Genomic DNA, 72,089 nt, shown 5'->3' with positions numbered 1-72,089 from the left:
GTCGATTCTCGCAAGTATTATTGCCTCTTTTCCGCAATATTGATTGGCTGCCTCGATTAATATTTTTAGACAGAAATCAGCTGACTAAGGCGTTAATTTGCTAATTAAATTTCACAATAATAATATATACATTATAAAAATTAAAATAATAATATGTTGTAAATAATATATTATAATATCCTTTATTCTCAAATAATATTTTTTGACAGAAATCAGCTGATAACTGTTAAAAAAATATTAATCGAGTTTAAAGAATTATAAAATTATTTAAAACATTATTTTTTTATAACATTTTTATTTTAAAATTTAATTAATAAATTAACACCTTAATAATATTTCTTGACAGAAATCAGCTGATCAAAGCGTTAATTTGCTAATTAATTTTTAAAATAAGAATATATTTATGTTATGAAAATTAAAATAATAATATGTTTTAAATAATATGTTATAATTTCTTAAACTCGATTAATATTTTTAACAGAAATCAGCTGATTTCTGTCAAAAATATTAATCACAGATAAGGCATTATAACGTATTATTTACAACATATTATTATTTTACATTTTATAACATATTATTATTTTAAAAGTTAATTAGCAAATTAACGCTTTATTAATATTTTTTGACAGAAATTAGCTGATTGAAAAGTTAATTTGCTAATTAATTTTTAAAATAAGAATATGTTATAAAAATTAAAGTAATAATATGTTTTAAATAATATATATTATAATTGCTTAAACTTGATTAATATTTTTTGCTACCTAATTATTGTATATTACCTAAACTTATAACATAAAGATGAAATATTATATGAATAAAATGGTATTATTATATTAATATATTAGAAGTATTTAGTGATGATTAATTTATAATAAAATTAATATTAGAGATGTAAAAAAATTTAATATTACAAACTTTGAGAAATCTTATAGAAATCTTTTGAAATAATAAATCTAAAAACATATAAAAATCACAAATTATATATAAAATTTTATTGAAATTGGTGTGGTATTAATAATTTTCATATATTTATCAATAAAATATTTTATAAATACATTGCAAAATTTATTTGCTTGATTTATTTAGGCATGTTTAATATTTAGGCGCGATGATCGGCCACACAATGCCATCTGACAATGAGCGCTGCTTACGATTTACGATTATGGCGCGATCTTAATTCATAGACACTAGAACAACACAAGCGCGCGCTATGCGCGCGCCATTCTTCAATTTTATATTAAAAAGAATGATATTATAAAAATGATATTTTTATATAAAGTTTGTTTAAATTTGATTAACATTTTTTGACAGAAGTCAGATAATTAAAGCGTTAATTTGCTAATTAAATTTTAAAATAAATATATGTTATAAAAATTAAAAATGTTATAAATAATATTACAAATAATATATGTTTACTACTTAAAACTCGAATAATATATTTCATTGTTTGCAGATAACTTTTATATATATAATACAATGTACTATCGAAATATACAAGCAATAAATTTATGGCTATTCTTCGAATATCAAAAATCGATACTTTGTAGCAGCGGATCCTATATGGCGCAAACTTTTATTATGTATATCAAATAAAAGAATTTGCACACTCGTATCTATTTGGTATAAAAATAATCTGCAAACAACGTACTATTGGAAAAAACAAGCGATAAATTATATTGGCTCTTTAAATTAAATAAATACGAGCATGCAAATTATTTTATATAATATACATAATATAAGTCTGTGTAGGGTTTGCGGCTACAAAGTTTCATCTTTACATCCATTTCTAAAAAGTGCATGTTAAGTCGATTCTCGAAAGTCTCGAAGTATTGTTGCCTCTTTTCCGCAATGCTGATTGGTTTTCTGTCGATTCGCGTTGTGTGTTATATTGATTCTGTAATCAATGTACTATTAAAATGTATAATCGATGAATTTTTGGCTCGTCTTAAAATATTAGAAATCGATACTTTTTTGACGCGGACCCTGTGCGACGCATCCTTATTTTATGTTTATCGTATTAAAAAATTTGTACGCTGGTGTCTGCATGGTACCAAAAGATTCTGTAATCAATGTACAATTAAAATGTATAATCGATGAATTTTTGGCTCGTCTTAAGATATTGGAAATCGATACTTTTTACCGCTGACCCTATGCGACGCAACCTAATTTTATGTATATCAAGTTAAAAAATTTGTACGCTGGTGTCTGTTTGGTACCAAATGATTCTGTAATCAATGTACTATAAAAATGTATAATCGATGAATTTTTGGCTCGTCTTAAAATATTAGAAATCGATACTTTTTTACCGCTGACCCTATGCAACGCAACATTATTTTATGTATATCAACTTAAAAAATTTGTACGCTGGTGTCTGTTTGGTACCAAATGATTCTATAATCAATGTACTATTAAAATGTATAATCGATGAATTTTTGGCTCGTCTAAAAATATTAGAAATCGATACTTTTTTGACGCGGACCCTGTGCGACGCATACTTATTTTATGTATATCGTATTAAAAAATTTGTACGCTGGTGTCTGCATGATACCAAAAGATTCTGTTATCAATGTACAATTAAAATGTATAATCGATGAATTTTTGGCTCGTCTAAAAATATTAGAAATCGATATTTTTTTGACGCGGACCCTGTGCGACACATACTTATTTTATGTTTATCGTATTAAAAAATTTGTACGCTGGTGTCTGCATGGTACCGAAAGATTCTGTAATCAATGTACAATTAAAATGTATAATCGATGAATTTTTTGCTCGTCTTAAAATATTAGAAATTAATACATTTATGCCGCTGACCCTATGCGACGCATCCTTAATTTATGTATAGCAAATGAAAAAGTTTGTACGCTGTTGTCTGCTTGGTACCAAAAGATTCTGTAATCAATGTACTATTAAAATGTATAATCGATGAATTTTTGGCTCGTCTTAAAATATTAGATATCGATACTTTTTTGACGCGGACCCTGTGCGACGCATACTTATTTTATGTTTATCGTATTAAAAAATTTGTACGCTGGTGACTGCATGGTACCAAAAGATTCTGTAATGAATGTACTATTAAAATGTATAATCGATGAATTTTTGGCTCGTCTTAAAATATTAGAAATCGATACTTTTTTGCGCGGACCCTGTGCGACGCATCCTTATTTTATGTTTATCGTATTAAAAAATTTGTACGCTGGTGTCTGCATGGTACCAAAAGATTCTGTAATCAATGTACAATTTAAATGTATAATCGATGAATTTTTAGCTCGTCTTAAGATATTGGAAATCGATACTTTTTACCGCTGACCCTATGCGACGCAACCTAATTTTATGTATATCAAGTTAAAAAATTTGTACGCTGGTGTCTGTTTGGTACCAAATGATTCTGTAATCAATGTACTATTAAAATGTATAATCGATGAATTTTTGGCTCGTCTTAAAATATTAGAAATCGATACTTTTTTACCGCTCACCCTATGCGACACAACATTATTTTATGTATATCAAGTTAAAAAATTTGTACGCTGGTGTCTGTTTGGTACCAAAAGATTCTGTAATGAATGTACTATTAAAATGTATAATCGATGAATTTTTGGCTCGTCTTAAAATATTAGAAATCGATACTTTTTTGACGCGGACCCTGTGCGACGCATACTTATTTTATGTTTATCGTATTAAAAAATTTGTACGCTGGTGTCTGCATGGTACCGAAAGATTCTGTAATGAATGTACAATTAAAATGTATAATCGATGAATTTTTGGCTCGTCTTATAATATTAGAAATCGATACTTTTTTGACGCGGACCCTGTGCGACGCATATTTATTTTATGTTTATCGTATTAAAAAATTTGTACGCTGGTGTCTGCATGGTACCGAAAGATTCTGTAATCAATGTACAATTAAAATGTATAATCGATGAATTTTTGGCTCGTCTTAAAATATTAGAAATTAATACATTTATGCCGCTGACCCTATGCGACGCATCCTTAATTTATGTATAGCAAATGAAAAAGTTTGTACGCTGTTGTCTGCTTGGTACCAAAAGATTCTGTAATCAATGTACTATTAAAATGTATAATCGATGAATTTTTGGCTCGTCTTAAAATATTAGATATCGATACTTTTTTGACGCGGACCCTGTGCGACGCATACTTATTTTATGTTTATCGTATTAAAAAATTTGTACGCTGGTGACTGCATGGTACCAAAAGATTCTGTAATGAATGTACTATTAAAATGTATAATCGATGAATTTTTGGCTCGTCTTAAAATATTAGAAATTAATACATTTATGCCGCTGACCCTATGCGACGCATCCTTAATTTATGTATAGCAAATGAAAAAGTTTGTACGCTGTTGTCTGCTTGGTACCAAAAGATTCTGTAATCAATATACTATTAAAATGTATAATCGATGAATTTTTGGCTCGTCTTAAAATATTAGAAATCGATACTTTTTTGACGCGGACCCTGTGCGACGCATCCTTATTTTATGTTTATCGTATTAAAAAATTTGTACGCTGGTGTCTGCATGGTACCAAAAGATTCTGTAATCAATGTACAATTAAAATGTATAATCGATGAATTTTTGGCTCATCTTAAGATATTGGAAATCGATACTTTTTACCGCTGACCCTATGCGACGCAACCTAATTTTATGTATATCAAGTTAAAAAATTTGTACGCTGGTGTCTGTTTGGTACCAAATGATTCTGTAATCAATGTACTATTAAAATGTATAATCGATGAATTTTTGGCTCGTCTTAAAATATTAGAATTCGATACTTTTTTGACGCGGAACTTGTGCGACGCATCCTTATTTTATGATTATCGTATTAAAAAATTTGTACGCTGGTGTCTGCATGATACCAAAAGATTCTGTAATCAATGTACAATTAAAATGTATAATCGATGAATTTTTGGCTCGTCTTATAATATTAGAAATCGATACTTTTTTGACGCGGACCCTGTGCGACGCATATTTATTTTATGTTTATCGTATTAAAAAATTTGTACGCTGGTGTCTGCATGGTACCGAAAGATTCTGTAATCAATGTACTATTAAAATGTATAATCGATGAATTTTTGGCTCGTCTTAAAATATTAGAAATTAATACATTTATGCCGCTGACCCTATGCGACGCATCCTTAATTTATGTATAGCAAATGAAAAAGTTTGTACGCTGTTGTCTGCTTGGTACCAAAAGATTCTGTAATCAATGTACTATTAAAATGTATAATCGATGAATTTTTGGCTCGTCTTAAAATATTAGAATTCGATACTTTTTTGACGCGGACCCTGTGCGACGCATCCTTATTTTATGATTATCGTATTAAAAAATTTGTACGCTGGTGTCTGCATGGTACCAAAAGATTCTGTAATCAATGTACAATTAAAATGTATAATCGATGAATTTTTGGCTCGTCTTATAATATTAGAAATCGATACTTTTTTGACGCGGACCCTGTGCGACGCATACTTATTTTATGTTTATCGTATTAAAAAATTTGTACGCTGGTGTCTGCATGGTACCGAAAGATTCTGTAATCAATGTACTATTAAAATGTATAATCGATGAATTTTTGGCTCGTCTTAAAATATTAGAAATTAATACATTTATGCCGCTGACCCTATGCGACGCATCCTTAATTTATGTATAGCAAATGAAAAAGTTTGTACGCTGTTGTCTGCTTGGTACCAAAAGATTCTGTAATCAATGTACTATTAAAATGTATAATCGATGAATTTTTGGCTCGTCTTAAAATATTAGAATTCGATACTTTTTTGACGCGGACCCTGTGCGACGCATCCTTATTTTATGATTATCGTATTAAAAAATTTGTACGCTGGTGTCTGCATGATACCAAAAGATTCTGTAATCAATGTACAATTAAAATGTATAATCGATGAATTTTTGGCTCGTCTTATAATATTAGAAATCGATACTTTTTTGACGCGGACCCTGTGCGACGCATCCTTATTTTATGATTATCGTATTAAAAAATTTGTACGCTGGTGTCTGTTTGGTACCAAATGATTCTGTAATCAATGTACTATTAAAATGTATAATCGATGAATTTTTGGCTCGTCTTAAAATATTAGAAATCCATACTTTTTTACCGCTGACCCTATGCGACGCAACATTATTTTATGTATATCAAGTTAAAAAATTTGTACGCTGGTGTCTGTTTGGTACCAAAAGATTCTGTAATCAATGTACAATTAAAATGTATAATCGATGAATTTTTGGCTCGTCTTAAAATATTAGAATTCGATACTTTTTTGACGCGGACCCTGTGCGACGCATCCTTATTTTATGTTTATCGTATTAAAAAATTTGTACGCTGGTGTCTGCATGGTACCGAAAGATTCTGTAATCAATGTACAATTAAAATGTATAATCGATGAATTTTTGGCTCGTCTTAAAATATTAGAAATTAATACATTTATGCCGCTGACCCTATGCGACGCATCCTTAATTTATGTATAGCAAATGAAAAAGTTTGTACGCTGTTGTCTGCTTGGAACCAAAAGATTCTGTAATCAATGTACTATTAAAATGTATAATCGATGAATTTTTGGCTCGTCTTAAAATATTAGATATCGATACTTTTTTGACGCGGACCCTGTGCGACGCATCCTTATTTTATGTTTATCGTATTAAAAAATTTGTACGCTGGTGACTGCATGGTACCAAAAGATTCTGTAATCAATGTACTATTAAAATGTATAATCGATGAATTTTTGGCTCGTCTTAAAATATTAGAAATCGATACTTTTTTGACGCGGACCCTGTGCGACGCATCCTTATTTTATGTTTATCGTATTAAAAAATTTGTACGCTGGTGTCTGCATGGTACCAAAAGATTCTGTAATCAATGTACAATTAAAATGTATAATCGATGAATTTTTGGCTCGTCTTAAGATATTGGAAATCGATACTTTTTACCGCTGACCCTATGCGACGCAACATAATTTTATGTATATCAAGTTAAAAAATTTGTACGCTGGTGTCTGTTTGGTACCAAATGATTCTGTAATCAATGTACTATTAAAATGTATAATCGATGAATTTTTGGCTCGTCTTAAAATATTTGAAATCGATACTTTTTTACCGCTCACCCTATGCGACGCAACATTATTTTATGTATATCAAGTTAAAAAATTTGTACGCTGGTGTCTGTTTGGTACCAAAAGATTCTGTAATGAATGTACTATTAAAATGTATAATCGATGAATTTTTGGCTCGTCTTAAAATATTAGAATTCGATACTTTTTTGACGCGGACCCTGTGCGACGCATCCTTATTTTATGATTATCGTATTAAAAAATTTGTACGCTGGTGTCTGCATGATACCAAAAGATTCTGTAATCAATGTACAATTAAAATGTATAATCGATGAATTTTTGGCTCGTCTTATAATATTAGAAATCGATACTTTTTTGACGCGGACCCTGTGCGACGCATCCTTATTTTATGTTTATCGTATTAAAAAATGTGTACGCTGGTGTCTGCACGGTACCGAAAGATTCTGTAATCAATGTACAATTAAAATGTATAATCGATGAATTTTTGGCTCGTCTTAAAATATTAGAAATTAATACATTTATGCCGCTGACCCTATGCGACGCATCCTTAATTTATGTATAGCAAATGAAAAAGTTTGTACGCTGTTGTCTGCTTGGTACCAAAAGATTCTGTAATCAATGTACTACTAAAATGTATAATCGATGAATTTTTGGCTCGTCTTAAAATATTAGAAATTAATACATTTATGCCGCTGACCCTATGCGACGCATCCTTAATTTATGTATAGCAAATGAAAAAGTTTGTACGCTGTTGTCTGCTTGGTACCAAAAGATTCTGTAATCAATGTACTATTAAAATGTATAATCGATGAACTTTTGGCTCGTCTTAAAATATTAGAAATCGATACTTTTTTACCGCTCACCCTATGAGACGCATCATTATTTTATGTATATCAAGTTAAAAAATTTGTACGCTGGTGTCTGTTTGGTACCAAAAGATTCTGTAATGAATGTACAATTAAAATGTATAATCGATGAATTTTTGGCTCGTCTTATAATATTAGAAATCGATACTTTTTTGACGCGGACCCTGTGCGACGCATACTTATTTTATGTTTATCGTATTAAAAAATTTGTACGCTGGTGTCTGCATGGTACCGAAAGATTCTGTAATCAATGTACAATTAAAATGTATAATCGATGAATTTTTGGCTCGTCTTAAAATATTAGAAATTAATACATTTATGCCGCTGACCCTATGCGACGCATCCTTAATTTATGTATAGCAAATGAAAAAGTTTGTACGCTGTTGTCTGCTTGGTACCAAAAGATTCTGTAATCAATATACTATTAAAATGTATAATCGATGAATTTTTGGCTCGTCTTAAAATATTAGAAATCGATACTTTTTTGACGCGGACCCTGTGCGACGCATCCTTATTTTATGTTTATCGTATTAAAAAATTTGTACGCTGGTGTCTGCATGGTACCAAAAGATTCTGTAATCAATGTACAATTAAAATGTATAATCGATGAATTTTTGGCTCATCTTAAGATATTGGAAATCGATACTTTTTACCGCTGACCCTATGCGACGCAACCTAATTTTATGTATATCAAGTTAAAAAATTTGTACGCTGGTGTCTGTTTGGTACCAAATGATTCTGTAATCAATGTACTATTAAAATGTATAATCGATGAATTTTTGGCTCGTCTTAAAATATTAGAATTCGATACTTTTTTGACGCGGAACTTGTGCGACGCATCCTTATTTTATGATTATCGTATTAAAAAATTTGTACGCTGGTGTCTGCATGATACCAAAAGATTCTGTAATCAATGTACAATTAAAATGTATAATCGATGAATTTTTGGCTCGTCTTATAATATTAGAAATCGATACTTTTTTGACGCGGACCCTGTGCGACGCATATTTATTTTATGTTTATCGTATTAAAAAATTTGTACGCTGGTGTCTGCATGGTACCGAAAGATTCTGTAATCAATGTACTATTAAAATGTATAATCGATGAATTTTTGGCTCGTCTTAAAATATTAGAAATTAATACATTTATGCCGCTGACCCTATGCGACGCATCCTTAATTTATGTATAGCAAATGAAAAAGTTTGTACGCTGTTGTCTGCTTGGTACCAAAAGATTCTGTAATCAATGTACTATTAAAATGTATAATCGATGAATTTTTGGCTCGTCTTAAAATATTAGAATTCGATACTTTTTTGACGCGGACCCTGTGCGACGCATCCTTATTTTATGATTATCGTATTAAAAAATTTGTACGCTGGTGTCTGCATGATACCAAAAGATTCTGTAATCAATGTACAATTAAAATGTATAATCGATGAATTTTTGGCTCGTCTTATAATATTAGAAATCGATACTTTTTTGACGCGGACCCTGTGCGACGCATACTTATTTTATGTTTATCGTATTAAAAAATTTGTACGCTGGTGTCTGCATGGTACCGAAAGATTCTGTAATCAATGTACTATTAAAATGTATAATCGATGAATTTTTGGCTCGTCTTAAAATATTAGAAATTAATACATTTATGCCGCTGACCCTATGCGACGCATCCTTAATTTATGTATAGCAAATGAAAAAGTTTGTACGCTGTTGTCTGCTTGGTACCAAAAGATTCTGTAATCAATGTACTATTAAAATGTATAATCGATGAATTTTTGGCTCGTCTTAAAATATTAGAATTCGATACTTTTTTGACGCGGACCCTGTGCGACGCATCCTTATTTTATGATTATCGTATTAAAAAATTTGTACGCTGGTGTCTGCATGATACCAAAAGATTCTGTAATCAATGTACAATTAAAATGTATAATCGATGAATTTTTGGCTCGTCTTATAATATTAGAAATCGATACTTTTTTGACGCGGACCCTGTGCGACGCATACTTATTTTATGTTTATCGTATTAAAAAATTTGTACGCTGGTGTCTGCATGGTACCGAAAGATTCTGTAATCAATGTACTATTAAAATGTATAATCGATGAATTTTTGGCTCGTCTTAAAATATTAGAAATTAATACATTTATGCCGCTGACCCTATGCGACGCATCCTTAATTTATGTATAGCAAATGAAAAAGTTTGTACGCTGTTGTCTGCTTGGTACCAAAAGATTCTGTAATCAATGTACTATTAAAATGTATAATCGATGAATTTTTGGCTCGTCTTAAAATATTAGAAATCGATACTTTTTTGACGCGGACCCTGTGCGACGCATCCTTATTTTATGTTTATCGTATTAAAAAATGTGTACGCTGGTGTCTGCATGGTACCAAAAGATTCTGTAATCATTGTACTATTAAAATGTATAATCGATGAATTTTTGGCTCGTCTTAAGATATTGGAAATCGATACTTTTTACCGCTGACCCTATGCGACGCAACATTATTTTATGTATATCAAGTTAAAAAATTGGTACGCTGGTGTCTGTTTGGTACCAAATGATTCTGTAATCAATGTACTATTAAAATGTATAATCGATGAATTTTTGGCTCGTCCTAAAATATTAGAAATTAATACATTTATGTCGCTGACCCTATGCGACGCATCCTTAATTTATGTATAGCAAATGAAAAAGTTTGTACGCTGTTGTCTGCTTGGTACCAAAAGATTCTGTAATCAATGTACTATTAAAATGTATAATCGATGAATTTTTGGCTCGTCTTAAGATATTGGAAATCGATACTTTTTACCGCTGACCCTATGCGACGCAAGCTTATTTTATGTATATCAAGTTAAAAAATTTGTACGCTGGTGTCTGTTTGGTACCAAATGATTCTGTAATCAATGTACTATTAAAATGTATAATCGATGAATTTTTGGCTCGTCTTAAAATATTAGAAATCCATACTTTTTTACCGCTGACCCTATGCGACGCAACATTATTTTATGTATATCAAGTTAAAAAATTTGTACGCTGGTGTCTGTTTGGTACCAAAAGATTCTGTAATCAATGTACAATTAAAATGTATAATCGATGAATTTTTGGCTCGTCTTAAAATATTAGAATTCGATACTTTTTTGACGCGGACCCTGTGCGACGCATCCTTATTTTATGTTTATCGTATTAAAAAATTTGTACGCTGGTGTCTGCATGGTACCGAAAGATTCTGTAATCAATGTACAATTAAAATGTATAATCGATGAATTTTTGGCTCGTCTTAAAATATTAGAAATTAATACATTTATGCCGCTGACCCTATGCGACGCATCCTTAATTTATGTATAGCAAATGAAAAAGTTTGTACGCTGTTGTCTGCTTGGTACCAAAAGATTCTGTAATCAATGTACTACTAAAATGTATAATCGATGAATTTTTGGCTCGTCTTAAAATATTAGAAATTAATACATTTATTCCGCTGACCCTATGCGACGCATCCTTAATTTATGTATAGCAAATGAAAAAGTTTGTACGCTGTTGTCTGCTTGGTACCAAAAGATTCTGTAATCAATGTACTACTAAAATGTATAATCGATGAATTTTTGGCTCGTCTTAAAATATTAGAAATTAATACATTTATGCCGCTGACCCTATGCGACGCATCCTTAATTTATGTATAGCAAATGAAAAAGTTTGTACGCTGTTGTCTGCTTGGTACCAAAAGATTCTGTAATCAATGTACTATTAAAATGTATAATCGATGAACTTTTGGCTCGTCTTAAAATATTAGAAATCGATACTTTTTTACCGCTCACCCTATGCGACGCATCATTATTTTATGTATATCAAGTTAAAAAATTTGTACGCTGGTGTCTGTTTGGTACCAAAAGATTCTGTAATGAATGTACAATTAAAATGTATAATCGATGAATTTTTGGCTCGTCTTAAAATATTAGAAATTAATACATTTATTCCGCTGACCCTATGCGACGCATCCTTAATTTATGTATAGCAAATGAAAAAGTTTGTACGCTGTTGTCTGCTTGGTACCAAAAGATTCTGTAATCAATGTACTATTAAAATGTATAATCGATGAATTTTTGGCTCGTCTTAAAATATTAGATATCGATACTTTTTTGCGCGGACCCTGTGCGACGCATCCTTATTTTATGTTTATCGTATTAAAAAATTTGTACGCTGGTGTCTGCATGGTACCAAAAGATTCTGTAATCAATGTACAATTTAAATGTATAATCGATGAATTTTTAGCTCGTCTTAAGATATTGGAAATTGATACTTTTTACCGCTGACCCTATGCGACGCAACCTAATTTTATGTATATCAAGTTAAAAAATTTGTACGCTGGTGTCTGTTTGGTACCAAATGATTCTGCAATCAATGTACTATTAAAATGTATAATCGATGAATTTTTGGCTCGTCTTAAAATATTTGAAATCGATACTTTTTTACCGCTCACCCTATGCGACGCAACATTATTTTATGTATATCAAGTTAAAAAATTTGTACGCTGGTGTCTGTTTGGTACCAAAAGATTCTGTAATGAATGTACTATTAAAATGTATAATCGATGAATTTTTGGCTCGTCTTAAAATATTAGAATTCGATACTTTTTTGACGCGGACCCTGTGCGACGCATCCTTATTTTATGATTATCGTATTAAAAAATTTGTACGCTGGTGTCTGCATGATACCAAAAGATTCTGTAATCAATGTACAATTAAAATGTATAATCGATGAATTTTTGGCTCGTCTTATAATATTAGAAATCGATACTTTTTTGACGCGGACCCTGTGCGACGCATCCTTATTTTATGTTTATCGTATTAAAAAATGTGTACGCTGGTGTCTGCATGGTACCGAAAGATTCTGTAATCAATGTACAATTAAAATGTATAATCGATGAATTTTTGGCTCGTCTTAAAATATTAGAAATTAATACATTTATGCCGCTGACCCTATGCGACGCATCCTTAATTTATGTATAGCAAATGAAAAAGTTTGTACGCTGTTGTCTGCTTGGTACCAAAAGATTCTGTAATCAATGTACTACTAAAATGTATAATCGATGAATTTTTGGCTCGTCTTAAAATATTAGAAATTAATACATTTATGCCGCTGACCCTATGCGACGCATCCTTAATTTATGTATAGCAAATGAAAAAGTTTGTACGCTGTTGTCTGCTTGGTACCAAAAGATTCTGTAATCAATGTACTATTAAAATGTATAATCGATGAACTTTTGGCTCGTCTTAAAATATTAGAAATCGATACTTTTTTACCGCTCACCCTATGAGACGCATCATTATTTTATGTATATCAAGTTAAAAAATTTGTACGCTGGTGTCTGTTTGGTACCAAAAGATTCTGTAATGAATGTACAATTAAAATGTATAATCGATGAATTTTTGGCTCGTCTTATAATATTAGAAATCGATACTTTTTTGACGCGGACCCTGTGCGACGCATACTTATTTTATGTTTATCGTATTAAAAAATTTGTACGCTGGTGTCTGCATGGTACCGAAAGATTCTGTAATCAATGTACAATTAAAATGTATAATCGATGAATTTTTGGCTCGTCTTAAAATATTAGAAATTAATACATTTATGCCGCTGACCCTATGCGACGCATCCTTAATTTATGTATAGCAAATGAAAAAGTTTGTACGCTGTTGTCTGCTTGGTACCAAAAGATTCTGTAATCAATATACTATTAAAATGTATAATCGATGAATTTTTGGCTCGTCTTAAAATATTAGAAATCGATACTTTTTTGACGCGGACCCTGTGCGACGCATCCTTATTTTATGTTTATCGTATTAAAAAATTTGTACGCTGGTGTCTGCATGGTACCAAAAGATTCTGTAATCAATGTACAATTAAAATGTATAATCGATGAATTTTTGGCTCATCTTAAGATATTGGAAATCGATACTTTTTACCGCTGACCCTATGCGACGCAACCTAATTTTATGTATATCAAGTTAAAAAATTTGTACGCTGGTGTCTGTTTGGTACCAAATGATTCTGTAATCAATGTACTATTAAAATGTATAATCGATGAATTTTTGGCTCGTCTTAAAATATTAGAATTCGATACTTTTTTGACGCGGAACTTGTGCGACGCATCCTTATTTTATGATTATCGTATTAAAAAATTTGTACGCTGGTGTCTGCATGATACCAAAAGATTCTGTAATCAATGTACAATTAAAATGTATAATCGATGAATTTTTGGCTCGTCTTATAATATTAGAAATCGATACTTTTTTGACGCGGACCCTGTGCGACGCATATTTATTTTATGTTTATCGTATTAAAAAATTTGTACGCTGGTGTCTGCATGGTACCGAAAGATTCTGTAATCAATGTACTATTAAAATGTATAATCGATGAATTTTTGGCTCGTCTTAAAATATTAGAAATTAATACATTTATGCCGCTGACCCTATGCGACGCATCCTTAATTTATGTATAGCAAATGAAAAAGTTTGTACGCTGTTGTCTGCTTGGTACCAAAAGATTCTGTAATCAATGTACTATTAAAATGTATAATCGATGAATTTTTGGCTCGTCTTAAAATATTAGAATTCGATACTTTTTTGACGCGGACCCTGTGCGACGCATACTTATTTTATGTTTATCGTATTAAAAAATTTGTACGCTGGTGTCTGCATGGTACCGAAAGATTCTGTAATCAATGTACTATTAAAATGTATAATCGATGAATTTTTGGCTCGTCTTAAAATATTAGAAATTAATACATTTATGCCGCTGACCCTATGCGACGCATCCTTAATTTATGTATAGCAAATGAAAAAGTTTGTACGCTGTTGTCTGCTTGGTACCAAAAGATTCTGTAATCAATGTACTATTAAAATGTATAATCGATGAATTTTTGGCTCGTCTTAAAATATTAGAATTCGATACTTTTTTGACGCGGACCCTGTGCGACGCATCCTTATTTTATGATTATCGTATTAAAAAATTTGTACGCTGGTGTCTGCATGATACCAAAAGATTCTGTAATCAATGTACAATTAAAATGTATAATCGATGAATTTTTGGCTCGTCTTATAATATTAGAAATCGATACTTTTTTGACGCGGACCCTGTGCGACGCATACTTATTTTATGTTTATCGTATTAAAAAATTTGTACGCTGGTGTCTGCATGGTACCGAAAGATTCTGTAATCAATGTACTATTAAAATGTATAATCGATGAATTTTTGGCTCGTCTTAAAATATTAGAAATTAATACATTTATGCCGCTGACCCTATGCGACGCATCCTTAATTTATGTATAGCAAATGAAAAAGTTTGTACGCTGTTGTCTGCTTGGTACCAAAAGATTCTGTAATCAATGTACTATTAAAATGTATAATCGATGAATTTTTGGCTCGTCTTAAAATATTAGAAATCGATACTTTTTTGACGCGGACCCTGTGCGACGCATCCTTATTTTATGTTTATCGTATTAAAAAATGTGTACGCTGGTGTCTGCATGGTACCAAAAGATTCTGTAATCATTGTACTATTAAAATGTATAATCGATGAATTTTTGGCTCGTCTTAAGATATTGGAAATCGATACTTTTTACCGCTGACCCTATGCGACGCAACATTATTTTATGTATATCAAGTTAAAAAATTGGTACGCTGGTGTCTGTTTGGTACCAAATGATTCTGTAATCAATGTACTATTAAAATGTATAATCGATGAATTTTTGGCTCGTCCTAAAATATTAGAAATTAATACATTTATGTCGCTGACCCTATGCGACGCATCCTTAATTTATGTATAGCAAATGAAAAAGTTTGTACGCTGTTGTCTGCTTGGTACCAAAAGATTCTGTAATCAATGTACTATTAAAATGTATAATCGATGAATTTTTGGCTCGTCTTAAGATATTGGAAATCGATACTTTTTACCGCTGACCCTATGCGACGCAAGCTTATTTTATGTATATCAAGTTAAAAAATTTGTACGCTGGTGTCTGTTTGGTACCAAATGATTCTGTAATCAATGTACTATTAAAATGTATAATCGATGAATTTTTGGCTCGTCTTAAAATATTAGAAATCCATACTTTTTTACCGCTGACCCTATGCGACGCAACATTATTTTATGTATATCAAGTTAAAAAATTTGTACGCTGGTGTCTGTTTGGTACCAAAAGATTCTGTAATCAATGTACAATTAAAATGTATAATCGATGAATTTTTGGCTCGTCTTAAAATATTAGAATTCGATACTTTTTTGACGCGGACCCTGTGCGACGCATCCTTATTTTATGTTTATCGTATTAAAAAATTTGTACGCTGGTGTCTGCATGGTACCGAAAGATTCTGTAATCAATGTACAATTAAAATGTATAATCGATGAATTTTTGGCTCGTCTTAAAATATTAGAAATTAATACATTTATGCCGCTGACCCTAAGCGACGCATCCTTAATTTATGTATAGCAAATGAAAAAGTTTGTACGCTGTTGTCTGCTTGGTACCAAAAGATTCTGTAATCAATGTACTACTAAAATGTATAATCGATGAATTTTTGGCTCGTCTTAAAATATTAGAAATTAATACATTTATTCCGCTGACCCTATGCGACGCATCCTTAATTTATGTATAGCAAATGAAAAAGTTTGTACGCTGTTGTCTGCTTGGTACCAAAAGATTCTGTAATCAATGTACTACTAAAATGTATAATCGATGAATTTTTGGCTCGTCTTAAAATATTAGAAATTAATACATTTATGCCGCTGACCCTATGCGACGCATCCTTAATTTATGTATAGCAAATGAAAAAGTTTGTACGCTGTTGTCTGCTTGGTACCAAAAGATTCTGTAATCAATGTACTATTAAAATGTATAATCGATGAACTTTTGGCTCGTCTTAAAATATTAGAAATCGATACTTTTTTACCGCTCACCCTATGCGACGCATCATTATTTTATGTATATCAAGTTAAAAAATTTGTACGCTGGTGTCTGTTTGGTACCAAAAGATTCTGTAATGAATGTACAATTAAAATGTATAATCGATGAATTTTTGGCTCGTCTTAAAATATTAGAAATTAATACATTTATTCCGCTGACCCTATGCGACGCATCCTTAATTTATGTATAGCAAATGAAAAAGTTTGTACGCTGTTGTCTGCTTGGTACCAAAAGATTCTGTAATCAATGTACTATTAAAATGTATAATCGATGAATTTTTGGCTCGTCTTAAAATATTAGATATCGATACTTTTTTGACGCGGACCCTGTGCGACGCATACTTATTTTATGTTTATCGTATTAAAAAATTTGTACGCTGGTGACTGCATGGTACCAAAAGATTCTGTAATGAATGTACTATTAAAATGTATAATCGATGAATTTTTGGCTCGTCTTAAAATATTAGAAATCGATACTTTTTTGCGCGGACCCTGTGCGACGCATCCTTATTTTATGTTTATCGTATTAAAAAATTTGTACGCTGGTGTCTGCATGGTACCAAAAGATTCTGTAATCAATGTACAATTTAAATGTATAATCGATGAATTTTTAGCTCGTCTTAAGATATTGGAAATCGATACTTTTTACCGCTGACCCTATGCGACGCAACCTAATTTTATGTATATCAAGTTAAAAAATTTGTACGCTGGTGTCTGTTTGGTACCAAATGATTCTGCAATCAATGTACTATTAAAATGTATAATCGATGAATTTTTGGCTCGTCTTAAAATATTTGAAATCGATACTTTTTTACCGCTCACCCTATGCGACACAACATTATTTTATGTATATCAAGTTAAAAAATTTGTACGCTGGTGTCTGTTTGGTACCAAAAGATTCTGTAATGAATGTACTATTAAAATGTATAATCGATGAATTTTTGGCTCGTCTTAAAATATTATAATTCGATACTTTTTTGACGCGGACCCTGTGCGACGCATCCTTATTTTATGATTATCGTATTAAAAAATTTGTACGCTGGTGTCTGCATGATACCAAAAGATTCTGTAATCAATGTACAATTAAAATGTATAATCGATGAATTTTTGGCTCGTCTTATGATATTAGAAATCGATACTTTTTTGACGCGGACCCTGTGCGACGCATCCTTATTTTATGTTTATCGTATTAAAAAATTTGTACGCTGGTGACTGCATGGTACCAAAAGATTTTGTAATCAATGTACTATTAAAATGTATAATCGATGAATTTTTGGCTCGTCTTAAAATATTAGAAATTAATACATTTATGCCGCTGACCCTATGCGACGCATCCTTAATTTATGTATAGCAAATGAAAAAGTTTGTACGCTGTTGTCTGCTTGGTACCAAAAGATTCTGTAATCAATGTACTATTAAAATGTATAATCGATGAATTTTTGGCTCGTCTTAAAATATTAGAAATCGATACTTTTTTACCGCTCACCCTATGCGACGCAACATTATTTTATGTATATCAAGTTAAAAAATTTGTACGCTGGTGTCTGTTTGGTACCAAAAGATTCTGTAATGAATGTACTATTAAAATGTATAATCGATGAATTTTTGGCTCGTCTTAAAATATTAGAATTCGATACTTTTTTGACGCGGACCCTGTGCGACGCATCCTTATTTTATGATTATCGTATTAAAAAATTTGTACGCTGGTGTCTGCATGATACCAAAAGATTCTGTAATCAATGTACAATTAAAATGTATAATCGATGAATTTTTGGCTCGTCTTATAATATTAGAAATCGATACTTTTTTGACGCGGACCCTGTGCGACGCATACTTATTTTATGTTTATCGTATTAAAAAATTTGTACGCTGGTGTCTGCATGGTACCGAAAGATTCTGTAATCAATGTACAATTAAAATGTATAATCGATGAATTTTTGGCTCGTCTTAAAATATTAGAAATTAATACATTTATGCCGCTGACCCTATGCGACGCATCCTTAATTTATGTATAGCAAATGAAAAAGTTTGTACGCTGTTGTCTGCTTGGAACCAAAAGATTCTGTAATCAATGTACTATTAAAATGTATAATCGATGAATTTTTGGCTCGTCTTAAAATATTAGATATCGATACTTTTTTGACGCGGACCCTGTGCGACGCATCCTTATTTTATGTTTATCGTATTAAAAAATTTGTACGCTGGTGACTGCATGGTACCAAAAGATTCTGTAATCAATGTACTATTAAAATGTATAATCGATGAATTTTTGGCTCGTCTTAAAATATTAGAAATCGATACTTTTTTGACGCGGACCCTGTGCGACGCATCCTTATTTTATGTTTATCGTATTAAAAAATTTGTACGCTGGTGTCTGCATGGTACCAAAAGATTCTGTAATCAATGTACAATTAAAATGTATAATCGATGAATTTTTGGCTCGTCTTAAGATATTGGAAATCGATACTTTTTACCGCTGACCCTATGCGACGCAACCTAATTTTATGTATATCAAGTTAAAAAATTTGTACGCTGGTGTCTGTTTGGTACCAAATGATTCTGTAATCAATGTACTATTAAAATGTATAATCGATGAATTTTTGGCTCGTCTTAAAATATTTGAAATCGATACTTTTTTACCGCTCACCCTATGCGACGCAACATTATTTTATGTATATCAAGTTAAAAAATTTGTACGCTGGTGTCTGTTTGGTACCAAAAGATTCTGTAATGAATGTACTATTAAAATGTATAATCGATGAATTTTTGGCTCGTCTTAAAATATTAGAATTCGATACTTTTTTGACGCGGACCCTGTGCGACGCATCCTTATTTTATGATTATCGTATTAAAAAATTTGTACGCTGGTGTCTGCATGATACCAAAAGATTCTGTAATCAATGTACAATTAAAATGTATAATCGATGAATTTTTGGCTCGTCTTATAATATTAGAAATCGATACTTTTTTGACGCGGACCCTGTGCGACGCATCCTTATTTTATGTTTATCGTATTAAAAAATGTGTACGCTGGTGTCTGCACGGTACCGAAAGATTCTGTAATCAATGTACAATTAAAATGTATAATCGATGAATTTTTGGCTCGTCTTAAAATATTAGAAATTAATACATTTATGCCGCTGACCCTATGCGACGCATCCTTAATTTATGTATAGCAAATGAAAAAGTTTGTACGCTGTTGTCTGCTTGGTACCAAAAGATTCTGTAATCAATGTACTACTAAAATGTATAATCGATGAATTTTTGGCTCGTCTTAAAATATTAGAAATTAATACATTTATGCCGCTGACCCTATGCGACGCATCCTTAATTTATGTATAGCAAATGAAAAAGTTTGTACGCTGTTGTCTGCTTGGTACCAAAAGATTCTGTAATCAATGTACTATTAAAATGTATAATCGATGAACTTTTGGCTCGTCTTAAAATATTAGAAATCGATACTTTTTTACCGCTCACCCTATGAGACGCATCATTATTTTATGTATATCAAGTTAAAAAATTTGTACGCTGGTGTCTGTTTGGTACCAAAAGATTCTGTAATGAATGTACAATTAAAATGTATAATCGATGAATTTTTGGCTCGTCTTATAATATTAGAAATCGATACTTTTTTGACGCGGACCCTGTGCGACGCATACTTATTTTATGTTTATCGTATTAAAAAATTTGTACGCTGGTGTCTGCATGGTACCGAAAGATTCTGTAATCAATGTACAATTAAAATGTATAATCGATGAATTTTTGGCTCGTCTTAAAATATTAGAAATTAATACATTTATGCCGCTGACCCTATGCGACGCATCCTTAATTTATGTATAGCAAATGAAAAAGTTTGTACGCTGTTGTCTGCTTGGTACCAAAAGATTCTGTAATCAATATACTATTAAAATGTATAATCGATGAATTTTTGGCTCGTCTTAAAATATTAGAAATCGATACTTTTTTGACGCGGACCCTGTGCGACGCATCCTTATTTTATGTTTATCGTATTAAAAAATTTGTACGCTGGTGTCTGCATGGTACCAAAAGATTCTGTAATCAATGTACAATTAAAATGTATAATCGATGAATTTTTGGCTCATCTTAAGATATTGGAAATCGATACTTTTTACCGCTGACCCTATGCGACGCAACCTAATTTTATGTATATCAAGTTAAAAAATTTGTACGCTGGTGTCTGTTTGGTACCAAATGATTCTGTAATCAATGTACTATTAAAATGTATAATCGATGAATTTTTGGCTCGTCTTAAAATATTAGAATTCGATACTTTTTTGACGCGGAACTTGTGCGACGCATCCTTATTTTATGATTATCGTATTAAAAAATTTGTACGCTGGTGTCTGCATGATACCAAAAGATTCTGTAATCAATGTACAATTAAAATGTATAATCGATGAATTTTTGGCTCGTCTTATAATATTAGAAATCGATACTTTTTTGACGCGGACCCTGTGCGACGCATATTTATTTTATGTTTATCGTATTAAAAAATTTGTACGCTGGTGTCTGCATGGTACCGAAAGATTCTGTAATCAATGTACTATTAAAATGTATAATCGATGAATTTTTGGCTCGTCTTAAAATATTAGAAATTAATACATTTATGCCGCTGACCCTATGCGACGCATCCTTAATTTATGTATAGCAAATGAAAAAGTTTGTACGCTGTTGTCTGCTTGGTACCAAAAGATTCTGTAATCAATGTACTATTAAAATGTATAATCGATGAATTTTTGGCTCGTCTTAAAATATTAGAATTCGATACTTTTTTGACGCGGACCCTGTGCGACGCATCCTTATTTTATGATTATCGTATTAAAAAATTTGTACGCTGGTGTCTGCATGATACCAAAAGATTCTGTAATCAATGTACAATTAAAATGTATAATCGATGAATTTTTGGCTCGTCTTATAATATTAGAAATCGATACTTTTTTGACGCGGACCCTGTGCGACGCATACTTATTTTATGTTTATCGTATTAAAAAATTTGTACGCTGGTGTCTGCATGGTACCGAAAGATTCTGTAATCAATGTACTATTAAAATGTATAATCGATGAATTTTTGGCTCGTCTTAAAATATTAGAAATTAATACATTTATGCCGCTGACCCTATGCGACGCATCCTTAATTTATGTATAGCAAATGAAAAAGTTTGTACGCTGTTGTCTGCTTGGTACCAAAAGATTCTGTAATCAATGTACTATTAAAATGTATAATCGATGAATTTTTGGCTCGTCTTAAAATATTAGAATTCGATACTTTTTTGACGCGGACCCTGTGCGACGCATCCTTATTTTATGATTATCGTATTAAAAAATTTGTACGCTGGTGTCTGCATGATACCAAAAGATTCTGTAATCAATGTACAATTAAAATGTATAATCGATGAATTTTTGGCTCGTCTTATAATATTAGAAATCGATACTTTTTTGACGCGGACCCTGTGCGACGCATACTTATTTTATGTTTATCGTATTAAAAAATTTGTACGCTGGTGTCTGCATGGTACCGAAAGATTCTGTAATCAATGTACTATTAAAATGTATAATCGATGAATTTTTGGCTCGTCTTAAAATATTAGAAATTAATACATTTATGCCGCTGACCCTATGCGACGCATCCTTAATTTATGTATAGCAAATGAAAAAGTTTGTACGCTGTTGTCTGCTTGGTACCAAAAGATTCTGTAATCAATGTACTATTAAAATGTATAATCGATGAATTTTTGGCTCGTCTTAAAATATTAGAAATCGATACTTTTTTGACGCGGACCCTGTGCGACGCATCCTTATTTTATGTTTATCGTATTAAAAAATGTGTACGCTGGTGTCTGCATGGTACCAAAAGATTCTGTAATCATTGTACTATTAAAATGTATAATCGATGAATTTTTGGCTCGTCTTAAGATATTGGAAATCGATACTTTTTACCGCTGACCCTATGCGACGCAACATTATTTTATGTATATCAAGTTAAAAAATTGGTACGCTGGTGTCTGTTTGGTACCAAATGATTCTGTAATCAATGTACTATTAAAATGTATAATCGATGAATTTTTGGCTCGTCCTAAAATATTAGAAATTAATACATTTATGTCGCTGACCCTATGCGACGCATCCTTAATTTATGTATAGCAAATGAAAAAGTTTGTACGCTGTTGTCTGCTTGGTACCAAAAGATTCTGTAATCAATGTACTATTAAAATGTATAATCGATGAATTTTTGGCTCGTCTTAAGATATTGGAAATCGATACTTTTTACCGCTGACCCTATGCGACGCAAGCTTATTTTATGTATATCAAGTTAAAAAATTTGTACGCTGGTGTCTGTTTGGTACCAAATGATTCTGTAATCAATGTACTATTAAAATGTATAATCGATGAATTTTTGGCTCGTCTTAAAATATTAGAAATCCATACTTTTTTACCGCTGACCCTATGCGACGCAACATTATTTTATGTATATCAAGTTAAAAAATTTGTACGCTGGTGTCTGTTTGGTACCAAAAGATTCTGTAATCAATGTACAATTAAAATGTATAATCGATGAATTTTTGGCTCGTCTTAAAATATTAGAATTCGATACTTTTTTGACGCGGACCCTGTGCGACGCATCCTTATTTTATGTTTATCGTATTAAAAAATTTGTACGCTGGTGTCTGCATGGTACCGAAAGATTCTGTAATCAATGTACAATTAAAATGTATAATCGATGAATTTTTGGCTCGTCTTAAAATATTAGAAATTAATACATTTATGCCGCTGACCCTATGCGACGCATCCTTAATTTATGTATAGCAAATGAAAAAGTTTGTACGCTGTTGTCTGCTTGGTACCAAAAGATTCTGTAATCAATGTACTACTAAAATGTATAATCGATGAATTTTTGGCTCGTCTTAAAATATTAGAAATTAATACATTTATTCCGCTGACCCTATGCGACGCATCCTTAATTTATGTATAGCAAATGAAAAAGTTTGTACGCTGTTGTCTGCTTGGTACCAAAAGATTCTGTAATCAATGTACTACTAAAATGTATAATCGATGAATTTTTGGCTCGTCTTAAAATATTAGAAATTAATACATTTATGCCGCTGACCCTATGCGACGCATCCTTAATTTATGTATAGCAAATGAAAAAGTTTGTACGCTGTTGTCTGCTTGGTACCAAAAGATTCTGTAATCAATGTACTATTAAAATGTATAATCGATGAACTTTTGGCTCGTCTTAAAATATTAGAAATCGATACTTTTTTACCGCTCACCCTATGCGACGCATCATTATTTTATGTATATCAAGTTAAAAAATTTGTACGCTGGTGTCTGTTTGGTACCAAAAGATTCTGTAATGAATGTACAATTAAAATGTATAATCGATGAATTTTTGGCTCGTCTTAAAATATTAGAAATTAATACATTTATTCCGCTGACCCTATGCGACGCATCCTTAATTTATGTATAGCAAATGAAAAAGTTTGTACGCTGTTGTCTGCTTGGTACCAAAAGATTCTGTAATCAATGTACTATTAAAATGTATAATCGATGAATTTTTGGCTCGTCTTAAAATATTAGATATCGATACTTTTTTGCGCGGACCCTGTGCGACGCATCCTTATTTTATGTTTATCGTATTAAAAAATTTGTACGCTGGTGTCTGCATGGTACCAAAAGATTCTGTAATCAATGTACAATTTAAATGTATAATCGATGAATTTTTAGCTCGTCTTAAGATATTGGAAATCGATACTTTTTACCGCTGACCCTATGCGACGCAACCTAATTTTATGTATATCAAGTTAAAAAATTTGTACGCTGGTGTCTGTTTGGTACCAAATGATTCTGCAATCAATGTACTATTAAAATGTATAATCGATGAATTTTTGGCTCGTCTTAAAATATTTGAAATCGATACTTTTTTACCGCTCACCCTATGCGACACAACATTATTTTATGTATATCAAGTTAAAAAATTTGTACGCTGGTGTCTGTTTGGTACCAAAAGATTCTGTAATGAATGTACTATTAAAATGTATAATCGATGAATTTTTGGCTCGTCTTAAAATATTATAATTCGATACTTTTTTGACGCGGACCCTGTGCGACGCATCCTTATTTTATGATTATCGTATTAAAAAATTTGTACGCTGGTGTCTGCATGATACCAAAAGATTCTGTAATCAATGTACAATTAAAATGTATAATCGATGAATTTTTGGCTCGTCTTATGATATTAGAAATCGATACTTTTTTGACGCGGACCCTGTGCGACGCATCCTTATTTTATGTTTATCGTATTAAAAAATTTGTACGCTGGTGACTGCATGGTACCAAAAGATTTTGTAATCAATGTACTATTAAAATGTATAATCGATGAATTTTTGGCTCGTCTTAAAATATTAGAAATTAATACATTTATGCCGCTGACCCTATGCGACGCATCCTTAATTTATGTATAGCAAATGAAAAAGTTTGTACGCTGTTGTCTGCTTGGTACCAAAAGATTCTGTAATCAATGTACTATTAAAATGTATAATCGATGAATTTTTGGCTCGTCTTAAAATATTAGAAATCGATACTTTTTTACCGCTCACCCTATGCGACGCAACATTATTTTATGTATATCAAGTTAAAAAATTTGTACGCTGGTGTCTGTTTGGTACCAAAAGATTCTGTAATGAATGTACTATTAAAATGTATAATCGATGAATTTTTGGCTCGTCTTAAAATATTAGAATTCGATACTTTTTTGACGCGGACCCTGTGCGACGCATCCTTATTTTATGATTATCGTATTAAAAAATTTGTACGCTGGTGTCTGCATGATACCAAAAGATTCTGTAATCAATGTACAATTAAAATGTATAATCGATGAATTTTTGGCTCGTCTTATAATATTAGAAATCGATACTTTTTTGACGCGGACCCTGTGCGACGCATACTTATTTTATGTTTATCGTATTAAAAAATTTGTACGCTGGTGTCTGCATGGTACCGAAAGATTCTGTAATCAATGTACAATTAAAATGTATAATCGATGAATTTTTGGCTCGTCTTAAAATATTAGAAATTAATACATTTATGCCGCTGACCCTATGCGACGCATCCTTAATTTATGTATAGCAAATGAAAAAGTTTGTACGCTGTTGTCTGCTTGGAACCAAAAGATTCTGTAATCAATGTACTATTAAAATGTATAATCGATGAATTTTTGGCTCGTCTTAAAATATTAGATATCGATACTTTTTTGACGCGGACCCTGTGCGACGCATCCTTATTTTATGTTTATCGTATTAAAAAATTTGTACGCTGGTGACTGCATGGTACCAAAAGATTCTGTAATCAATGTACTATTAAAATGTATAATCGATGAATTTTTGGCTCGTCTTAAAATATTAGAAATCGATACTTTTTTGACGCGGACCCTGTGCGACGCATCCTTATTTTATGTTTATCGTATTAAAAAATTTGTACGCTGGTGTCTGCATGGTACCAAAAGATTCTGTAATCAATGTACAATTAAAATGTATAATCGATGAATTTTTGGCTCGTCTTAAGATATTGGAAATCGATACTTTTTACCGCTGACCCTATGCGACGCAACCTAATTTTATGTATATCAAGTTAAAAAATTTGTACGCTGGTGTCTGTTTGGTACCAAATGATTCTGTAATCAATGTACTATTAAAATGTATAATCGATGAATTTTTGGCTCGTCTTAAAATATTTGAAATCGATACTTTTTTACCGCTCACCCTATGCGACGCAACATTATTTTATGTATATCAAGTTAAAAAATTTGTACGCTGGTGTCTGTTTGGTACCAAAAGATTCTGTAATGAATGTACTATTAAAATGTATAATCGATGAATTTTTGGCTCGTCTTAAAATATTAGAATTCGATACTTTTTTGACGCGGACCCTGTGCGACGCATCCTTATTTTATGATTATCGTATTAAAAAATTTGTACGCTGGTGTCTGCATGATACCAAAAGATTCTGTAATCAATGTACAATTAAAATGTATAATCGATGAATTTTTGGCTCGTCTTATAATATTAGAAATCGATACTTTTTTGACGCGGACCCTGTGCGACGCATCCTTATTTTATGTTTATCGTATTAAAAAATGTGTACGCTGGTGTCTGCATGGTACCGAAAGATTCTGTAATCAATGTACAATTAAAATGTATAATCGATGAATTTTTGGCTCGTCTTAAAATATTAGAAATTAATACATTTATGCCGCTGACCCTATGCGACGCATCCTTAATTTATGTATAGCAAATGAAAAAGTTTGTACGCTGTTGTCTGCTTGGTACCAAAAGATTCTGTAATCAATGTACTACTAAAATGTATAATAGATGAATTTTTGGCTCGTCTTAAAATATTAGAAATTAATACATTTATGCCGCTGACCCTATGCGACGCATCCTTAATTTATGTATAGCAAATGAAAAAGTTTGTACGCTGTTGTCTGCTTGGTACCAAAAGATTCTGTAATCAATGTACTATTAAAATGTATAATCGATGAACTTTTGGCTCGTCTTAAAATATTAGAAATCGATACTTTTTTACCGCTCACCCTATGAGACGCATCATTATTTTATGTATATCAAGTTAAAAAATTTGTACGCTGGTGTCTGTTTGGTACCAAAAGATTCTGTAATGAATGTACAATTAAAATGTATAATCGATGAATTTTTGGCTCGTCTTATAATATTAGAAATCGATACTTTTTTGACGCGGACCCTGTGCGACGCATACTTATTTTATGTTTATCGTATTAAAAAATTTGTACGCTGGTGTCTGCATGGTACCGAAAGATTCTGTAATCAATGTACAATTAAAATGTATAATCGATGAATTTTTGGCTCGTCTTAAAATATTAGAAATTAATACATTTATGCCGCTGACCCTATGCGACGCATCCTTAATTTATGTATAGCAAATGAAAAAGTTTGTACGCTGTTGTCTGCTTGGTACCAAAAGATTCTGTAATCAATATACTATTAAAATGTATAATCGATGAATTTTTGGCTCGTCTTAAAATATTAGAAATCGATACTTTTTTGACGCGGACCCTGTGCGACGCATCCTTATTTTATGTTTATCGTATTAAAAAATTTGTACGCTGGTGTCTGCATGGTACCAAAAGATTCTGTAATCAATGTACAATTAAAATGTATAATCGATGAATTTTTGGCTCATCTTAAGATATTGGAAATCGATACTTTTTACCGCTGACCCTATGCGACGCAACCTAATTTTATGTATATCAAGTTAAAAAATTTGTACGCTGGTGTCTGTTTGGTACCAAATGATTCTGTAATCAATGTACTATTAAAATGTATAATCGATGAATTTTTGGCTCGTCTTAAAATATTAGAATTCGATACTTTTTTGACGCGGAACTTGTGCGACGCATCCTTATTTTATGATTATCGTATTAAAAAATTTGTACGCTGGTGTCTGCATGATACCAAAAGATTCTGTAATCAATGTACAATTAAAATGTATAATCGATGAATTTTTGGCTCGTCTTATAATATTAGAAATCGATACTGTTTTGACGCGGACCCTGTGCGACGCATATTTATTTTATGTTTATCGTATTAAAAAATTTGTACGCTGGTGTCTGCATGGTACCGAAAGATTCTGTAATCAATGTACTATTAAAATGTATAATCGATGAATTTTTGGCTCGTCTTAAAATATTAGAAATTAATACATTTATGCCGCTGACCCTATGCGACGCATCCTTAATTTATGTATAGCAAATGAAAAAGTTTGTACGCTGTTGTCTGCTTGGTACCAAAAGATTCTGTAATCAATGTACTATTAAAATGTATAATCGATGAATTTTTGGCTCGTCTTAAAATATTAGAATTCGATACTTTTTTGACGCGGACCCTGTGCGACGCATCCTTATTTTATGATTATCGTATTAAAAAATTTGTACGCTGGTGTCTGCATGATACCAAAAGATTCTGTAATCAATGTACAATTAAAATGTATAATCGATGAATTTTTGGCTCGTCTTATAATATTAGAAATCGATACTTTTTTGACGCGGACCCTGTGCGACGCATACTTATTTTATGTTTATCGTATTAAAAAATTTGTACGCTGGTGTCTGCATGGTACCGAAAGATTCTGTAATCAATGTACTATTAAAATGTATAATCGATGAATTTTTGGCTCGTCTTAAAATATTAGAAATTAATACATTTATGCCGCTGACCCTATGCGACGCATCCTTAATTTATGTATAGCAAATGAAAAAGTTTGTACGCTGTTGTCTGCTTGGTACCAAAAGATTCTGTAATCAATGTACTATTAAAATGTATAATCGATGAATTTTTGGCTCGTCTTAAAATATTAGAATTCGATACTTTTTTGACGCGGACCCTGTGCGACGCATCCTTATTTTATGATTATCGTATTAAAAAATTTGTACGCTGGTGTCTGCATGATACCAAAAGATTCTGTAATCAATGTACAATTAAAATGTATAATCGATGAATTTTTGGCTCGTCTTATAATATTAGAAATCGATACTTTTTTGACGCGGACCCTGTGCGACGCATACTTATTTTATGTTTATCGTATTAAAAAATTTGTACGCTGGTGTCTGCATGGTACCGAAAGATTCTGTAATCAATGTACTATTAAAATGTATAATCGATGAATTTTTGGCTCGTCTTAAAATATTAGAAATTAATACATTTATGCCGCTGACCCTATGCGACGCATCCTTAATTTATGTATAGCAAATGAAAAAGTTTGTACGCTGTTGTCTGCTTGGTACCAAAAGATTCTGTAATCAATGTACTATTAAAATGTATAATCGATGAATTTTTGGCTCGTCTTAAAATATTAGAAATCGATACTTTTTTGACGCGGACCCTGTGCGACGCATCCTTATTTTATGTTTATCGTATTAAAAAATGTGTACGCTGGTGTCTGCATGGTACCAAAAGATTCTGTAATCATTGTACTATTAAAATGTATAATCGATGAATTTTTGGCTCGTCTTAAGATATTGGAAATCGATACTTTTTACCGCTGACCCTATGCGACGCAACATTATTTTATGTATATCAAGTTAAAAAATTGGTACGCTGGTGTCTGTTTGGTACCAAATGATTCTGTAATCAATGTACTATTAAAATGTATAATCGATGAATTTTTGGCTCGTCCTAAAATATTAGAAATTAATACATTTATGTCGCTGACCCTATGCGACGCATCCTTAATTTATGTATAGCAAATGAAAAAGTTTGTACGCTGTTGTCTGCTTGGTACCAAAAGATTCTGTAATCAATGTACTATTAAAATGTATAATCGATGAATTTTTGGCTCGTCTTAAGATATTGGAAATCGATACTTTTTACCGCTGACCCTATGCGACGCAAGCTTATTTTATGTATATCAAGTTAAAAAATTTGTACGCTGGTGTCTGTTTGGTACCAAATGATTCTGTAATCAATGTACTATTAAAATGTATAATCGATGAATTTTTGGCTCGTCTTAAAATATTAGAAATCCATACTTTTTTACCGCTGACCCTATGCGACGCAACATTATTTTATGTATATCAAGTTAAAAAATTTGTACGCTGGTGTCTGTTTGGTACCAAAAGATTCTGTAATCAATGTACAATTAAAATGTATAATCGATGAATTTTTGGCTCGTCTTAAAATATTAGAATTCGATACTTTTTTGACGCGGACCCTGTGCGACGCATCCTTATTTTATGATTATCGTATTAAAAAATTTGTACGCTGGTGTGTGCATGATACCAAAAGATTCTGTAATCAATGTACAATTAAAATGTATAATCGATGAATTTTTGGCTCGTCTTATAATATTAGAAATCGATACTTTTTTGACGCGGACCCTGTGCGACGCATCCTTATTTTATGTTTATCGTATTAAAAAATGTGTACGCTGGTGTCTGCATGGTACCAGAAGATTCTGTAATCATTGTACTATTAAAATGTATAATCGATGAATTTTTGGCTCGTCTTAAGATATTGGAAATCGATACTTTTTACCGCTGACCCTATGCGACGCAACATTATTTTATGTATATCAAGTTAAAAAATTTGTACGCTGGTGTCTGTTTGGTACCAAATGATTCTGTAATCAATGTACTATTAAAATGTATAATCGATGAATTTTTGGCTCGTCCTAAAATATTAGAAATTAATACATTTATGTCGCTGACCCTATGCGACGCATCCTTAATTTATGTATAGCAAATGAAAAAGTTTGTACGCTGTTGTCTGCTTGGTACCAAAAGATTCTGTAATCAATGTACTATTAAAATGTATAATCGATGAATTTTTGGCTCGTCTTAAGATATTGGAAATCGATACTTTTTACCGCTGACCCTATGCGACGCAACCTTATTTTATGTATATCAAGTTAAAAAATTTGTACGCTGGTGTCTGTTTGGTACCAAATGATTCTGTAATCAATGTACTATTAAAATGTATAATCGATGAATTTTTGGCTCGTCTTAAAATATTAGAAATCGATATTTTTTTACCGCTGACCCTATGCGACGCAACATTATTTTATGTATATCAAGTTAAAAAATTTGTACGCTGGTGTCTGTTTGGTACCAAAAGATTCTGTAATCAATGTACAATTAAAATGTATAATCGATGAATTTTTGGCTCGTCTTAAAATATTAGAAATCGATACTTTTTTGACGCGGACCCTGTGCGACGCATACTTATTTTATGTTTATCGTATTAAAAAATTTGTACGCTGGTGTCTGCATGGTACCGAAAGATTCTGTAATCAATGTACAATTAAAATGTATAATCGATGAATTTTTGGCTCGTCTTAAAATATTAGAAATTAATACATTTATGCCGCTGACCCTATGCGACGCAACCTTAATTTATGTATAGCAAATGAAAAAGTTTGTACGCTGTTGTCTGCTTGGTACCAAAAGATTCTGTAATCAATGTACTACTAAAATGTATAATCGATGAATTTTTGGCTCGTCTTAAAATATTAGAAATTAATACATTTATGCCGCTGACCCTATGCGACGCATCCTTAATTTATGTATAGCAAATGAAAAAGTTTGTACGCTGTTGTCTGCTTGGTACCAAAAGATTCTGTAATCAATGTACTATTAAAATGTATAATCGATGATCTTTTGGCTCGTCTTAAAATATTAGAAATCGATACTTTTTTACCGCTCACTCTATGCGACGCATCATTATTTTATGTATATCAAGTTAAAAAATTTGTACGCTGGTGTCTGTTTGGTACCAAAAGATTCTGTAATGAATGTACAATTAAAATGTATAATCGATGAATTTTTGGCTCGTCTTATAATATTAGAAATCGATACTTTTTTGACGCGGACCCTGTGCGACGCATACTTATTTTATGTTTATCGTATTAAAAAATTTGTACGCTGGTGTCTGCATGGTACCGAAAGATTCTGTAATCAATGTACAATTAAAATGTATAATCGATGAATTTTTGGCTCGTCTTAAAATATTAGAAATTAATACATTTATGCCGCTGACCCTATGCGACGCATCCTTAATTTATGTATAGCAAATGAAAAAGTTTGTACGCTGTTGTCTGCTTGGTACCAAAAGATTCTGTAATCAATGTACTATTAAAATGTATAATCGATGAATTTTTGGCTCGTCTTAAAATATTAGATATCGATACTTTTTTGACGCGGACCCTGTGCGACGCATACTTATTTTATGTTTATCGTATTAAAAAATTTGTACGCTGGTGACTGCATGGTACCAAAAGATTCTGTAATGAATGTACTATTAAAATGTATAATCGATGAATTTTTGGCTCGTCTTAAAATATTAGAAATCGATACTTTTTTGCGCGGACCCTGTGCGACGCATCCTTATTTTATGTTTATCGTATTAAAAAATTTGTACGCTGGTGTCTGCATGGTACCAAAAGATTCTGTAATCAATGTACAATTTAAATGTATAATCGATGAATTTTTAGCTCGTCTTAAGATATTGGAAATCGATACTTTTTACCGCTGACCCTATGCGACGCAACCTAATTTTATGTATATCAAGTTAAAAAATTTGTACGCTGGTGTCTGTTTGGTACCAAATGATTCTGTAATCAATGTACTATTAAAATGTATAATCGATGAATTTTTGGCTCGTCTTAAAATATTTGAAATCGATACTTTTTTACCGCTCACCTTAAGCGACACAACATTATTTTATGTATATCAAGTTAAAAAATTTGTACGCTGGTGTCTGTTTGGTACCAAAAGATTCTGTAATGAATGTACTATTAAAATGTATAATCGATGAATTTTTGGCTCGTCTTAAAATATTATAATTCGATACTTTTTTGACGCGGACCCTGTGCGACGCATCCTTATTTTATGATTATCGTATTAAAAAATTTGTACGCTGGTGTCTGCATGATACCAAAAGATTCTGTAATCAATGTACAATTAAAATGTATAATCGATGAATTTTTGGCTCGTCTTATGATATTAGAAATCGATACTTTTTTGACGCGGACCCTGTGCGACGCATCCTTATTTTATGTTTATCGTATTAAAAAATTTGTACGCTGGTGACTGCATGGTACCAAAAGATTTTGTAATCAATGTACTATTAAAATGTATAATCGATGAATTTTTGGCTCGTCTTAAAATATTAGAAATTAATACATTTATGCCGCTGACCCTATGCGACGCATCCTTAATTTATGTATAGCAAATGAAAAAGTTTGTACGCTGTTGTCTGCTTGGTACCAAAAGATTCTGTAATCAATGTACTATTAAAATGTATAATCGATGAATTTTTGGCTCGTCTTAAAATATTAGAAATCGATACTTTTTTACCGCTCACCCTATGCGACGCAACATTATTTTATGTATATCAAGTTAAAAAATTTGTACGCTGGTGTCTGTTTGGTACCAAAAGATTCTGTAATGAATGTACTATTAAAATGTATAATCGATGAATTTTTGGCTCGTCTTAAAATATTAGAATTCGATACTTTTTTGACGCGGACCCTGTGCGACGCATCCTTATTTTATGATTATCGTATTAAAAAATTTGTACGCTGGTGTCTGCATGATACCAAAAGATTCTGTAATCAATGTACAATTAAAATGTATAATCGATGAATTTTTGGCTCGTCTTATAATATTAGAAATCGATACTTTTTTGACGCGGACCCTGTGCGACGCATACTTATTTTATGTTTATCGTATTAAAAAATTTGTACGCTGGTGTCTGCATGGTACCGAAAGATTCTGTAATCAATGTACAATTAAAATGTATAATCGATGAATTTTTGGCTCGTCTTAAAATATTAGAAATTAATACATTTATGCCGCTGACCCTATGCGACGCATCCTTAATTTATGTATAGCAAATGAAAAAGTTTGTACGCTGTTGTCTGCTTGGAACCAAAAGATTCTGTAATCAATGTACTATTAAAATGTATAATCGATGAATTTTTGGCTCGTCTTAAAATATTAGATATCGATACTTTTTTGACGCGGACCCTGTGCGACGCATCCTTATTTTATGTTTATCGTATTAAAAAATTTGTACGCTGGTGACTGCATGGTACCAAAAGATTCTGTAATCAATGTACTATTAAAATGTATAATCGATGAATTTTTGGCTCGTCTTAAAATATTAGAAATTAATACATTTATGCCGCTGACCCTATGCGACGCATCCTTAATTTATGTATAGCAAATGAAAAAGTTTGTACGCTGTTGTCTGCTTGGTTCCAAAAGATTCTGTAATCAATGTACTATTAAAATGTATAATCGATGAATTTTTGGCTCGTCTTAAAATATTAGAAATCGATACTTTTTTGACGCGGACCCTGTGCGACGCATCCTTATTTTATGTTTATCGTATTAAAAAATGTGTACGCTGGTGTCTGCATGGTACCAAAAGATTCTGTAATCATTGTACTATTAAAATGTATAATCGATGAATTTTTGGCTCGTCTTAAGATATTGGAAATCGATACTTTTTACCGCTGACCCTATGCGACGCAACCTTATTTAATGTATATCAAGTTAAAAAATTTGTACGCTGGTGTCTGTTTGGTACCAAAAGATTCTGTAATGAATGTACTATTAAAATGTATAATCGATGAATTTTTGGCTCGTCTTAAAATATTAGAATTCGATACTTTTTTGACGCGGACCCTGTGCGACGCATCCTTATTTTATGATTATCGTATTAAAAAATTTGTACGCTGGTGTCTGCATGATACCAAAAGATTCTGTAATCAATGTACTATTAAAATGTATAATCGATGAATTTTTGGCTCGTCTTAAAATATTAGATATCGATACTTTTTTGACGCGGACCCTGTGCGACGCATCCTTATTTTATGTTTATCGTATTAAAAAATTTGTACGCTGGTGACTGCATGGTACCGAAAGATTCTGTAATCAATGTACTATTAAAATGTATAATCGATGAATTTTTGGCTCGTCTTGAAATATTAGAAATTAATACATTTATGCCGCTGACCCTATGCGACGCATCCTTAATTTATGTATAGCAAATGAAAAAGTTTGTACGCTGTTGTCTGCTTGGTACCAAAAGATTCTGTAATCAATGTACTATTAAAATGTATAATCGATGAATTTTTGGCTCGTCTTAAAATATTAGAAATCGATACTTTTTTGACGCGGACCCTGTGCGACGCATCCTTATTTTATGTTTATCGTATTAAAAAATGTGTACGCTGGTGTCTGCATGGTACCAAAAGATTCTGTAATCATTGTACTATTAAAATGTATAATCGATGAATTTTTGGCTCGTCCTAAAATATTAGAAATTAATACATTTATGTCGCTGACCCTATGCGACGCATCCTTAATTTATGTATTGCAAATGAAAAAGTTTGTACGCTGTTGTCTGCATGGTACCGAAAGATTCTGTAATCAATGTACAATTAAAATGTATAATCGATGAATTTTTGGCTCGTCTTAAGATATTGGAAATCGATACTTTTTACCGCTGACCCTATGCGACGCAACCTTATTTTATGTATATCAAGTTAAAAAATTTGTACGCTGGTGTCTGTTTGGTACCAAATGATTCTGTAATCAATGTACTATTAAAATGTATAATCGATGAATTTTTGGCTCGTCTTAAAATATTAGAAGTCGATACTTTTTTACCGCTGACCCTATGCGACGCAACATTATTTTATGTATATCAAGTTAAAAAATTTGTACGCTGGTGTCTGTTTGGTACCAAAAGATTCTGTAATCAATGTACAATTAAAATGTATAATCGATGAATTTTTGGCTCGTCTTAAAATATTAGAAATTAATACATTTATGCCGCTGACCCTATGCGACGCATCCTTAATTTATGTATAGCAAATGAAAAAGTTTGTACGCTGTTGTCTGCTTGGTACCAAAAGATTCTGTAATCAATGTACTATTAAAATGTATAATCGATGAATTTTTGGCTCGTCTTAAAATTTTAGAAATCGATACTTTTTTACCGCTCACCCTATGCGACGCAACATTATTTTATGTATATCAAGTTAAAAAATTTGTACGCTGGTGTCTGCTTGGTACCAAAAGATTCTGTAATCAATGTACTATTAAAATGTATAATCGATGAATTTTTGGCTCGTCTTAAGATATTGGAAATCGATACTTTTTACCGCTGACCCAATGCGACGCAACCTAATTTTATTTATATCAAGTTAAAAAATTTGTACGCTGGTGTCTGTTTGGTACCAAATGAATCTGTAATCAATGTACTATTAAAATGTATAATCGATGAATTTTTGGCTCGTCTTAAAATATTTGAAATCGATACTTTTTTACCGCTCACCCTATGCGACGCAACATTATTTTATGTATATCAAGTTAAAAAATTTGTACGCTGGTGTCTGTTTGGTACCAAAAGATTCTGTAATGAATGTACTATTAAAATGTATAATCGATGAATTTTTGGCTCGTCTTAAAATATTAGAAATCTATGCTTTTTTGACGCGGACCCTGTGCGAAGCATCCTTATTTTATGTTTATCGTATTAAAAAATGTGTACGCTGGTGTCTGCATGGTACCAAAAGATTCTGTAATCATTGTACTATTAAAATGTATAATCGATGAATTTTTGGCTCGTCTTAAGATATTGGAAATCGATACTTTTTACCGCTGACCCTATGCGACGCAACCTTATTTAATGTATATCAAGTTAAAAAATTTGTACGCTGGTGTCTATTTGGTACCAAATGATTCTGTAATCAATGTACTATTAAAATGTATAATCGATGAATTTTTGGCTCGTCCTAAAATATTAGAAATTAATACATTTATGTCGCTGACCATATGCGACGCATCCTTAATTTATGTATAGCAAATGAAAAAGTTTGTACGCTGTTGTCTGCTTGGTACCAAAAGATTCTGTAATCAATGTACTATTAAAATGTATAATCGATGAATTTTTGGCTCGTCTTAAGATATTGGAAATCGATACTTTTTACCGCTGACCCTATGCGACGCAACCTTATTTTATGTATATCAAGTTAAAAAATTTGTACGCTGGTGTCTGTTTGGTACCAAATGATTCTGTAATCAATGTACTATTAAAATGTATAATCGATGAATTTTTGGCTCGTCTTAAAATATTAGAAATCGATACTTTTTTACCGCTCACCCTATGCGACGCAACATTATTTTATGTATATCAATTTAAAAAATTTGTACGCTGGTGTCTGTTTGGTACCAAAAGATTCTGTAATCAATGTACAATTAAAATGTATAATGGATGAATTTTTGGCTCGTCTTAAGATATTGGAAATCGATACTTTTTACCGCTGACCCTATGCGACGCAACCTTATTTAATGTATATCAAGTTAAAAAATTTGTACGCTGGTGTCTGTTTGGTACCAAATGATTCTGTAATCAATGTACTATTAAAATGTATAATCGATGAATTTTTGGCTCGTCCTAAAATATTAGAAATTAATACATTTATGTCGCTGACCCTATGCGACGCATCCTTAATTTATGTATAGCAAATGAAAAAGTTTGTACGCTGTTGTCTGCTTGGTACCAAAAGATTCTGTAATCAATGTACTATTAAAATGTATAATCGATGAATTTTTGGCTCTTCTTAAGATATTGGAAATTGATACTTTTTACCGCTGACCCTATGCGACGCAACATTATTTTATGTATATCAAGTTAAAAAATTTGTACGCTGGTATCTGTTTGGTACCAAAAGATTCTGTAATGAATGTACTATTAAAATGTATAATCGATGAATTTTTGGCTCGTCTAAAAATATTAGAAATCGATACTTTTTTGACGCGGACCCTGTGCGACGCATACTTATTTTATGTTTATCGTATTAAAAAATTTGTACGCTGGTGTCTGCATGGTACCAAAAGATTCTGTAATCAATGTACAATTAAAATGTATAATGGATGAATTTTTGGCTCGTCTTAAGATATTGGAAATCGATACTTTTTACCGCTGACCCTATGCGACGCAACCTAATTTTATGTATATCAAGTTAAAAAATTTGTACGCTGGTGTCTGCATGGTACCAAAAGAATCTGTAATCAATGTACAATTAAAATGTATAATCGATGAATTTTTGGCTCGTCTTAAAATATTAGAAATCGATACTTTTTTACCGCTCACCCTATGCGACGCATCATTATTTTATGTATATCAAGTTAAAAAATTTGTACGCTGGTGTCTGTTTGGTACCAAAAGATTCTGTAATGAATGTACAATTAAAATGTATAATCGATGAATTTTTGGCTCGTCTTATAATATTAGAAATCGATACTTTTTTGACGCGGACCCTGTGCGACGCATACTTATTTTATGTTTATCGTATTAAAAAATTTGTACGCTGGTGTCTGCATGGTACCGAAAGATTCTGTAATCAATGTACAATTAAAATGTATAATCGATGAATTTTTGGCTCGTCTTAAAATATTAGAAATTAATACATTTATGCCGCTGACCCTATGCGACGCATCCTTAATTTATGTATAGCAAATGAAAAAGTTTGTACGCTGTTGTCTGCTTGGTACCAAAAGATTCTGTAATCAATGTACTATTAAAATGTATAATCGATGAATTTTTGGCTCGTCTTAAAATATTAGATATCGATACTTTTTTGACGCGGACCCTGTGCGACGCATACTTATTTTATGTTTATCGTATTAAAAAATTTGTACGCTGGTGACTGCATGGTACCAAAAGATTTTGTAATCAATGTACTATTAAAATGTATAATCGATGAATTTTTGGCTCGTCTTAAAATATTAGAAATTAATACATTTATGCCGCTGACCCTATGCGACGCATCCTTAATTTATGTATAGCAAATGTAAAAGTTTGTACGCTGTTGTCTGCTTGGTACCAAAAGATTCTGTAATCAATGTACTATTAAAATGTATAATCGATGAATTTTTGGCTCGTCTTAAAATATTAGAAATCGATACTTTTTTACCGCTCACCCTATGCGACGCAACATTATTTTATGTATATCAAGTTAAAAAATTTGTACGCTGGTGTCTGTTTGGTACCAAAAGATTCTGTAATGAATGTACTATTAAAATGTATAATCGATGAATTTTTGGCTCGTCTTATAATATTAGAAATCGATACTTTTTTGACGCGGACCCTGTGCGACGCATACTTATTTTATGTTTATCGTATTAAAAAATTTGTACGCTGGTGTCTGCATGGTACCGAAAGATTCTGTAATCAATGTACAATTAAAATGTATAATCGATGAATTTTTGGCTCGTCTTAAAATATTAGAAATTAATACATTTATGCCGCTGACCCTATGCGACGCATCCTTAATTTATGTATAGCAAATGAAAAAGTTTGTACGCTGTTGTCTGCTTGGTACCAAAAGATTCTGTAATCAATGTACTATTAAAATGTATAATCGATGAATTTTTGGCTCGTCTTAAAATATTAGAAATCGATACTTTTTTGACGCGGACCCTGTGCGACGCATCCTTATTTTATGTTTATCGTATTAAAAAATGTGTACGCTGGTGTCTGCATGGTACCAAAAGATTCTGTAATCATTGTACTATTAAAATGTATAATCGATGAATTTTTGGCTCGTCTTAAGATATTGGAAATCGATACTTTTTACCGCTGACCCTATGCGACGCAAACTTATTTAATGTATATCAAGTTAAAAAATTTGTACGCTGGTTTCTGTTTGGTACCAAATGATTCTGTAATCAATGTACTATTAAAATGTATAATCGATGAATTTTTGGCTCGTCCTAAAATATTAGAAATTAATACATTTATGTCGCTGACCCTATGCGACGCATCCTTAATTTATGTATAGCAAATGAAAAAGTTTGTACGCTGTTGTCTGCTTGGTACCAAAAGATTCTGTAATCAATGTACTATTAAAATGTTTAATCGATGAATTTTTGGCTCGTCTTAAGATATTGGAAATCGATACTTTTTACCGCTGACCCTATGCGACGCAACCTTATTTTATGTATATCAAGTTAAAAAATTTGTACGCTGGTGTCTGTTTGGTACCAAATGATACTGTAATCAATGTACTATTAAAATGTATAATCGATGAATTTTTGGCTCGTCTTAAAATATTAGAAATCGATACTTTTTTACCGCTGACCCTATGCGACGCAACATTATATTTTGTATATCAAGTTAAAAAATTTGTACGCTGGTGTCTTATAGGTACCAAAAGATTCTGTAATCAATGTACAATTAAAATGTATAATCGATGAATTTTTGGCTCGTCTTAAAATATTAGAAATCGATACTTTTTTGACGCGGACCCTGTGCGACGCATACTTATTTTATGTTTATCGTATTAAAAAATTTGTACGCTGGTGTCTGCATGGTACCGAAAGATTCTGTAATCAATGTACAATTAAAATGTATAATCGATGAATTTTTGGCTCGTCTTAAAATATTAGAAATTAATACATTTATGCCGCTGACCCTATGCGACGCATCCTTAATTTATGTATAGCAAATGAAAAAGTTTGTACGCTGTTGTCTGCTTGGTACCAAAAGATTCTGTAATCAATGTACTACTAAAATGTATAATCGATGAATTTTTGGCTCGTCTTAAAATATTAGAAATTAATACATTTATGCCGCTGACCCTATGCGACGCATCCTTAATTTATGTATAGCAAATGAAAAAGTTTGTACGCTGTTGTCTGCTTGGTACCAAAAGATTCTGTAATCAATGTACTATTAAAATGTATAATCGATGAATTTTTGGCTCGTCTTAAAATATTAGATATCGATACTTTTTTGACGCGGACCCTGTGCGACGCATACTTATTTTATGTTTATCGTATTAAAAAATTTGTACGCTGGTGACTGCATGGTACCAAATGATTCTGTAATCAATGTACTATTAAAATGTATAATCGATGAATTTTTGGCTCGTCTTAAAATATTTGAAATCGATACTTTTTTACCGCTCACCCTATGCGACACAACATTATTTTATGTATATCAAGTTAAAAAATTTGTACGCTGGTGTCTGTTTGGTACCAAATGATTCTGTAATCAATGTACTATTAAAATGTATAATCGTTGAATTTTTGGCTCGTCTTAAAATATTTGAAATCGATACTTTTTTACCGCTCACCCTATGCGACACAACATTATTTTATGTATATCAAGTTAAAAAATTTGTACGCTGGTGTCTGTTTGGTACCAAAAGATTCTGTAATGAATGTACTATTAAAATGTATAATCGATGAATTTTTGGCTCGTCTTAAAATATTATAATTCGATACTTTTTTACGCGGACCCTGTGCGACGCATCCTTATTTTATGATTATAGTATTAAAAAATTTGTACGCTGGTGTCTGCATGATACCAAAAGATTCTGTAATCAATGTACAATTAAAATGTATAATCGATGAATTTTTGGCTCGTCTTATAATATTAGAAATCGATACTTTTTTGACGCGGACCCTGTGCGACGCATACTTATTTTATGTTTATCGTATTAAAAAATTTGTACGCTGGTGTCTGCATGGTACCGAAAGATTCTGTAATCAATGTACAATTAAAATGTATAATCGATGAATTTTTAGCTCGTCTTAAAATATTAGAAATTAATACATATATGCCGCTGACCCTATGCGACGCATCCTTAATTTATGTATAGCAAATGAAAAAGTTTGTACGCTGTTGTCTGCTTGGTACCAAAAGATTCTGTAATCAATGTACTATTAAAATGTATAATCGATGAATTTTTGGCTCGTCTTAAAATATTAGAAATCGATACTTTTTTACCGCTTACCCTATGCGACGCAACATTATTTTATGTGTATCAAGTTAAAAAATTTGTACGCTGGTGTCTGTTTGGTACCAAAAGATTCTGTAATGAATGTACTATTAAAATGTATAATCGATGAATTTTTGGCTCGTCTTAAAATATTAGAATTCGATACTTTTTTGACGCGGACCCTGTGCGACGCATCCTTATTTTATGATTATCGTATTAAAAAATTTGTACGCTGGTGTCTGCATGATACCAAAAGATTCTGTAATCAATGTACAATTAAAATGTATAATCGATGAATTTTTGGCTCGTCTTATGATATTAGAAATCCATACTTTTTTGACGAGGACCCTGTGCGACGCTTTCTTATTTTATGTTTATCGTATTAAAAAATTTGTACGCTGGTGTCTGCATGGTACCAAAAGATTCTGTAATCAATGTACTATTAAAATGTATAATCGATGAATTTTTGGCTCGTCTTGAAATATTAGAAATTAATACATTTATGCCGCTGACACTATGCGACGCATTCTTAATTTATGTATAGCAAATGAAAAAGTTTGTACGCTGTTGTCTGCTTGGTACCAAAAGATTCTGTAATCAATGTACTATTAAAATGTATAATCGATGAATTTTTGGCTCGTCTTAAAATATTAGAAATTCATACTTTTTTGACGCGGACCCTGTGCGACGCATCCTTATCATATGTTTATCGTATTAAAAAATTTGTACGCTGGTGTCTGCATGGTACCAAAAGATTCTGTAATCAATGTACTATTAAAATGTATAATCGATGAATTTTTGGCTCGTCGTAAGATATTGGAAATCGATACTTTTTATCGCTGACCCTATGCGACACAACCTTATTTTATGTTTATCAAGTTAAAAAATTTGTACGCTGGTGTCTGTTTGGTACCAAAAGATTCTGTAATTAATGTACTATTAAAATGTATAATCGATGAATTTTTGGCTCGTCTTAAAATATTAGAAATCGATACTTTTTTGTCGCGGACCCTGTGCGACGCATCCTTATTATATGTTTATCGTATTAAAAAATTTGTACGCTGGTGTCTGCATGGTACCAAAAGATTCTGTAATCAATGTACAATTAAAATGTATAATCGATAAATTTTTGGCTCGTCTTAAAATATTAGAAATTAATACATTTATGCCGCAGACCCTATGCGACGCATCCTTAATTTATGTATAGCAAATGAAAAAGTTTGTACGCTGTTGTCTGCTTGGTACCAAATGATTCTGTAATCAATGTACTATTAAAATGTATAATCGATGAATTTTTGGCTCGTCTTAAAATATTAGAAATTCATACTTTTTTGACGCGGACCCTGTGCGACGCATCCTTATCTTATGTTTATCGTATTAAAAAATTTGTACGCTGGTGTCTGCATGGTACCAAAAGATTCTGTAATCAATGTACTATTAAAATGTATAATCGATGAATTTTTGGCTCGTCGTAAGATATTGGAAATCGATACTTTTTATCGCTGACCCTATGCGACACAACCTTATTTTATGTTTATCAAGTTAAAAAATTTGTACGCTGGTGTCTGTTTGGTACCAAAAGATTCTGTAATCAATGTACTATTAAAATGTATAATCGATGAATTTTTGGCTCGTCTTAAAATATTAGAAATCGATACTTTTTTGTCGCGGACCCTGTGCGACGCATCCTTATTATATGTTTATCGTATTAAAAAATTTGTACGCTGGTGTCTGCATGGTACCAAAAGATTCTGTAATCAATGTACAATTAAAATGTATAATCGATAAATTTTTGGCTCGTCTTAAAATATTAGAAATTAATACATTTATGCCGCAGACCCTATGCGACGCATCCTTAATTTATGTATAGCAAATGAAAAAGTTTGTACGCTGTTGTCTGCTTGGTACCAAATGATTCTGTAATCAATGTACTATTAAAATGTATAATCGATGAATTTTTGGCTTGTCTTAAAATATTAGAAATCGATACTTTTTTACCGCTGACCCTATGCAACGTAATCTTATTTTATGTATATCAAGTTAAAAAATTTGTACGCTGGTGTCTGTTTGGTACCAAAAGATTCTGTAATCAATGTACTATTAAAATGTATAATCGATGAATTTTTGGCTCGTCTTAAAATATTAGAAATCGATACTTTTTTGTCGCGGACCCTGTGCGACGCATCCTTATTATGTGTTTATCGTATTAAAAAATTTGTACGCTGGTGTCTGCATGGTACCAAAAGATTCTGTAATCAATGTACAATTAAAATGTATAATCGATAAATTTTTGGCTCGTCTTAAAATATTAGAAATTAATACATTTATGCCGCAGACCCTATGCGACGCATCCTTAATTTATGTATAGCAAATGAAAAAGTTTGTACGCTGTTGTCTGCTTGGTACCAAATGATTCTGTAATCAATGTACTATTAAAATGTATAATCGATGAATTTTTGGCTTGTCTTAAAATATTAGAAATCGATACTTTTTTACCGCTGACCCTATGCAACGTAATCTTATTTTATGTATATCAAGTTAAAAAATTTGTACGCTGGTGTCTGTTTGGTACCAAATGATTCTATAATCAATGTACTATTAAAATGTATAGTCGATGAATTTTTGGCTCTTCTTAAAATATTAGAAATCGATACTTTTTTGACGCGGACCCTGTGCGACGCATCCTTATTTTATGTTTATCGTATTAAAAAATTTGTACGCTGGTGTCTGCTTGATACCAAATAATTCTGTAATCAATGTACTATTAAAATGTATAATCGATGAATTTTTGAGGTGCAGGCAATGTACTGTTGAAATATATGAAAGATTAATTTTTGGCTCGCGTTAAAATATTGAAAATTAAAATATTTTACCCGCGAACCCCATACGGCGCGGATTAATTTTACGTATATTAGACCAAAAAGGTAGTACGCTGGTATGCTGATGGTACCAAAATAATCTGCAAACAATACACTATTGAAACTTATATACGATTAATTTTTGGCTCGTTTTAAAATATAGAAAACTAAAATTTTTAAGCCGCGGATTCCATACGGCGCACAATTATGTTACGTATATTATACCAAAAAGTTTGTAGGCTGGTATGATGATGGTACCATCATAATGTGCAGGCAATGTACTGTTGAAATATGTAAACGAATAATTTTTGGCGCGTTTTGAAATACTGAAAATTAAAATTTTTAAGCCACAGATCCCATACGGCGCACAATTATATTACGTATATAATACCAAAAAGTTTGTAGGCTGGTATGGTGATGGTACCATCATAATGTGCAGGCAATGTGCTGTTGAAATATGTAAACGAATAATTTTTGGCGCGTTTTAAAATACTGAAAATTAAAATTTTTAAGCCGCGGAACCCATACGCCGCGGATTAATTTTACGTATATTAGACTAAAAAGGTACTACGCTGGTATGCTTATGGTACCAAAATAATCTGCAAACAATACACTATTCATGCATTTATAATTTTATGTTATTGATTAAATGATTGCGCGACGAAAAGGCGTACTGAGAAATTGTTGACTCGTACTACTTAATTTCTCTACATTCTTACTTTGCGCATAATAAAATTACGATATATAAAGTGCGAGTTATTATTTTATTATTTTTGACTCGAATTTAATATTTTATGCTCATGGCAGAGTAATTGCATGACAAAAAGATTGAATTATTTTTCTTTTCTAAAAAAGATATGTAAAATCGATACTCGCATATATCAAAGCTTATTGTTGTCTATTTTCCGCGATGCTTATTGGCTGTCAAGATTCGCGTTGTATGTTATATTCGTAGCATCGAGAGGCTGTTATCGCGAGAATTAGCAGTTTGACAGTTTGTTCAAAATAAAATTTAAAAAAATAATAATATTAGTTTAAATATGTTATAATACTTTAAACTGGATTAATATTTTTGATAGTTATCAGCTGATTTCCATCAAAAAATATTAATCGAGAATAAGATATTATAACATATTATTTACAATTTTACAACATTTTACTATTTTAATATTTTAACATATTATTTTAAAATTTAATTACTAAATTAACGCTTTAATCAGTTGATTTCTATGAAAAAATATTAATCGAGTTTAAACAAATTTTATATTATTTTTTAATAAACATAAAACCGAAGAATGGCGCGCGCGTAGCGCGCGCTTGTGTTGTTCTAGTATAATAAAAAAAAAAAGAATTCATCGCTTGTTTTTTGTTAATAGTACATTGCAGATTACTTTTATACCAAATATATATTCGAACTTACAAATTTTTTCGATTAATACACATAATATAATTCTGCTTTATATAAGGTCCGCGGTTATAAAGTATCGATTTTGAATATTCTAAAAAAAGCCAAGAATTAATCGAATATTTTTTTTAATAGTACATTTTATGCAGATTTCTCTTATACCAAACAGATTCGAGCGTACAAATTTTTTTGTTTAATACACATAATATAATTCTGCTTTATATAGGGTCCGTGGTTATAAAGTATCGATATTTAATATTTTAATAAGAGCTAAAAATTAACCGATTGTTCTTTTTAGAAGTATATTTTATACAGATTACTTGTATATCAAACAGATTCGAGCGTACAAATTTTTTCGTTTAATACACATAGTATAATTCTTCGTTATATAAGGTTCGCGTTTATAAAGTATCGATTTTTAATATTTTATAGAGAGCCAAAAATTAATTAATTGTATTTTTAATAGTACAATATATGCAGATTATTTCTGTCCCAAATAGATTCGAACCTACAAATTTTTTCATTTAATACACATAATGGGAATTTGAGTTTTAATAAGTTTGCGGCTATAAAGTATGATTTTTAATATTTTAAAAACAGCCAAAAATTAATCTTTTTATATTTGTACAGTGTATTGTATGCACATTATTTTGGCACCATAAGCATACCAATGTACTACTTTATTGGTCTAATATACGAAAAATGAATCCGCGCCGTATGGGGTCCGCGGTTTAAAAATTTTAATTTTCAATATTTCAAAACGAGCCAAAAATTAATCTTTCATATATTTTAACTGTACATTGCCTGCACGATATGATGGTACCATCAGCATAGCAGCCTACAAACTTTATGATATAATACACGTAATATAATTGTGCGCCGTATGGGGTCAGCGGCTTAAAAATTATAATATTTAATATTTTATAACGAGACAAAAATGAATTATTTATATATTTCAACTATACATTATATGCACATTATCATGATACCATCAGCATACCAGCGTACAAACATTTTGATCTATATACGTAAAATGAATCCGCGCCGTATGGGATCCGCGGTTAAAAAATTTTAATTTTCAATTGTTTAAAGCGAGCCAAAAATTATTCTTTCATATATTTTAACATTATATTGACTGCACATTATGATGGTACCATCAGCATACCAGCGTACAAACTTTTTGATCTAATATACGTAAAGTGAATACGCGCCGTATGGGATCCGCGGTTAAAAAATTTTAATTTTCAATTGTTTAAAGCGAGCCAAAAATTATTCTTTCATATATTTTAACATTACATTAACTGCACATTATGATGGTACCATCAGCATACCAGCGTACAAACTTTTTGATCTAATATACGTAAAGTGAATCCGCGCCGTATGGGATCCGCGGTATAAAAATTTTAATTTTCAATTGTTTAAAGCGAGCCAAAAATTAATCTTGTAAATATTTCAACTGTACATAATATGCACATTATGATGGTACCATCAGCATACCAGCGTACAAACTTTTTGATCTAATATACGTAAAATGAATCCGCGCCGTATGGGATCCGCGGTTAAAAAATTTTAATTTTCAATTGTTTAAAGCGAGCCAAAAATTAATCTTGTAAATATTTCAACTGTACATTATTAGCACATTATGATGGTACCATCAGCATACCAGCGTACAAACTTTTTGATCTAATATACGTAAAATGAATCCGCGCCGTATGGGATCCGCGGTATAAAAATTTTAATTTTCATTTGTTTAAAGCGAGCCAAAAATTATTCTTTCATATATTTTAACATTACATTAACTGCACATTATGATGGTACCATCAGCATACCAGCGTACAAACTTTTTGATCTAATATACGTAAAGTGAATCCGCGCCGTATGGGATCCGCGGTATAAAAATTTTAATTTTCAATTGTTTAAAGCGAGCCAAAAATTAATCTTGTAAATATTTCAACTGTACATTATATGCACATTATGATGGTACCATCAGCATACCAGCGTACAAACTTTTTGATCTATTATACGTAAAATGAATCCGCGCCGTATGGGATCCGCGGTTAAAAAATTTTAATTTTCAATTGTTTAAAGCGAGCCAAAAATTAATCTTGTAAATATTTCAACTGTACATTATATGCACATTATGATGGTACCATCAGCATACCAGCGTACAAACTTTTTGATCTATTATACGTAAAATGAATCCGCGCCGTATGGGATCCGTGGTTATATCATTTTTTATAAACTTGAAGCAAAACGTAAAACCACGCATAAATCATAACGTTCTCTTTACTGCCAGTAGATAGAATATTAATATATATATATCTATAAATAGAAAAGTATATAAAAAATATAATAGAATATTACATAATTTTGTGGTACATTATGATATTTTTATAAATCGTACTGGATAAGCACAGCAAGCATAACATAATAAAATAAAAAAACGAATCTCTCGTTGAAATATAAGCTACATTTTTATTTTCTAATTAGATCTTATCTTTGGTTTCTATTATATATTAAAATGTCTAAAGAGAGATATACATAGAGAGAGAATATATGTGTAAATAAAGAAAGACTTAAAAAAATATATACATATATAAATAATACAGATAAGAAGTGAGCTAATAAAAATTAAAAGGACAACAAGATTATTTAAAAATCTTTAATAAACTTGAACGTTTCAATTTTTTTTTAGACTATCTTTAACCAAATCATATGTTGTAACTTTTAATTTATATTTTGACATTAAAATATAACTGCGGATTTTCATTTTAAAAGAGAAAGAGAGATGAAATTTATATTATAAAAATCTATATTACCATATAGAAAATAAGATGTATCTTATATTTTATATATTTTAAAATGTAGAAACAGAATGTTCAAAAACATTATGGCATTTGCCTCTCGCCTTTTTTTCTTTAATTATATATTTTAATGTAGTTATTTTACATCAATATTACTATGACGATGAAGATTATATACGTGTATTCAGATAGCTAAAGTAGTTATTTTGACATGAATTTTGATGTAATTTTACATAATTTGTACGATTAAGTAACTCATAAGTATATCAAGGCAACGCTTTCATTTCGAAGTAAATATTTCGCATAAAATAAAGTAAATATCGATTTGACAAAAAAAATAGAATTATATATCAAAATAGAATTATATATTAAAAAGGTAATATATCAAACATTTTTATTAATAATATTGCATGGAATTTAGAATAATTGTCAAATATTAAAAGTATATTTTAACAATTTTCGACTGCATAGCGTATATAAATACATTTTTGTGCGATCGATGATTTGTTAAAATCTCTGCTGTTTGTGTGTGCGCATATGAAATTAGTCTCTAAATCGTATTTAAACTTCGCGCGCTTTTCCGCATTCTCCCGCCGTAACGTGACGCTGATGACGTCGTTCCGGAGCCGGAGTCAGAGCCGGATTGCCGGAGTCAGTAGCGAAACGTACATTGCAAACGTGGGGCAGATTGATTCTGAATCGGGGACATTTAATTGCGATAGTGAGTAAATCATAATTGGAATCTTATTTTAATAATGTTAGATTGCTCAGTACATAAACTCAGCATTCGGCGTCGCGTGGCATATCATTATATTGTTTACATGCCCTGTCACATTGTTGTCATTCATCGCGCGGCGACTCTCGAACAGCGACTTTGTTACGCATTATTTTTCGAGCCGCGATTGCGAGAAGTATTACGGGATCTCTGAATGATTAGTGAATATCATTTCGCGCATTATTTAATTTCTACGATTAAGTAACTCGTAAGTGTATTATTGAAACGACAATTTTTGTTTCGAAGCAAATATTTTGCTCGTTTTATTCGCGTGACAGTATATTGACGCATCGTATCAATGTAAAGCTGCTAATATCATTCATAAGTAACGAAATATCGTGAATGCGGGACGGATCAAATCGCTACGCATTTAATTGATAAATCATAGTTTAATCATTTTCGACGGTTCATTATAACCTCTGCTGTGCATGCGAAGTTAGTCTTTCGAGACATCGAGACATCGAGATATCGAGATATCGAGATGTCGAGATGACGCGTCGCGAGGCTCGCGCGCTTCTCCCACGCTATCTTCCCGCCACAATCGAGCGCGCATCGCCAGCCATTAACAGCTAGGTATTCGAGTATGATAAGTGCGCGCGTAATCATACGTAATTATCTGTTTTTGCGAGTGTGCGCTTATTGTAATTAATTGTTTTCTCTAATAAGTGCCATGAAGGAGCGACAATGGAAATAAGAGAGAAGAAGGAGGTTGAGGCGGCATTAGACGTCGGTGGAATAAATTCTAGGGTTAGTATTCATTATTTGTTTATTAGTTTAATTAAAATTTATTAATTGTATTAATTGTATTAAATAAAAATTTATAAATTTATTTAATTATATTTCTTTTTATTATTGTACGCATGAAAAATAAAATTTAATATACAATAATAATTTTCTAAATTATATAATTATTTTGTGTGCTTCTACAATTTGAATTTTATTTCTATGTTTCAGATCAACGTAACTGATCTTGACAATCTGATTGTGAGAAGAGCAGGAGGTCTGGGAAAGCGTTGGGTACCAGCGGAGCAACTAAGGAGTGAGTATTATTATTATTGACTTATTAGTTCAATTACTAAATAAAAATTTGTAAAATAAAATAAAATAAAATTTTATAAAATTATTATAAAATAAATAAAAAATAATTATAAATTAAATAAAAATTATAAATTAAATAAAAAATAAATAAAAATTTATAAAATTATTTAACTATATATTTCTGTTTGATATTATACGCAGGGAAAATAAAATTCAATGTATACAATAATAGTTTTTCAAAATATAAAAGCATCTTTTGATGTCAAATATGTGCTCTCACCTGCAATATAATCTGTACTATATAGTAAATTGAAAATTAATTGTAGTACATAAATGGAATGTCGACGATGCATAAACAAATTATAATTATAATTTATATATTATAATGAATTTGGTATTATATTTTGGACTTGCGTTAGATTAGTCGCGCTTGAAAACAGAAAGCATAAATCAAATAGATATTTAATTACGTTCGGAAAGTTGCTGAAAAATTAAATCTGAAAGAAACATTATTTTATATCGGAAGATACAATATTTTAGAAAATCTTCCGTGCGTCTTCCTGTCGAATTCAGATAATAATACATTGCATATTATTTCATTTCAATAAAAATGAATTATTTAGCTATATCACATGTTATAGATACAAAAAACTGAATTAATGACTTTTATCATAAAATATTTATAACTGCCTTGATAACTGCTTAAATTTCACTTGTCTTTTTTGTAGCACCTTTGCTTACTTTCGCGTATTTGGGTCCTTATTTCACTTTATCATTTAAAATAGTAATTCTGTATTTATTTATAAATTTCTCTTTTCAACCTTGTATTCTTTTTAAATCTATATTTTAACAATTTATGTGATTTCGATCCAGATTCGGTCGAAAACTGAAAATGAGAGATTTTTGTCTAGCAAGCGCTATTATATATAACTATTATATAATTAGTGAAGGTTACATAAATTAATGACGTTTATAAAAGATTCTCTTTCCTTTTATATAAAAAAATCTATCGATGTATTTACACACTGATAATACACGTCCTCCATGGATGCGCGTATAGGAGTCACATATTATATATGTACATATTTACTGACTGTTAACAATTGCATTGTGTGTGTGTCGAGTATTCATACTGTTTACGAGTAATCGACATGCTCTTCGTCGCTCGACGGTGAGGACTGGCTAACTAGGATCGTTATATCGTTAGGTTTCAGCCAAGCCCTTGAACGATCCTTATTACGATCGATTTTCGGCGAACATTTCGCTTGGTCCTTTGCTATTGGTATTTCTGAAACATTTATGTATAACAAATACTTCGAAACGTCTCTCGTTTATCCGTTCAATTTTATTTATATAGCAAAATTCAATAGTACACGAGTTGTGTAAGAAATAGTTGATAGTCTCGATGTATCCTACATTTTTTTCACTGAATTTTATTCGAAAAGTAAATTATTTTACATATTTGTGTGATATTATTGGACATATTTATACGAGATATAATTTATTTTGCTCACAGAGTTTCCTTTTATGAATTATTTAGAATTTTTTTCGAGTTTTTTTTTCCAGAAAAAAAGAAACACTTAAATTTGATTTTCCTGATAGACATTTTGACGTGCGACAACTTCATTTCGAAAATGTGATATTTTACATAAAACAATTACGCACCGCATTTTTAATCTCTTTTAAAATGTCAAAACACGAAGTAGTTTTACACGTAATTTTCGATGACAAACGATGCAGGCAGTGATAACTGAAAATTGGTACCGAGCTTCAACACAGATTAATGAAAATGGCACGTGTGATGAAATGTGTGAGAGCGCGACGTGATATCGAGGTAAACTGATATCGAGGACGCGACATTTCTCTTCTTCTTGCGCGTTGCCCCAGATTTTGTAAATTTATTTTTAGTCACTCCCAAAATGCGTATGCGCTCACCTGATCTCTGCATTTGACTTGGCAATGTCGATGTATCTGGAAATTGAACGTGTTTCCTTGATAACCGACCCCCCGTGGGACTTTTCTCCGATAAGAGAAGGTTGTGACATGCCGTGGGACTCTGAGTCGGCGTAGCTTTTGTTTCATTGTTGGTGACACCTTTTCGCGAACTTAGACACGACGTGGTAGCGGTCGTAGTCGTCGGTGGTTGGGTTACGTATTTCACCACTGGAATCTTCAAGGGAAATATTGTATGAGATATAAGTAATATATTGCGCGAATAAAAAAACTTCGGAACGTGGGTTGCGGGATTTAGCAAAACGACGATAGAAATTACACGTTAAAAAATGAGAAACTTTTGAAAATTGTACATTGATCGATACGTCAGCTTTTATAAGAATTGCTAAAAGATTATATATGGGGATATTGTATATACAGAGGGATATAAAGTTTATACGAGGAAATACGCGCGAGATATCTTCGACATAAAGGAGACTGCAAATATAACAGAATTCCTGACGCACACACACACGATCGATATCCCTTGTGACATTGATTATGAGATAATTGACGTAACAAAGTTGTTACCAATGTCCCCTTACTTCGTTGCTTTCTTAGCTTTTAGGAAACATTTGATCGCATTTTCTTTCAGAGACTTCTCGTTAGTCTCCCTTGTCGTTTCGTTGTCTAATGATATCAGACCATTTACTAGTATTACAGAAAATATATGTCTAAATGATTAATTAATCTTAAATTAATTGTTCGCAAATTAATATATACACGCGTTTTTTTTTTTAATATTTACAACATCTTTTAATAAGCTGTTCGCGAATAAAGCAGTACGACTAAATAATTCACTTAACTTTTCGTCCCTCATCCCACTGTTTTTTCCTCTGCGAAATTTTCGGAATACTGACCCTATATTCGTAGTCATGTGCAGCAGTGCCGCGACCAGCTGAGTACTCTTGATACTGCGAGATGACACATAAAAGCGAATATATCTGTAACAATATTTGTTTTGCGCTGATATAATATTTGCAGTGCATAAATGCATATAAATTGTCAACACAATTTAGTTAATTTAATAATTCTTTATTTTTAATTAATAATTTAAAATTCTTAATTTAATTCTTTATTTTCTCTACTTATTATTTTATTTTATTTAAAAAAAAAAGTATTTTTTTCAATTATTTATTATTATTTGTGAATGATAGAACTATACATATAATTTTATATGATTTATACAACTATAATTTTAATAATATGTGTCTTATACAAAATATAAATCTTTATACGAGTTTGATAGGTTTCAAAAACTATAAATTACAACTATGACAAATTGTTTAGTAATTAAACTTAGTCGAATGTACTCACGTTTAAACAGAGTAGAAAGAAATTTAACGTGTAGAGCATAACTTTTGCTGGATTAAACTCGGACTGTAATAGATCAAAATTTCCCAACATTTTATATATACAAAATATCTTATCTCATATCTGTAAATGTGTTTGAAGAATGTCATAAACATCTGAAAAGGGACGTAAAAGTATACTTATGTCTGTCCTCGTGTCTTGAATGCATATTTGGATTTTCCATGATTTATTTTAAAAGACTGCCAAGTTTAGTTTTGATATTTCTCTCGCAAAGGACAGAGCTGCCTAAAATAGTTACGAAGCTTTCAAGCAGCCGGTACTCATAAATTTCAAATATGGCAAAGTGAGAATAAAGGAAAAATAAACAGAGAAAATGCAGAAATATTTTACATCAAACGAAATAAAAAATTTATTAACACAAGATGCTTGGATTTATTGATTTGATTTATTATAAATTCAGTAAGAAATGTTGTATAAACAAATAAAATATTAAACAGATATTGATAATTAGAAAATTTCATATGCTGGAAAAAGGGTATAATTAAAGAATGCTTATTACAAGAATGTTTTCGTTTTTAAACATTTACGCCCCTTTTCTATTGATTCTCAAGTCAATTTTTGCTTTAATAAAATTTTCGTCAAACTAATTTTACAAGAAACATTATCTTACCAATTAATACATTATGAAACACAGAAAAATACACTAGTTTTCTAAACATGATCCAATTAATTGTATTATTCGATAAATATATTAAAATATTTAAAATAATAAAAAAGACAATTTTAAGTTCTGTATAATCGCAAGAAATTGAAAATTCTTTTTTATTATACAAATATATATACAATATATGAAGAAGAATACTATATAATACTCACTGTGACAATAAATAAGTATAGCGAATGTGCTATATCAACGATGCTACATGCGATAATTACGCTAATCCATGGAAGCAGCAACATCTTGTGATCCTGAAAATTTACGCGGAGAGAATGAGTAATATTCATAAAACAACTTATATAGAAATTACACATAGAATTTTCTACATGAAAACATTTTCGCAAACTGTTCCATTTCACGTTCCTGAATTTCGACGATTTTAATTATGCGGTTCAGTTTAATGATTCTTTGATATTAAAATAATAAAGCGTAGTAATGAAATTTCTGTAATGTAAAGCGGTAGAATATGAAACGTACCAGGTATTTTTCATCAAACATTTTTTTTAATGTTTGCAAAAGGCTTCCTCTCGTGTTATCAGTGTTTAGCTATTAATATTCATAAATATATTACTTTACGTTACGTTACGTTGTATCGCGTGAATGCCACAATTTGTTTGATTAATGAAATTCGTTACAGTCAAGCAGGTACTCAGAATAATTAAGGTCTTTAATGCATTTTCGCTTCGTGTTTCTCTTTTTTCTCTTTCTTTTGCTAACCGCTTATGCAAGTTTATGATTTTTATCATTCATAATAATATCGCGCACGCAAAGTGGATTATATACGACGTTTATTGATGATTTACATGTATATGTTACTGCATGAAAACTTTACTCAGTCAATATAAGAAAGCAATATATCGATATTATAGTCATAGAGTGAAAGAAACAAAAATAAAGAATCAATACGCATGTTTTGCTATATGTCACAGTCTTGGCAATGAATAATAGCTGTATATGAACAGCTATCTTTAAACTTAGATCTTTATTTGATTATATTCAAGGATACATTAAAATTATAAATAAAAAATTTTAAAAATAATCAGCAAGATTTGGACTTTCCATTAAGAATTAAATACATATATATGAATAAATTTATTAACGACAGCGTATTCGAATTGCTCATTCAATTGTCTATTCTGTGTTTAATGGCACGTATCTCTCGGGAATAACGTGTGTATATTACACCAGTAGCTTTTCATATCATCCATTCGGGAGCAGCGATAATACTGTTTCACGTTCCAAGTGACAGCAAAAGTAGTATGTATCTTCTACTGCATTCTCATGGGATTGAGTGGTAAATGTAATAAACGTGAAAATCTACGTCTTGAGAAAGACGAAAAGAGAGAGAGAGATAGTACAATGCAAATTTAGCTGTTTGCTCACATATACGCTACACAAGTATTCGTACCAATTATATTGTCTTTTCAAAGAAAAAGAGTAAAATAATGATGACGTGTAAAAGAGTAGGATGACATTTTTCCCTATCTAATGTAATAATGCAACAATCTAATATAACAATAGAGATGGTAATAATTTAGGTTCTACAGCTATATTTTCAAATTAATGATTGCAATTTTTAATTTTTACAAATAAATAAGGAAGTAGAATTATTTTACTACCGCTTTTAAACCGGGATTTATGTCTCTATATTTCCAAATTAATCTCCTGCAATATCTAATTATTAGAAATAAATAAAGGAGTGGAATTATTAGACGGCGCTTTAATGATTACTCTGGAATTTTGCCCTACCTTGTACAAGCCGTACAAAAGAAGGAGGCTGCACAACACGCCGCAGCAGGAGCAGACAAGCAGCATTCCGTTGAAATAAACCGTGGCTGAAGCAATACAAGCAATATCGTTTTAAGCGAGAAGCGAAGACTACTCAGATATAGGTAGAGACAATTTCGAGAACAATTTCATGCGTGAGATCAAAAATTTTGTTACGATGGAGAAAAAAACCAAATACCGTTAAATTCACTAGAGTACTATTTATTATTTATTGTCCACTTACTTGGTGATATGGTCCCCGATTCCAGAAAACTGGATGACTCTGGTAGAGAAACGTTCCCCTTGAGGTATTGACTTTCCTCTCGAAGAACCGTGCCGGTAGCTGATACTAGTAGTGCAAAGTATATCTAGAACCGCGAGTAGATAGGGAGGATACCATTAATTTCTTTTCACAAAATACACCATTTCAATATAATGGAGATCGATTGAGGATGAAGTTCTTCGAGACTCAGACTCAAATTTGTGTGAATTTTATTTTTCCTTATTGGAACAAGACAAACAATCACATCTTATTAAGTGTATTATAAATTTTACTAAATATATTAGAGGGAGAGAGAGATTATAATTTATTTTTCATTAAAATGATTAATTAAGGATAATTTATTCATTAGCATTCCAATTAACTTTAGCTTTAGGAATATTCATACATTATCGTTGTTAAACGGGTCACTCTGGATAATATCTCTGCATAATTTGATAAACCCGGTGAGCTGCGTGTTTTAATAATGTTTTAACGTGTAATTCAATCTCTTCTTCCATTACGTTGTATATTTAGGATCTGTTTTAGTTTCTAGATTTTTCAGCTCTTACTTGTCGATATATCTAGATATCGATTTTATAAAAGGAAGATGGAAAAACAACAGGCATGTACGACACGAGTTCAATATCCGGAGAATAATTCGATTTCGCGTTAGCAAGCTCGGGGGCAATCCTGTTACCAATTTGCGGGAAGGAGGACATGTACGTCCGACATACAATAATTTCGAGTTAGTTTAATTCTGGGAGCGTCAGCAGGGGATATCGTCCGCATAGAATCGTACGTCACCGACGTTGTTATCGGTACCGCGGTAATTCATCGATATTAAACAAATATACTCTCATTCCATTTTCTTTTCCTTCTTTTTGCGAAAATAACTACGTGCCGCCGTACGTCCAATTTATAACTTTTATATAATAATATTTCATTTATGAAAAGAAACATGTGGAGTAATTTTGTAAATTTTGCTTTTTGGCAAACAAATTCAAAAATTATAATTTTAAAATTTACGGTATTAATTCTATTATAAATAATCTTATAATAAATAATTAAAATTTGAATATTCCTTTCTCACCAATTACATTTCATTCATCACGCGATATTCTGAGAAGCAAATAAAAAAATTACTCTAAATACGCGAATCTAATATATCGCGCCGAAATTATCGAATTAATATGGGATATATCATATGTTCGATATGCGTGTCAAAATACGATCGCTTTGGAGAGCCAAACCGCGAATTCGAAATGTCGAGAAACATTAAACTGTCATTATGCATTTGAATTAATATTTCGCGCGCGCGAGAAGCCTTTTGTTCTGAAATTTGTGGGAATCGATTTCTATTGAATATTCTGCAATTTTACTTTCAACTTCCTCTTAATTTTTTTATTTTAACCCCGTTCGTGTTTTCATAAATCACAGTTCGAATGATTTTCATAATGTTCTTCAGGAAAATTTCCACAAACCGCATCATTTATCATCATAAAGAACTTTTAAAGCCGCGAGCAGCGAACGATCGAGCTCGCTCTGCATCGTTTGCTCGTCCAGAGTGAATTTTTTGCGTACCGAAACGAGTGTCGGGGTGCCGAGTTTCGCGATAGTCAATCGTTCTAGCTAGTTTATTAGCGTGGGCGAATACAATCAATGTCTTTCGATATTAGTAACAGGTGTCTATCCCGAATCCACTCGTCGAATCGAAGCGCATCGCTATTATTTCCAATTTCTCCCGGGTCGTTCTTCGAAATAAATTTTATATATATACGCGCGAGTCAGGAAAATGCGATTGTCTTAATTAAATCCAATTAACACATTAGATTTAATGTTGACATAAGCGAAATCCCATGATCAATATGCCTTTTATGATAATCGCAAATGCAATCAAGCATTTCGAGAGAGAATCAGGAGGATTATTGAAAGATTATCGAGATGGATTACTGAAGACAAGAGATTTTTCCCTGACGTTCAGATAATGATAAAGGTCATGATAGTCACGTTCGTATATATATTTGCTGCATTCGCGTAATTTTCGAAACTTTTTACCATCCAATCGCCAGTATAACAGGTGTGGCGAATGAATTTATTGGCGATTTCGTTTCGGGCTTTTTCCACATTGTACACAGTCGGGCAATCATTGTTTTCTGTTATACAAAAGTTATATGAAGTGATTCAATTGGTACATTCGGCGAATCGGTGATTTTGTAAATACAGTGCATCGTAACATATATCGTAACGTATACAAAAGATAGCCAGAAAAAATAATCGAGAATACCGATTGTGAAATAATGGACAATCATTGTAATTTTGTATGGATGTATGTGTACATATGATGTTAATCGAACGTGCATCTGTGAAAATGATTGGAAAAATGGATTATCCCGAAGCAACAAGAAACAAGAAATTGCGATAGAAGGCTCGGTGTGAAAATATTTATTTTACGAAATATAGACGCGAATGTGTGTGTCGATTTATTCGCGAAGATTTATTTAAAACATATCGCGTGTGTTTCTTTAATACAATGCAATAATAAACGCGTATAATATAACCGCGCGTACGATATATTTATCAAATTTAGAATGATGTATGTTAATTTTATATTATATTTATAAAAAGATATTAATTTATTGGGATATTAATTTATACTCATAATTTTTATTTTTAAAGAAACAAAATTTTATTTAATAAATAATGTGTTAATGTGATATTTTTACGAAAATATAGGATTGAAACGTCGAAGAGGCAAGACTTATATAATTTTTAATTTAAAAACTCTGTGAAGAAAAATATAGACTTTGCACAACATTTTTTTATCAAAGTTAAAAATAATTTAGCTGAAGAAAAAAGAATTGAATGAGGGGGAGGAAGGAGGGGCGGTATGCTCTATTAGGTAAACAAATTTCCCAAGGGTTTATGGTCCGAGTTTGCTCGAAGTGTTTGTTCACAGAAGCACGCACACGGCAAAAACATGAAACTATATTAATTAACGTTGCAACAAGTTGCGTAAGCATATCACGGCGCTTTTGATACTTTAGATTAAATGAAAAGTCGGATAATTCATTGTCATTGTACTTTCATATCATATTGCATTAATTTACATTAATATTTGCGCTACTATGCATCTCTCTCTCTCTCTCTCTCTCTCTCTCTCTCTCTCTCTCTCTCTCTTTCTCTTATAAATATCAGATTTTATTAGCATTTGCCTAACATTCGTTTAGCATAATGCTATCTTTAACAATAAAATTGAATTTTTTTATTTGTAATCACAGAAATTAATTTCTTATATTGATCGTGAGAAAGAAATTAGATAAACATGTGAAATCGATCTTTTAATAATATGTTGAAAACTATGTTTTATTATATTTTTAAAAATTTTTTTAAAATACCATTTTTTATAGCTTTGACTACAAATAACATTACAAATGACTATTACATCACATTCTCTTTATTGGAAACTTAATTTATTAAAACTTGAGGGCCAAGTTCATATAGATGAAGCATCTGCATTAATTTTCGTTCCGTGAAGAAAGAAAAAGGTTGACGTTTACTTAAAAAATAAAAAAAATATAGAATCAAGAGGACTGTGGTAAATGGAGAGGAAAACTCTATTATAATTCGATCGATCAGTATAGCTCGCTTCACTCACCCGGAATATCATTATTTTATGCTAATTTATGTAAAAGTAATAGAAAAGTGCGCGCGCGCGCAATTGCCGCATACTCCTCTATCTTGCATTAATTTTGTGTCGAAATTGAGCAAAATATAATTGCTTTTAGGCTGTTCTATACTCTTTTATAGTAAAAGAATAAAAATTAAAAACGCGCATTGCGAGAGACATTAAGAGATATTCTATTCCACTTTTAATTTTTTTTCCATTTACTCAATTGCTCTTTTCAAATTTAAAAGCATACCTTTATTAAAATATATGCATGACATGTGTGTTTTGTAAAAGATTATTAAAATTATATTCTGAAAATGATAAATAAATCATTAATTTGCATATATGAACATATTTCATATCAATAATTTAATATAATTTAATTATAATATTTTTTATATAATATGAATAGTTATTGTAAACATATATTAAATGTATCTTGTTCAAACGTTTTCCTGGAACGTTATTTTTAGCTAACATATACAACAACGTAATTACCGTATGTATAAACGTTATTGATTCTCTCAACATGATAAAGTTTTAAATTGAATTTTCTCGGTCCAGTATCATAGGTCCTTAAATTTCGTACGTTCCTTTTTTTTAAATTTCTGTACACAATTAAAAGGGCTCGCAAGCTGGGTCGCTAAAACCGTGCACCAGAGACCGGTAAAAGAGAGAGAAAAAAAGTGAAAATGCGTCTCGAAGTTACGTTCCTCTTGCCTCGTCGCCATCTGATATCCATGAAACGCTGACTAAGCGTTCGCAACCCTCGGTTTCAGGCCCATATTTATTATAGACACTTGAGTTTTGTTTTATAGATCAAGTGAGAGCACACGTGTGCCAAACTGTTATCAAACTTTTCAATAAAATCAATTTAATCTTCTGCGAAAATTAGCTCAAAATGTAATATTTCGTTGCATTAAATTGCAATTTACAATTATTCCGTATTTTTAAAATATGATTATAAATACGACTACAAGAGAGGAGAAGAGAAGAGAGAAATGTGTGTGCCAGATTAGATCAATTAATTTTCGATTATAAAAAAAGAATCTAAATATATTTGTGTGACAAATTTCTAAGAAATGAAGAAAATAATTACAAAATAATTTAACATCTAATAGAAGTTAATAAAATTCGAAAATTTATGCGTGAAGCATTTTGAACTTTTCGCATCAACCAAATTATAGAGTAGATAACAACACAATCAGATATCACTCTAAACCTCTCATGGGAGGAAATCAATGATGCGGCATTACAGAGTATGTACAGAGGTTGCTGCAATTGTGTTCCGAGAACTAACGAGATAATTAACGGAGTCAAGTAATTAAAGCGTGTTTTTTTGGAGGGGGGAATTTTCGCCGAACGTTTCGCGATAATGATAAAACAGCGATATAACTACGTAGCCACGAAATAAAATCTGCAAAAGTTAATTGAGCTGGCATTGCATAGTTCAAAAATTAAAATAGGTAAGCAGCAAAACAGAACAGAAGCCATTTCTTCGTCCGAAGAATAATCAGAGATCGATAAAAAAGTTAACAAAGATAATTAGATTAGATACCGGAACTTTAGCAATTATAAGACAAAGGTTATTAAAGGATACGTTTAATTTCCTGCGGTTTAAAGCCCCATAGAAACTCACACAAATGACTTTCATGTAACTTTTGCGTACTATATAAAGTTTCACAGATACCAATAATTTCCAAGCCCTTTATACAATTACGCAAACCTGTTCGATAACAGTTTAACGAAGTTTGTTTTGCGTTTTCGCGGTCTGTTTGATTTCACGCTCTTTATAATTCTGAAAAAATGAAAAGAATTTTTACAATGAACGCGTTTTAAGCCATACTTAATATAGTTACGTATGTTACCACAAAACGTATAATTGATATTTTTGCTCAGAATATTAGGAATATGGAGAGTTTGTTTTTTGTGTCCCGTGGAAATAAAAATATGACAATGTTTTCAACAAGCGTGTCATAAAATTGTTATTAAAAAATAAATGTCACTATACCTTTAGATAAAAACACTTAAAATTTTAAAATTAACTAACTGTGTCAATAAAATAGACACATACGCATGCATCGTTGATTCAATTTTATTTACGAGATAAAAACGATTTTAAAAAAAAGTTTAGAATGCACACCGCGATGGTACGTATCCGAAAAGCGAAAAAGTGTTTGAATTAAACGCGATCCTGCTGGTAAACGAAAACTTTCACCGATATACATATATGTATATTGCAAACTAGAGCTATATACTTTTATTTATTTTGTTTTTTCGATTGTTGCGTTAGTTTCGTCAGGAGAATGCAATCGAAAAGTTGTGTCAAAAAGTACGAATGTGCGTGTATGTGTGCATGCGTGCGTGCAATGACATACGCACACCAGATATGCATATTTCGATTGAATTGATATGTTCCCAGGAGAATATGCTGATCAATAGTTAGCCGGTTTGATAATACAATTGAAGTGCATGAAATGTGCTATGTCTTTATTAATGGTTGCTGTTGGTTGCGATAATGACAACATGTCGATATTACGTTATTGCGTTTTGCCAATTCATTAACAATATACTTTAGATTATCTCTCTATAGCATATTATTATTATATATTCGCATAGTTTTCTTCTAACTTCATAAATTATATAATTGCAATAAAATTAGTTATCAGTACTTATCACATTTTTATCTATTTATATGTAATGTTCTTACTTGGTTCTTTATTTCACGAAGAACAAATATCACACAATGTGTAACGTATAGTTTCTTGAGAAAAAATATATTATTATTTTATTTTATTAATTTATCATGGTAAATAAATTTTTATTTTAAGAAAAATTTTAAGTAACGTATTTTATAGAATACATAAGTGTGTATAGAAAGTCTGATAATAAATAAATAATTTTTGCAAATGTAAAATAACTTTAATTTTACACAACTAAAATTTAGATCACATACAAAAATAAAATAAAATAAAACAAAATAAAATAAAAATGTTTTAAATGTTAAGAGAATGTGTCCAAAATATATCTAAAACATTATATATGTCTAGAATATGTCATATAATATGTTTTAAAATTTCCATAAAACTTTCATAAAATTTTTGACATTATTTATGATATTTAGATTTTAGAAAAGATGAGAACTTTAAAGTTGTTTAATCATGTCGTCACATCAGATGCGTAATTATCATCAGATCTAACTATATATGTTGTTATTATTCATTAATATTCTTTATTAATACTTCTTTTATTGTGTTAATAAACAATAAATTTTAAATTCGTTAAATTCGATGCACTAAATAATGCGATATAAATATTGCACAATTATAATAAATTGAATATTTATATAACTTTTCTTACGTAATATTATATTCTACAAAACGCACATACATATATTTGATACGGTATATTTGCGTATAACGTGATAGTCGGCATATTTTTATCGAAAAGATTCGCGATAAAATATATTATAAAATCTACCTTGGATTCTTGGATTTACTACATTTACTTTTTTATGTAATTGCAGAAAGGGAAATATTTAAAAAAATGATATTAATATAAAATCACATTAATTCAATGTCATTAATCATGTCTTCTAGAACGTATTGTCTCATCTGTTATTGACTCGTACCACTATTTCGTTTGACCGTCGAACGTGTAAGTGAAAGAATCAATCATTAGGCGGACGCGGAGCTATTGCACAAGTTCTTAAACGAAAGACAATGGTATTATAAATCAAATTTTTTTCTCTCTATAAATGTGTACGTGTATATATTTACAGAATCTAAAATTTTATTCTATTTTATTCTATCATAAAGTGAAGATAAAAATAATAAAGATAAGTATTATAAATAAAATTTAATAAGTAGGTAAAGTTTAAATTTACTTAATATGAGATACTAAGTAAAGATAATATAAAAAATAAACACTATAATATACATAATAAAATAAAATATTTTGAAAAAAAATTAAAAATTAAATCTCTCTGTATATGCCAAAATAAATATGCAAAATAGCTATTATACATGTGAGATTTTCTAACACATCAAAGTTTCAAAATTCATATTTTCTCCAGCTAAATTATGCGTGGAAGATAATGTATATAAAGAAAATGTGATTTTTTATTGTTTACGACTTGCATAACAATGCCACCCAAGCATACGCAAACACTGCGTTACTTACTGTAGTATAAACGGCACAGGCATAGCTGCCTTTGCGTACGGATTGCCAACAGCAACAGGACTGCAAGATAGCCATGCTGCGAGCACATGGATCTTTTCCCGAAATTCGGAAATGACAATTTTAATTATATATGAATTTTTATGATAATTTTCACACCGCAGATTTGCACACTCGATAGAATTTGACTGTGAAATATTTCTCACGTCGCGGTTCAACGAAAGTCGTAAGCAGTAAGGAGTGTCATTGTACTATATAAAAGTTTTCCCAGCGAATTTCTTTCACATGATTGCGAGAACGCGAGATCGCACGAGGACGGCTCGACGCCGACTGTCGGTTTCTCCCTCACGAAATTCCCTCCTCCGGAGTTAGCTTGTCGTACAAAAAGTCCACCGGCGGCGACGCCTGCGCAATTGTCCATAATAGCCCATCGCCTAAGGGGTACTTTCGTAGCCGCGAACACGATCCTCACGTTGACACGTATTGTATTATCAGAAGAAAAACATAGAATTGAATGGAGAAAGTAAGGTTTCTTATTATACTCGCGAGAAATAGGCGGTGAAACATTTCTCTTCTTCCTCGTCCGATAATGAGAAAACTTACGTCATTGTTTACGTCACAAAGTTCTCGCACGGATCATCTAAGATTTGTTTTTATAATCATCCGACCAATATCGCTCCCGGTGATTGAATCACATTAACAGAGTGTATATATTATGATATAAATTATGCGAGTCGATATTTAGAGAGTGAAAAACATAAAAGAAATCTATTTTTAAAAATTTTGCAAGAATATGCTTATAGCAACGTCATCCGAACGTGTTAACATGTATAATTTTAATCTTGGAAACGTATTATTTTTAATCCGCAGTGTTCTAGATACGCGGTTTCCAAGATTAATTAAACAGCGCGCTGCAGAAATAAAACAATATATATAGATATATATCGATATTTTTTTTCTTTAATATTACTCTCTAATATTATTAAAGTTTACAACAATCACCAACACGACTTTGACTTTGTCGAATTATATAACTTTGTCAAAACAATGTTCAATAATGTTACGAGGTCGAGACATAAGCATCGATCTTTATGGTGCGGCTTGTTTGCCAGGTTACTATTTTCTTGCCAATGTCTCATATCTCTTGTTACTAAAATTTCACCAATTCGTAAGTTTTTTTTTTTTTTTATCGAAGGTATAATCTCGCTATTACGTTCTTATTTTAAATATTTATAATTTTCCCGAGAATATTCATCGATATTAATAATTTATATATAATTTCATCGATATACATAATTTCATCGATAAATAATAATTTTTTATGAAGGAAAAGATATGCGAGACTCCATTAAATGAATAATCGTTAAATAAATACACACAAGAAGCCTATTGTTCCCATTGTGTGTTCCGTCTCGATTTCTTATTTGAATAAATCTCTCAATTCGGACGTTTTAATTGCATTTGCTTCGAAGATTCAATTACATCTTGAAAAAGATGTTTATTGTCCAAGTTTATTAGGCACGATAATTAAATTTTACAATTATGAGTGAATAAATTCTTGTCTAACATTTTTACTGCAAATTCACTGGAAAAAATGTTTTACTGGAAATTTATATTTTTATCATTTTTTTGTATATTTTTATATCTTATAGATTATTTTCAGAATTGTGTGGCTATGTGCAAGCTTGATTTGACGCATGTAACGCGTATAAATTAAGATTTTATTCTTGTATTCCCAATTATCACTGATCTGCTATATGTGATTTATTGGAATGCTATTAATAGTTGTTATTATTATAGCGTATTAGTATTGGATATCAAGCACGATTATATATTTATCCAGAGAAAGAGAGAGAGAGAGAGAGAGAGAGAGAGAGAGAGAGAGAGAGAGAGAGAGAGAGAGCTTGTCATACTTTTCTTAATCTGTTTAGACATTATTATCATTATTTAAATACAATTTCCGTTATTATTATCCACGTGTGAAAACTGTTACACACACATACACACGTGTACATCATTATGTACGTAATCATTTAATTAAAATGAGTTCAAGCTATAAATGACCGCGGTGCAAAATGAAAATTGCGCAATCTACATAACATATCGAATTGGCATAAACTTATTTTTAATTATGCATACCTATATTATGTGTCAATGCATAGTATATAATTTGCGAATTTATTTAATTTGTATATAATCGAGAAATTTGTATGAGGAGCAAAATTGTAAATTAATGTAGGGTTTTGCGCGCGAGTGTACAATTCGTGAAAAGCCGAGAGCGTAGAGAGGCGGAGAGAGGCGAAATTTTGTTCCTGTCTCAAAGTCTCGGGAATTATATTTGAGCTACGTTCTCGAGGACGCAAATGGAATTATTAAGTTGGCGAAGTATATACCTTCCGCGGAAGGCGGAATCCGATATCTGTCTGACGGGAGTATCTAATGAATAAACAAGATGTAGATGCGTCGGTGTATAAATTCGCTCTTCGGCGAACGTGTACCTCTTTCGACACCGGGGTGCTATATGCAATAAGAGCAGAGTTCGGGGAGACAATTTTCTGCTAACTTTCAAACTTTAACATTACTCGAAAAGTCACCGGGAGAAGGAATGTAGGCACGCTTGGCAAATGAATTAAAACTTGTTTAACGAAGGTAGAGTAGCGAACTATTTCATTCTCGGTATATCCCTATAGGCAAGTTGTACCTTTTAACGTACTCGATACTACTTTCCTCAAGATAGGAAATCGATAATCTGCAAAGCGGATTAAGCACGTGTATGTACACTCGTCGGATTTTAAAGAAGAATTCGTCGGAATGAAACAAATCAAATCACGCGAACTGATTTCGACTTCGCGAGATTGAAAGCGTTTTACGGAAATCATATCGATTATCCGCGATTATCTCGCTTGAACATTTTTGAATGAATCTTTACGAACATACTCTATTGATCCTCTGTGCTGCGTCTGCATAACTCTCTCTTGATTCTGAATTATATCGATGATAGAGATATCGGGATAGATGGGATATATCCGTGACGTGTAAAACTGGAGCTGACGTTTTTGCACATCAAAGGCTACACTCGTGCTTTGTCGCAGTAATTTAAAAGCGCTTCAGCACAAAGTCAGAAAATTATGGCTAACGAACAATATACATATATCGGTCACAAGTATGCAATATCGAAGTGTAATCAAAATGCACCCTGTTATATTCGCCAAAATTTCATTTATATTGCTTCAAACAAATATTGTAGGTTAAATAAATACTCATATTTTCTCTTAAATTAATTATAACACTCACGCGTTTTCGGAATTCGTACATAAACGTGTGTAAATATGTATTTTTCAAAATCAATGTTTCCTTATTTTAATTGCTTTTAAAGATAAAATGTAGGAATATAAGAAAGAGAAAAAGAGAAAAGAAAAAGAGAGAAATAAAAAATTATAGAGAAATATATCAAAGTTTGTAATTTGACTTTTTTTGTTGAGAATTTAAGGATTGATTAATATTTATAAAACTAAATTTGTATGGAAGATCTACCTTATAGATTATAGGCTATACAATAAAACACGTGCGTCTGCTATACAAAAATCCAAGTCTTATGTGTGTGCGATTTCGTTAATATTTTTCTTTTATTTTTCTCACATATACATAACACATATGTATACATACACATATACATATACATATGTATCAGTGTAAGGAAAGCTGCTTGAATTAATTTTGCCAACAGAGTCTCAGAGATTACGTTCTCTTGATGGAAAAATACGTTGTCATCCAATGGATACTGTGTATATGTGTGTGTATTTTCCTCCATTCCATATAAGCCCTTCTAAATTCTGACCATGCTAAGGATATGACAAAACACATGCATATACAAGTATATATGTATCGCGTGACAAACAAAATTTTAAACTTAACGTATTTTTTTTATTGTTAGTCTTATAATTCATGAAATATAATATTTGAATAAATATTAAATATTTTTAGATAAAAAAATGTAGAATATATTATTGCAAGCATTATATTAAATAATAATGTAAGAACTGGGTATAGCGGAGATACTGAACAATTATTTTTACAAATAACAAATAATAAAATACATAAATAAATAATAAAAATAAATTAATTAATAAAAATAAATTAAATAATTAATTATATAAAGCGCTCACCTCTCAATTGCTCCGTTGTCGCCCGATCCTCTGATTGTTTTTTTCTTTTACTGTTTCGTCGTGAGATAATTTTGTTGTACGAAAATAATTAGACGAAATTCTTTGTATCTATATAATATATATTATATAGATATAAAGAATTTCGCCTAATTATTTTTGTGCAACGAAATTATCATCATTTCGTCCTATGTCTGACTTAATCTAAACTTAACTCCTTGAATGCGTAATGAGTATAATTTACAGTGTATCTTATACATACATATTGTATATATTATATATATGTATATAAAGAATTTCGCCTAATTATTTTCGTGCATGAAATTATCTCATCATTTCATCCTATGTCTGACTTAATCTAAACTTAACTCCTTGAATGCGTAATGAGTATAATTTACAGTGTATCTTATACTTTTATATATATGTATATATACATATATATATATTTTATATATATATTATATATATATATATATATATAAAAGTATAAGATATACATTGTAAAATATACTCATTGCGCATTCAAGGAGTTAAGTTTAGATTAAGTCAGACATAGGACGAAATGATGAGATAATTTCGTTGCACGAAAATAATTAGGCGAAATTCTTTATATCTATATAATATATACAATATGTATGTATAAGATACATTGTAAATTATACTCGTTACGCATTCAAGGAGTTAAGTTTAGATTAAGTCAGACATAGGACGAAATGATGAGATAATTTCGTTGCATGAAAATAATTAGGCGAGAAGTTCTTTATATCTATATAATATGTATATATATATATATATGTATACACTGGCGGATCCTGGGGGGGGGGGAGGAGTTAACCTTGCAAATTAAAAGAAACAGTTTTGCTGAACTTGTTTAAAAAATATAAATAAAGAAAAACAAACATTAAAGAGCTATCGACGTCGTTAATCCTGGAATAAAAGCTAATCATGAAACCAAAAATATTAAATAAAATAATTTTGCAACCCCCCCCCACCCCCCTATTATCGACGTCAGGATCCGCTAGTGAATGTGAATATAAGTAAATACGAAACGTTTAAAATAAAGAAGAAAATTTTACTATTAGAAATGTTTATAAAGCACCTTCCATCCGGCACCGGTTCTTATTTGCCCAGAATTACTTAGGATTTATAAGTAAATATAAGTTAGAATTAAAATTTTATAGAAAGAACGTTAATATGTGTCATCTCTTTATAGATTTCGATCGAATAAATCATGGAAAAATATGTGTGTGTGAAGCTAGCATGTTATTTAATAGAAGATTTATTTCCAATAGTTCTAGAATTCTTGATAGTTTAAACTTAAACAAATGGTTCTGGCGATTAAACCAAAGAAAATGCCTATGGACAAATTGATATGCCAACTTATTCACGCAGCATATTATATTTTGTTTTACGACATTTTTCTTTTGAATAATCAGTTCAAATTTAAAAGATTAGAACAACACAAGCGCGCGCTACGCACGCACCATTCTTCAGTTTTATGTTAAAAAATGATATCTTTTAAAAAATAATATAAGTTTGTTTAAACTCGATTAATATTTTTTCACAGAAATTAGTTGATTTAAGCGTTAATTTGCTAATTAAATTTTAAAATAATAATACGTTGAAAAATTAAAATAGTAATATATTGTAAATAATATGTTATAGTATCTTATTCTCGATTAATATTTTTTTACAGAAATCAGCTGATAACTGTCAAAAATATTAATCGAGTTTAAAGTATTATAACATATTATTATTTAAAAAATTAATTAGCAAATTAACGCTTTAATTAGCTGATTTCTGTTAAAAAATATCAATAAAACAAAAATTTGCTAATTAAATATTCTAGCTTACACATATACATATTTATATTTATATTGTGTTATAATGCAAAATTGATTTGATTTGATTTGATTATTTTGTTTTCAGGTCAATGTGTGCTGTGTACTACAACTCCGCTATTCTATATGTATCGGTGAGTGAGAAATTGTTTATTTTATAACATTTCTATAGCTATAGCGCGGTAATGAAGGTGTATATAATATGTGAAAATATTAAAATAATATATTTTAAATAATATGTTATAATATCTTATCTGTTATTGATATTTTTTGACAAAAATCGATTGATAATTGTCAAAAATATTAATCAAATTTAAAATATTATAACATTTTTTTTAAAAAGGGCATGTTAAGTCGATTCTCGCAAGCATTGTTGCATGTTTTCTGCGATGCTGATTGACTATTTCGATTCGCATTGTGCGTTATATTCGTAGCATCGAGAGGCTGTCATCGCGAGGATTAGTAGTTTAACAGTTTTGTTGAAAATAAAATAAAATAAAATAATATGTTATAATATTTTATTCGCGATTAATATTTTTGATAGTTATCAGCTGATTTCTGTCAAAAAATATTAACCGAGTTTAAAGTATTATAACATATTATTTAAAACTAATATATTATTATTTTATTTAATTTTATTTTAAACAAACTATCAAACTGCCTCGCGATGATAGCCTCGATGCTACGAATGTAACGCACAACGTGAATCTTGGCAGCTAATGAGCATCGCGGAAAAGCGACAACAATAAACTTCGATATATGCAAGTATCGACTTTACATATTTTTTTAAAAAAAGGATACATAATAATATATAGCGTTAATTTGCGAAATAAATTTTAAAATAATAATATACCGCCGAACCGAGCCGAGCCTCCGAGCTCGCACGCCATACTTACGCTCGACCCCCACCACTAAGACTCGGCCATCTTGTCGCAACGTGTGACGCGCCATACTTACGGTGGACCCCCACCACTACGCCTCGGCCATCTTGTCGCAACGTGTGACGTGTGCGCGTTGCGCGTCCCGTAACTGGCAGTGCCA

At 31.2% G+C, this 72,089-nt stretch overlaps 1 protein-coding gene and 1 long non-coding RNA gene across 5 annotated transcripts; one reads left to right on the top strand and one right to left on the bottom strand.

The window, feature by feature from the left end:
• Positions 1-50,003: 50,003 nt before the first annotated feature.
• Positions 50,004-51,216, top strand: LOC145945983 (uncharacterized). Its single transcript, XR_014426956.1, has 3 exons — positions 50,004-50,053; positions 50,774-50,854; positions 51,062-51,216. It is a non-coding gene; the product is annotated as an uncharacterized LOC145945983 (long non-coding RNA).
• Positions 51,217-51,541: 325 nt separating this feature from the next.
• On the bottom strand, positions 51,542-65,361 carry LOC145949081 (uncharacterized). Of its 4 annotated transcripts, none has more exons than XM_083058787.1 (9): positions 65,048-65,361; positions 57,181-57,304; positions 56,919-57,004; positions 55,647-55,715; positions 55,328-55,420; positions 54,455-54,517; positions 53,944-54,081; positions 53,081-53,315; positions 51,542-52,433 (listed from the first exon to the last, which is right to left on the bottom strand). In XM_083058787.1, the coding sequence occupies exons 1-9, from the start codon at positions 65,120-65,122 to the stop codon at positions 52,282-52,284; spliced, it is 1,035 nt and encodes a 344-aa protein (XP_082914913.1). In that variant the 5' UTR covers positions 65,123-65,361; the 3' UTR covers positions 51,542-52,281. The 4 variants fall into 4 exon arrangements, with proteins under 4 accessions (XP_082914913.1, XP_082914914.1, XP_082914915.1 ...); XM_083058788.1 differs by having other exon boundaries at positions 53,998-54,081; XM_083058789.1 differs by lacking the exon at positions 55,647-55,715 and having other exon boundaries at positions 51,543-52,433.
• Between the last annotated feature and the right edge of the window lie 6,728 nt (positions 65,362-72,089).

This window comes from Prenolepis imparis, unplaced genomic scaffold (assembly GCF_030444845.1).
Source record: "Prenolepis imparis isolate NDT839.2.m4 unplaced genomic scaffold, iyPreImpa1.0 SCAF_2, whole genome shotgun sequence".
Lineage (NCBI taxonomy): Eukaryota > Metazoa > Arthropoda > Insecta > Hymenoptera > Formicidae > Prenolepis > Prenolepis imparis.
Note: the sequence above shows the minus strand (reverse complement) of the source record. Positions and strands in the feature narration are given on the sequence as shown.

Bases quoted from the DNA above. Each gene is read 5' to 3' on its own strand.
- LOC145949081 (XM_083058787.1), bottom strand. From the start codon at position 65,122: ATGGCTATCTTGCAGTCCTGTTGCTGTTGGCAATCCGTACGCAAAGGC. The intron at 55,716-56,918 runs GTAGGGCAAAAT...GAATATTAATAG, and splicing joins TTTTGTACGGCTTGTACAAG to CTAAACACTGATAACACGAG. The intron at 54,518-55,327 runs GTGAGTATTATA...GATCTATTACAG, and splicing joins TATACTTATTTATTGTCACA to TCCGAGTTTAATCCAGCAAA.